General features: G+C 39.1%; 4 protein-coding genes across 4 annotated transcripts; 2 read left to right on the top strand and 2 right to left on the bottom strand.

Moving 5' to 3' along the window:
• Positions 1 to 8,839: 8,839 nt before the first annotated feature.
• On the bottom strand, positions 8,840 to 9,953 carry LOC104436696. Its single transcript, XM_010049545.3, has 2 exons — positions 9,604 to 9,953; positions 8,840 to 9,435 (listed from the first exon to the last, which is right to left on the bottom strand). The coding sequence occupies exons 1-2, from the start codon at positions 9,764 to 9,766 to the stop codon at positions 9,176 to 9,178; spliced, it is 423 nt and encodes a 140-aa protein (XP_010047847.1). The 5' UTR covers positions 9,767 to 9,953; the 3' UTR covers positions 8,840 to 9,175.
• A 3,202-nt stretch (positions 9,954 to 13,155) lies between these two features.
• On the bottom strand, positions 13,156 to 19,613 carry LOC104436695 (TBC1 domain family member 13). Its single transcript, XM_010049544.3, has 10 exons — positions 19,432 to 19,613; positions 17,976 to 18,639; positions 17,728 to 17,820; positions 16,745 to 16,849; positions 16,497 to 16,649; positions 16,307 to 16,405; positions 16,087 to 16,215; positions 15,105 to 15,284; positions 14,855 to 14,971; positions 13,156 to 13,484 (listed from the first exon to the last, which is right to left on the bottom strand). Exons 1-10 carry the CDS (start codon positions 19,611 to 19,613, stop codon positions 13,305 to 13,307), a joined length of 1,902 nt encoding a protein of 633 aa, XP_010047846.2. The 3' UTR covers positions 13,156 to 13,304.
• Positions 19,614 to 29,904: 10,291 nt separating this feature from the next.
• On the top strand, positions 29,905 to 33,285 carry LOC104436694 (heat shock cognate protein 80). Its single transcript, XM_010049543.3, has 3 exons — positions 29,905 to 30,189; positions 30,967 to 31,108; positions 31,204 to 33,285. Exons 1-3 carry the CDS (start codon positions 30,067 to 30,069, stop codon positions 33,045 to 33,047), a joined length of 2,109 nt encoding a protein of 702 aa, XP_010047845.2. The 5' UTR covers positions 29,905 to 30,066; the 3' UTR covers positions 33,048 to 33,285.
• A 17,700-nt stretch (positions 33,286 to 50,985) lies between these two features.
• Positions 50,986 to 52,752, top strand: LOC104436693 (ethylene-responsive transcription factor WIN1). The gene is made up of 2 exons (XM_010049541.3): positions 50,986 to 51,403; positions 51,749 to 52,752. The coding sequence occupies exons 1-2, from the start codon at positions 51,318 to 51,320 to the stop codon at positions 52,347 to 52,349; spliced, it is 687 nt and encodes a 228-aa protein (XP_010047843.1). The 5' UTR covers positions 50,986 to 51,317; the 3' UTR covers positions 52,350 to 52,752.
• The last annotated feature ends 15,986 nt before the right edge of the window (positions 52,753 to 68,738 follow it).

Here is a 68,738-nt window from a genome sequence, read left to right as displayed (position 1 = left end):
ATCTTCGCAAATAAGCGTTGGACAATGTAAAGGACATGCGCTGGTGTTATAGAAACAATCATGCATATACAAAAACAGTAATCTTCTTTCAACAAAATAGGGAAAAAGAAAAGGATAATGATACAAATAACCTCTAAATTTGGCCCAATGTGTAATGTAGTCTTTGAATTTTTAATTTGTTCAATTATGGTTCTTGAGTTTTTATTTGTTCAATGTATTCCCTATACTTTTGGTACATATTCAATTTAGTTCATGGATGAATTTTTAATTTGTTCGATGTAATCTCTAGATTTTTGATAAATATTCAATGTAGTCCCTGAAGTATATTAAAATGTTCAATTTAGCCCTTTCATTAATTTAAAATCAGGGACAACATTAAATATTTTCATATAGTCTATGGATTGAATTGAACACGTACTAAAAGTTTAAGACAATGAACAAAATAAAAGTTCAGGAAGCACATCGCACATCGGGCTAAACTTTAAGGCCATAATGGACAAATTAAAAGTTCATAAACAACATTACAAAATTCATGGACCCTTTGTATCACTTTCTCTAAAAGATATCCACCACATTTTAATGTTTGGCCTATCCACCTGGCTTACTACGCTCTCCCAACTCTAATAGCCTAAATCAAGGCTATAATGCACTATTTAATCTTTGAGATGTGACAGCCTCTAAAGATGCTTCATTCTACAATTTATTAGTCTGTGCTATAAATTCAATCCAACGGGAGTAGTTGAGTTGGGGGGAAACGAGCAAAAACTAATTTATGCTCTGAGCGTTCGTCTGGGAAGAGAGGATTAGCCGGTGCCGTGTTTAGGCCTCAAAACTAATTTATGCTATGAGCGTTCTATCACATGTAGTTATGCAGCTCCCATAACACTTGCAGACTGATTTCAAATCACGAATCACACGAAAGTCGCAAATTTTCAACAAGGTTCGAGAAAAGCCGTACGTGGGAGGGAGCTGTCCTTCGCCGGCGAACGCCATCATCCCCTGTCGCTGCTTGTGCTTGAGATTAGCCGAGCAAACGGTGTACAGGCGCCCGGGCGCTTCACCGGCTTGCAGAACTCGCACATCTTCTTCACCGAGGAACGAATCTTCGTGGTCGCTGCTGCCGAACGGAGAAGCTATCGACAGACTGCCTCACGTGTTTTGGTCCTTTGGGCTCTCGTTCGTTTGGAGATTTTCTAAAAGGCTGGGCCTGCGGTACTTCACGCGTCTACTTAATTCACCGGGCCCCCATCTTCCACTTTTCTTTGCATTTTCTCACTCTTGATTTTATTTTTTATTTTTTGGAACATCTTTTATGATCTGTGATAATCTCATTCGCTGTTGATCAAACACATTGTTTATATACGTGCAACTTTCCAGCTTGCAATTTCTATTTTATGGAAAAAAATTTACTTTTAAAATATTTACACCTCACCGTCGGATGTCAACTTAAGGTGACCTTATGGGGTGATTTTATATGCATGAGTGAGGTGATCGGCTCCAAAGGCGGAAGATGGAATCGACCTTGGAGTTCCAAAGAATCGGAACCGAAAATTTGAACTAGTTACATTTGAAACCAGCCCGCATCAACTGACATCTCCTAATTCAACCCAGGAACTGAGTTTGTTTTGTGGAAATCAGTTTATGGTGATTGTTTCGCTGAAAGTGCCAATGAAGCACCTTTCAAAATACGGATCGATATGGAAATTGTCAAACGATATGAAGGGGCATTTGTTAATTCTTGGACTGGAAATGCTTATCGATGAAAAAAGTTAAAGGTACGAAAATTGGAAACAATCACGGTCAGCCATGTAAAAGGGTACTATAATGTAAAGATAATGGGAAGATAAAATATGAACAACTAGTGTCTATTGATTGATTAATGGTCGCTTGCTTGAATTACAATCCTAATATTTAAATGGGTTAATGCCCTAAAAAACACCAAATTGGTACACTGTAACAAATTTACCTCAAACCAATTTTTTGACCACTAAAAATCCCAAACTGGTACACATTTGATAAATTTATCCTAAACCGGTACAATTATTATAAATTTACCCTATGTTAGTTTTCATTAAATTTTACTGTCAAATTATTAAGTTAAATGACACATGACATTTTTTTATGTCCAAATGACACGTGACAGTTGACCGATATAACAATTTGTGATTTTACTCTTCATTTGTCATAATTATGCAATTTTTGTAATTTTCGTGGTATTGATCCAATTTAACGGAAGGTATATTTCTCACAAATGTACCAATTTAGAGTTTTTGATGATTAAATAAATTAGTTTATGGTAAATTTATCACAAGTATACCAGATTTTAGTTTTTTATAGTCAATTTGGGTAAATTTGTCACACTTTTTAGGGTATTAATCCTATTTAAATCCACTAGCGATGGTTAATAATAATTACAAAGAAAGCAAATAACATCTTACGTGACTTCTAGAATTCACCAAAACATGTATGTACAAACGGTTACCAAAGATCCACTATCGACGACCACGCGTTCATTACTCGCCCCACGTTGACGGTTTCTTCTGCGACTTGCCACCCCTCTTTCCAAGTCATAACAGCCCATGTTTCTCAGCCTCCACGGTTAGTGGCTTACAAGATTTATGGCTCCACTACTTTTGGACCATGTCAGCCTGGCAACCACATTGACTCACTCATGCGAATTGTATTCGAGATCAACACTCATAACCTTGGTGGTTACTTAGTGCTCAGCTCGTCGCCGATAATGTGTTCGTGGTCTGTTTGCTGACTAAATTGAACTTCACTTGCCGACACTCATGTCATAGGACTTAATAATTTTTCTTTATGCACCCCATTGGCAATTGCTAATCACCTCGTCGACTATCCATGTTTGCCGACTAAGAACTCCCGACACTTAGCGGATTTAGATCCACCATGTCCTGCTCAGTCTTTTCTAATTAGAGTTGACAATCAAAGACTTGGGCTATAACTTTTTTCTGTAACTCATGACAGATCTCTTGTTAGACAAGTGATCTTGTGCATAAATCTCACAGTCGAGGACGAGGGGTGCAGTCCTCTTGGTCGCAATCCAATTCGCCAAACACTCAAAACATTATTTGTAATGTCTTTTGTACCTATAAAATTTAAAAAAAAAAATCAATTCAATTTTTTCAATAAAGAATTTAGCCTGTTCTTGTCTCTTAAATCAAGTTGTGTTAAAGTAAAAAAAAAAAAAAAAAAATACATATTAGATGTGTACGGGGCAAATTAATTTCAGAGTATGTGGCGTAATGTATAATTAAGTACTTATTTATGAAAGAACTTTATTTATGTTGTTTTTTCATATGACAAATGAATTAAAAAAATCAAATTACATTAATGAATTTACCTTGTTCTTGTCTCTTATATCAAGTTTTATTTTATTAATAAATTGCATATACTAATGTTACAAGTGTTCAAGGTAATATAGAGTAGGCGGCATAACATGGAGTGTATGGTATTAGAAGTGTTTGAATGTGAATTAAGTATAGAGTAAGGAGCACCACTTATAATTGAGTAATTATTTATGAGCTCTTCCCCTATTACATGCATCGATTAAATCTCTTCATATGAAAAGTGGGAATTGCCAAGATTTCAAGACGTTTTGAAAGAAGGCTACACTATGGATCTTTCTCATTATGTAATAAATATATATATAAATGACCTTAGGCTATGTTACCGATTTAAGGAATTCTCATTACAAATCTCACTATGAATTATGAAACATCTCTTTTTTATTAGTCGATCTAGTAATTTAGTAATTTAATTTCCTGCGACATAGCGTGAGTTTCTTTGTAATTATTCCAATATGAGGATAAATCTTTCTCCCAAAAGAGCACGCTAGGTCTTATACATAGAGTTTCTAATGTTGTGGAGTACCTAATGTATTTTTTTTTCTTTGCACTAACAGAGGATGTCTTCTTATTGGCAATCTTGTCTCAATCCTCTTTCTTTATTTTTGAAAAATATGCAACCTCCAATAAACTCATTACCAATGGGAGATTAATCCTCAACGCCGAAAGTGACCGCCCATTTTTGCCAATTAATTAGTTAAATAAAGAATTTGCTTGCTATATGTGATCAACTTTTGCAGCATATGAAGGTCAGTTATTACCACAAATACTTCTGTCCTAGATCTTCCCAACATCTAGAGAAGATGCCCCAACGTACGTCACACCCACTTAAATTAACAACTCAATGTATGATTAATTATTGATAGTCCTTATCTTGAAGTCACCTTTCTCGAACTTCTTAACGTGTGATGGACTGGAACTTACCATTCATGGGACATACAATGGCTTTCATCAACATCTTTTTGCCATCTAAACTGCCATACGAATGTCATTGTCGCTTCTTTTGTTAGGTATATAAAGAGCACAAACAATTACTTGATTAAAAAATAGTAATTACCATTGATTAGGGGTTACTTCCTCTCTTCACCTTCTATTTTTAAGTATAGTTCGAAATTGAATTCGACTTCAATTGATGCACAGTTTTTCACTTCATAACACATGGTGTGAAGAAAACAATTTTGGCGGGCATGTCCTGGTCACGTTTTATGCGAGTATCTTCATTCTACTCATAAGTAAAGTTTGCAAACGATTTTTTTTTTTTAGTATGATCCATAAAACAAACATATGTGCGTAATAATGAGATGGAGAATGGCAACATTGTTAGGTCAATTCTACTCATGAACATGTATCGCTTGAGAGACTAGAATCGAGCAAAAGCATTGGCTCTTTTATTAATTAGTAATTAAAGAAAAATAAACCACTAAGTGGAGGCCTTGGACCACCTGCATCAGCAAGAAAACCTTATTTTTTTATCCCCCTTTTCCACAGAGTCAAATTGTCTTTTGCTTTAAAAATCGGGTTAAAGTGGCTGAGGTTACAGAGAAAGTGGATCTAGGGAAAGCATACATGAGATATAGAGATGTCACCTAACTTTTTCCGATGTGTAGATTCTTGACTGGAAAATTGTGCACGCATGTGTCACGTTCCACTCAGCAAACATCATGACCCTTTTCTTTTGGCAAATCCTGCTCTGGCTCTTTTTTAAAAGGGGAAAGTTATTATAAGTTTGCATTAAGTTGAGTGACCGATGATTTATTTGTTTTGATTGCCAGGAATAGGGTCGTGTCGTCCACCACAATCGCGAGATTAATAGAGAAGTATACAATAGATAGAAAGACAACGCATCGGGATATACGTTGCTCGGCCCTATGTCCACAGAGAGGAAGGAAGTAATCCACTATAGACGAAAGATTACATGCTCCAATCAATGTCTCTCTTTGCTCCAAACCTCAATTACACTTAATTAATCCTCACCTACTATTTCACAGAAGCTCTCGTAGTGTTTCATATCAAAACTCAAAAAGAGAAAGCCTAGAAACATTCTCAATAGATTCTAACATGAACGCCGCAAAGTACCTTCAAATAGGCTTTTTATAGATGTAAGTTAGGCCAAGCTTGTGGCACTTGCCGGGTCTTTCCGGGTGCTCAATTCATGCCCATTATGCCTGGACAAAACGCAAGCACCTGGCCAGGCGGCCGCTCGTCCGCCTTCTCGTCTGGCCGATTCATGTTTGGGTGCTCGGCATGTAAAAAAAAAAAAGGCCCTCTTGTCCTTAGCCTCAACTTCAGGCTTCGATCATCAGTCGGATATTTGGCCATACCTCAAAAGATCCACAACTTCAATTTTATGGTACAGTCGAATTGCTTACGGGGCATATAGAAGGCCACAACTTTTCTTTATAGAGTGAGTGGGTGAACCCCACATGGTATTGAGCGGTCCAAATACATTTGGAGGTACCCTTTCCGACTATGTAACGACATTTCCATAGGAGGAAGTAAGCTAAACAGGTCATCTTCTTATGCGTAAAGCCATCTCCTCTTTTGCTATTGGTTGTAGTGATCTGGTCAAAAACCCTCAAAACGCCAAAACAATTCGCCGAGCGACCGAACTTTTTGGCATCTTTTTCGGGACGTATTCAGCCGTGTTCGGACACTGACGAAACCAACAAGACAGGAGACTAAACAAAGACCTCAAAAAGCCCCAACAAGCAACCATGTCCTGGTGATGACCCATGGTGCTAGAACGTGACAGAGAAACCAAAAGGGACAGCAATTATAAGTAGATGCGTGTGCATTCCGTTGTTAGAATTAGTGCAGTGATTCCGCGGCACTTTGTCTCAGCTGCCCATGCTGATCGATTGAGGTTTTTGCTTCTTTCACTTGTCACCAACACATGCTCGACAGGTGGCCCGCAGGAAGTTTCATTGGCTCCTGTCGTTCTCTCGTAAAGAAACGGGAAATTATTGCGCCCCCTTGATTGGTTTACAAGATTCAACCTATGGTTTGTTAGGGAGTAGAGCTTGAACGATCACCGAATCAAATTTCAAGTCGATAGTTGTTGACCTTGAGTATTCAATTAAGAAATGAGAAAGGAAAACCTGGGTTTTTTAGTGTTTTCATTCTTATGAGCTCTCGAAGTTGGTTTTAAACGTGAAGAGATACTCACAAATAGTTAATCTAGACATTACCACGCGACGAATGAGATGTTCACTGTCTTCAAGTGACTATTTAGTAAAGCCTAAAGCTCACTCCCGAAGTGATTGACCTATTGGATCAAGGTAGAGGATCCATTCTTCTTTCCCTTCTTTAAGTGATCGCTAACTCAAAATTGCTTATGACTAGACCTGATTAACGGTAGATTTAGCCACAGGTATTGGATGGTCGACTTGACATGACCGCCGAAGAGTCCTTGTCCAAATCCTTTTACCAAATCAAAGTACTAATTTTTCTTTACAAAATGAATGATTCCGGGCAAGCTCAAGCAGCCCTCAGTTGCATGCACTGGTTAAGAAGGAAATTGGTTAACCAAATCCCGCCAAATTATGTTTTTGGCATAGGCCGGCCCGACAAGTCGGTAAGTCGATGATCAGGAGTTTGCTAGGGACAGTGGTACTCAATGATCGCATGTTGTTGAGCAGGTTTTTATTCTGGCAGGATCCTGGTGGAGTTGTGGGCTTACTCGCCTAAAGTTTTACGCTATGGCCTCTCTAGGGATCGATTTTGAGTGACACTCAAATCAAATGTTTTTGTCACAAGCGCACAATTCTTATGCCAATTTTAAGTAAGGGCCATCTACATTGGTCGATCCTACACGCTCTAGGTCTCTATTATCCAAGGGAAAGTTATCGGCTATTGTCCAAGTGAAAATTATCGGTGCCTATATGTAACTATATAGTGGTAATCCGCTACCGTGCGAAATAATAGTTGCTCTCTTTCTTTTCTTCTTTTTTTCTCAAAAGCAAGTACTACTTATAGGAAAAGCTACCTATCACGCTTCAATTATTGAGACCTTCAATTCAAATCGAATTTAATAATGTACCATAGGCGTGCCGCACGCGTTCTAAGTCAATGGGCCAAGTCTTGATGCCATTGGATCGATTTGTTTTTGTTGTGTGCAGAGGCTAGGAAGGTTCATGGAAGATGCCTGTGTTCACACGCCAACCACGAAGAAAAAGAGAGACCGGTTCTCGTCCTTTGTTGTCGCAAGTGGTCCTTGTCCCGCCAGTTCTCCTAACGACCAAACTTGGGATGGGGCAAAGACGTATCGATGCCCTCTACTTTTTCACCCGTGATCCCGAGGAAGTATTTTAATTCTTTGCCGAACATATCCAATCGAAAATCCGCGATCATACGAAGGTACTCGAAATAGCAGGACGAAGCACAAGAGACTATTTCTTTTTCTATTGAGACATTTTAAAATATCTGAGTTAATTATTGTTAAGAAAATAAAGTCTCGAAATGCCATAAGCAAAAAGTTTAAAAGAAAAGGAAAGAGTGATCATCATTCGAAGACATCCTAAAGTTTTTTATGTTTAAGTGGGTCCAATGGTGTCAAATTCTCAAATGGGTTAATGGTTATGTAGTTGTTTTGAGATGACATGGCACGGAATTTGCTGAAAATATGGTGTAATTGCTCCATGCTTGGATTGTGGTTGAAGGAAGATGAACGGTAATTTATGCAAGGACAGTGACACTTCAGTCCCATATCAGACGAAATAGATATTTTTAGACGATTCATAGGCAGAACTCATCACTATGTGGTCATTGCTTGCAACTTGTGAGATTAGCAAGTACTCCTTTTGCAGACTTGAATCATGTGAAACGAATCAAATTGTTACAAATTGTAGCATGGGACATGAATCAGTGAATATACAATTCAATGGCAGACTCTAACCTATCCAACGTGGGCAAATGTGATCATCAGAGCAAGAAAATTCTAAACAAGGCGAGACTTCTGGCAACCTTCGACAACAACGTAGCCAAAGTGAGAGACTATAGCTATTGCTTAGTATAGGCTGACACCATCGAGGGCATTGGCGATTTAGGCAAGAGAGTTTAGGGCACTCCAGATCTCAGAGAAAATGGGAATCGGGTCGGATCGGATCGAGTCCACATAGAAACGACGCCACCTTCCGCACAAACTACTAGGATAGACAAAGACCGACAGAACGGCATCTAAAACGACCATACGACCTACCGGATGCCGCACCTCCATGATTGTCAAAATTTGTGATTGGCCAGGGTAATGTCGAGGGCAAACGAAGGGGTGAAAAACCCCTGTAGTTATCACCTCCAATAATTGACGACGAATCTTTGCTTCACGCAAACAAAACCGATACGATTAGAGAGCAGCGAAAGTAAGGATCAGCCAAATCTCACCAGATGTCGCCATCCCGGGATGGCGATATCAACTCAAGCAGCACAGCGGCACGCATTCGCTCTGCCCGATCAGCAAAAAAGAAAGGTAAAAATTCTTCAAATGGCAAGAACAGAAGCCTGAAAATTTCTAAACAGCAAGACAGATTCACATATTCGGCCATTGAAATTACCCCATCCTAAGAGGCTTCCGGGCCCATCTAGTTCCTAAATTCCATCACCTTCCGGGCCTAAACCGGAACTGCTGAACATCTTCCTCAGAGTCTAATGAAGCAGGAATTTCCGACAGCGCGAAAAAGGAACTAAAGAACAGGGGCAGGGAGAGGGGAATCTTTACAAGAATATACTGCAAAGTTAGCGAGAATAGATTAAAATATCCACAGCAGCAACTTGGGGGGAGAAATGGAAGGGCAAATGGGGAAGCCCTCCCGTCAGCAGGAATAGGCCAATCTCTGAACGACACGGTCTCTGAGAATTCCGTTGTACAGAGCCATCCTATTGGCAGGCATTCCTCTAGCTTTGCCGCTCGCATTCTTCTTGAACTTGGTCGGATTCGGGTCGGGGGAGGGAGGAGCGGGACTGGTCGCGATCCTGTGCTGCCTCCTGAACTCCTCGCTGTAGCCGCACGGATCCACCACGTCCGCCGCGAAGTGGACTCTCTTCTTCTTGTTCTTCGCTCTCCGCTTCCCATCTTCGAAGACGGAAAAAACAGGGGAACACCCACAATCGTGATCAGGGCAAAAAGAAGAAGAGAAGAAGAAAGGATTTTGCGACATGGGTAACTCGGGAATTCGGCCGGAGAGGGAAAAGAAAAAACAGAGAGAGAGAGAGAGAGAGGTTCTTCTTTAGGTGTTCGTACCGGACATCATGCAGGAGCGGAGGGCCTGCTGCGGGGGCTGCGGTGGCTGCGAGACGTGATCGTCGACCGGCTTCTGGAGGCGGAGGGCGAGGAGGATTACGGTGCCGGAGACCGCCATGGCGGTGGCCAAGGCCATTCCTTGAGGGGTCAAGATGGGAGACATGTTGAATTTGATGAAGAAGGACGAGAGAGAGAGAAGGGTGCTATTTGTTGGCTGCTGTCAGCAGAGGAAGATGGCGGTTGCCTTCTTGAGGTTTACTTGGTGTGGTCTGGTCTGGTCTGTGTTTTGCTCTGCTCTTTATAGAGAGAGAGAGAGAGAGAGAGAGAGAATGGTATGATGGTTGCAATGGAAGCTAAACAATGTGACATTAAATAATGATGAGCCATATGATACGGTGACCTACAAAAGAAGGGGCCGCAAATTGGCATTTTATTTATTTGAATGACAGCAGTAGTAGGAACCTAATGTCAAAAGGAAGAGTGGGATTGGTGGGTTTTTCTATCTCTTGTGAAAAAAATATATATATATTTTTCAGTATTGGATGAGAGGAACGTCACAAGAAAAAGTTTCGGTTTCCGTGAGATGACGTCGCGGAGAGAAATTCATTATTACATAATTTCGATGAAATTTAGCATATGCTCACGGGTGCGAGGAGTTTCGATTTGGGCAAACTCTTCGGTTTAGTTCAAGATTTAATCCATCTAGAAGGTTTCTCTAGAAAATCTTTATTTGGCACCTAAACTTTGTGTCTCAATTAATTGTATTTCCAATAAATATCTCTAGGCTTTGGATTTTTATGAATCCAAAATGAGCAGGGCTTTTAATTCAACCAAACGACATGAACATTTAGGAGAGATGCTTAAGGGAATGTTCATAACTATCCTGGAGAGGTATATTAGCACATAATCTGACCCTGATGACAGACTGGGAAAGGATTTGGTGGCCTTGGAGATGCTTTACATGTCAGGCTAAAATAGGCAAAAAAATCAGATATAGATAAGTAGATGGGGCCTCTAAATAAATATGGGAGTAGGTGTTTTTGTGTTTTTATACAGTCCCAAAAAGGCTGCTCACTATTAATAATTTTGAAAAAGAAAATAAGAAAAAAAAATCTATTTCAAAAATAAATAGGTGTATGTGTAACAAGAATTCTCAGTAATGTTATCTTACGATAATAAATACAACTTTTTCCCTTCACTTTTTATTTGAAGAATTTATATCTACGGGTTTATATAATTTATGCATGCACAAATTCTAGTCTCAAGAATTAACAGACATTTTCATTTTTTCAGATCCAAAAGTCTTTACATTTCATAGAAAATTGTTTAAGCTTGTATAATTCTCTCAAAAAACCATATAGAAACATGGAAAAATTATCAGAATTTGCTACAAATGTTTTTCTTCCCGTCGGTACGTGCATATCATTACATCATTGTCTTTTCACTTACTTTCAGGCAGGAATTGAAACCTTCCACCTGTCTTATAAAGACAGCCATTCCTATACCGACAAATACGTCGCATACGAAGAAAAGCGTTCGCAAGCAACCAAAAAAAAAAAAAACAATTTACGTTATAATTATTATTTTAGAAAAATAGAGATAACATGGAGCCAACAGAAGCAAGAATCACGAAATCGATTAACCTATTCCAGTCTAAAGTAAAAAATAAATAAAAAAGAAAAAAGTTAAAAGTAATATCAGTAAAGAAAAAGCTCCCCGCGTCTACTTTTTGCACGAGTGACGCATATTATTCCCAAGGCCAATCAAGATTAATTAAAGTTGATCGTCAATCTTTAGAACATTAACAAAGCTTCTTTGGCATCCTGGGACGGCATGACGAACAATTAAGATGAACTCGTTTACATGATCTACGGACCATACAATTCTTTTTTTTTTTTTTTTTTTTTTTAATTTTTGGGCTGTCCCGCGTTAGAAGTTTGAAGAAAGTCCGTGCATGATGTTTGTAATTTTTTAAAATTTTAATTAATAAGGTGTTACGAAAGGAATTCCACATGTGGAACTAGATTTTTGAAATTTGAGAAAAAAACTTATCATGTCATATAAAACAGAATAAGAAAATAATACCAAAATGACTCAAAAGTAACAAGTGAATCAAAGATCCAGCATCCCTTAACATACATAGAGGGGGAGGGGAAAATGGATTCATTGCGTACTCGAGAAACATAACGTTTCAAAGACAACACAATGACCTTGACCAAAAATCAAGATTTCTTTAATGGAAAAGATAATTAGATCTTAATCCCCTTTAAACCCAGTAAAGAAATGCACATTTTGCACGTATGGATATGATTACTATGAACTTAATACACTCCTTTTTACATGCATGTGGGCAATTGAACCTGCCTCGAAACCGGATGGTCTTTGTTTAGGTTTTTCCCAATTGCCTTGCTAGGATCCAAGGGACCATCATTTGTTTTCTTCAGCTTGCAATTTTTCTTTTCTTTTCTCCTTCTTGTCTACAAGTAAAGCGAGATAGTGGGAGCAACGTGTGCAGAAACAATTTCAAAACTATAGCTTTAGAAAAATCAATAATCGGTTCACATTGTAGCGTCCCCAGGCATGTCACGCAACCATCTCCTTGAAGAGCTTAAAGTATGAACATTGACCGAGAATGTGGATAAAGTCAAGAATAATTTAAATATAGAAGATAAATAGAAAAATGGGGTACTTTGGATCTCGAGTTGCGATAATGAATAAGTTCGATAAAAATCAATATCTAATATGTACGAACAAAGCGACGCCACAAATTTCCATGGGGAGGGGAAGGTGGACTTGCTTTGGGTTTGAGACGGCCTTTCATTTTCTCAGCTTTGTCTCTCTACTAAAGTCCAGAACTTTTAACCAGATCAGAGCCTCATCCGCTTGGACAAATCAGGAGTCATTTTCTCCTAAATTTGGAAAAGTTGCATATCCATTTCAATTCTTGGCTGAGAAGCAGTACTTCAAAACCGCATTGATTTTTCTCATATGCATTTTGTTCTGAGTGAATTTGACGTTAGCCCTTTTTTTATTTAGGCTTATAAAGCCAATCGCAAATTTTAAAATTCCACGTTACCTTAGAGATAGAGATGTATTTTATTGCCTTTTATTCACATAATCTTTTGTATTAAAATTAAAATATGACCCGCAAGACGGGAAGAAAAAGGGGTTTGAGGGAGCCGAACGTGCGACCACTTGAGTCATCTTTTCGAACACTGACAGATCTGTGCCTAATAATTCGCTTTGGACGAATGAGCGCCTCATCCTTAATACAGGAAATGGGACAACAACGTTGGCAGATTCCCGTCGGACAAGGAACATTGCCTAGAAAAAGCCTACCCATAATCCAGCCAAGACAGCATCTGCCGGTCAAGTAAAAGCCAGGTAACGAACATTATGGAATCATGGGTTTTCCTATTGACAATTCTGTAGTAGTGGAATTTTTGCCTCCTCGAAAACGGCGTCTGTTCACAAAAGGAAAGTATTCTGAAACATTAATGATGCCCGTATCAATGCATTTCACAGTGAATATGTAGAGAAGTGGACGGATCGGATCGCCTCAAACCAATATCAAAACCCACTTCATCCTTGCAAATCGTTTTGTGATACACAGAGAGAGAAAGAGAGAGAGAGAGAGAGAGAGGGAAAGAGAGAGAGAGACTCTGTACAAACATTGGCAAATGTTTGTTGATACAGAGTCATTACAAGGACAAGCGATAGGAAGATGTGTCGGGAGTCAAATCCATCGCGACCTGGAGCAGGTGTTCAATGTTGATATCCGGGTAGTGCTGTAGAAGCTTCAAGTTCGCTATGAAGTCACCACTCATCAGTCTGCTCTTTATGCATAACAACATGGCACAACAAACTCGCAGCAGCATATCCTGTGCCACCAGACGTATTTCATTGTCATTTTCTCAAGTTGCCAACAAGTTGATCGATTGAAGAGAGGGGAATTCGCAAAAGAATTGTGTCCACCACAAGCATAATATTAGAGTGTATGTTCAATTACCAGCAGGAGGCAAAGTGAAATCTAAATGCTCTAGCTCTATGCACAGGAGAGGAAAGACTGTTTCCACCCCAAAAAGCATCACTCACCAATCAGACAGAAGTGACCTAAACAGTATTGAGAAAATGACGAGCAGACTTGCACTCCTCCATAGAAATCAGGACATGAAGGCGAACGAAAATGACAAGAACAAAGCAAGCCTTATCATAATAGATTGATTTAGCCCAGGATCAATACGCTTTCAAATGTTTCAGATTTCAATCACATTAAAATACTTATCAAATGCCTTTTTATGTCTTTCCCCATCGGCATTCACATTGTCAAGAAGACTCCACATGTAAAAGATTCACGATCCCCTTTTTTGTCACTTGCTGATCTTGTCCTTGATTGGTTTCACAACAACTTTTCTCGAAAAGGACATTTTCAATCTCCTTTTCTCGATTTCCCATCGAAAGTATCCTTATGTCTGGTACACATTTCCGGTGTATCCATTACGTTGAATAAACAATCATTGGCCATAACATCACACAGAATTTAACCTTATATTTAAGTAGCATTCTTGTGTTCCATATGTTATAACACGCATGCTTCTCTATTAACTATTGTTGGCCATAACATCACACAGAATTTAATCTTATATTTAAGTAGCATTCTTGTGTTCCATATATTATAACACTCGCTTCTCTATTTAACCTATCATGTGCATATATTGTGAGGGAAATGTTGATTGATTTAGACCAATTTCCCATTTCTTTTGCAGAAAGAATCCAAGATTATGATCACCCTGCTCACTGTTACTTTATGATCTCTGATTCTTCCCACCGCTTCATTTGAATTTCTACCTATACCAAACTTAAAATGGAATGTATAAATTCAAAAATTCCTCCCAAATTCGAGCTTCTCATACTATCCTCCTTCATCTGCAAACGCTAGCATGCATCAGAAATATCATCCTAAATTGGCAAGTGGTTTTCCTCTACTTATCAGGCATTACATTTCTACATCATGAAATTACGCCAATAAAAGAAAAGGCTAATTTCCAAATAAAACAGGTCTCTACATCCGATTATTTCCAACATCTTTCTCAGAAGATGTACTCAGTGAGTCCCGGTAGACCAAGAAACCCAGTCAGACCAAACCACTTCAAACTAACCCATATTGGTTCTTACTTGTTTTCATGGATTTTAATAACATGGATAGCATGCACAACTGTAGAAATGGAGAATGCAGAGAGAGCAAAAATACCTGAACACCAAAAGGGTTGCCCAAAAGAGAATCCCATATTCTCAAGATGGATTGGAAGCTAAATTCTTGGGTAAGAAGCAATGTGATCCATCTAAATGCGTAGAATTGCGGTTCAACCTGCTCATAATAATCATGACATTAGCTGACCAACAAATCCCAAAATTGCGATGTCAGAAAGCAGAGCTGAAGAAGACGTGCAACCACAAAATGTTGAACTTATGGAATTATAGCTTGAGCCATTTGAGATTACCCTGGTTGTAAATTCAAGATGCCGCCACAATTCCTCATCGTTCGTCTTTAACAACTCAGATAAGCGGGAAAGGGTAGAGAGTATTCCCACTGAACTATTGTCTAACTGTTGACAGAAGTGGTCCACTGAGTCACCCAGGAGCCTGACAAAACATGAAAAACTATCTGCTTCTGCATTTGCCTGCACAGATATAAGACAACATCTCCACATTAGATGCGAAAAGATAACAAGTTCATTAATGGAAAGAAGAGTACAAGCTGGGCAATGTGGAGTGAACACATCAATACTTTGAAAGAGGTGAAGTTGCAATCACATTGGTAGATTGACATGATTTTAAGACTTGAGAGACTATGATACAGATGTTAAAGCAAACAAATGACTGTAGAGGGTACCAGATGCACAACATGGAGCAAATGCATTAATTCACAAAAAGAGGCTGAAATTAGATATACATTTGACGCTATATTTCATGATTTCTTAGACTTGAGAGACTTATCACACAGATATCAAGCAAAGATATGTCCTGAGTGAGTATGACACGAGCAAGTAAAAGCATTGGTCAGAGAGAGAATATTTATAGAATGAAATTATAGCTTTCCAGTGGGGAAAAAACTGGAATTGTACCTACCTTTGAATTTTCCTTTACATCACCATGTTGACTAAAAAGAATCCAGCTCAATTAATTAGTGCAAGTTCGATAGACACTAATGTGAAAACATGCATAGTAAAACGCCTCAAAGACCTCTACACATTTCATTGCATATCGGAGCACAATAAGAGATCAAGATTCCGCAAAAACTCAGCAGATGTAAGATCAAAAAGTGACCTGAACATATATAAAGCTTGAGCTTTAAAAAAACATGACACCTAGGAAATTCTGAGCCATGTAAGTATAAACTTGGACAATTTGCAAGCACGGAAATACAGTCATCCAAGGGCAAATGACATACTTCTGGAGACAAGAAGATTCAGTAACTCTTACAGCATTTTGCTCGTTAGGATCAGTACTGAAGACATAATATATGGGTGCCAAGACCTCGTTCATTCCTTGCACATAGCGGATAGCAGGATTCAATTTTGCAAACAGGAGGAGAATATTTCTCATTGCTTCCTGTAGACACACAAAAAAATACATCAGCTCCTCTTCACAAGAAAAGAAAGTAGCAACAATCTCATATAGAACAACATAAAAGATACCATACCCTGTGTCTTCTACTGATCGCTGTTTCTCCAGAAAAGAATTTCATATCTGGGTGGGTACGTTGTAAATCACGGTCTATCTGCTCTGCAACTTCTGTATTCTAGAAACACATCTCTATTGTGGTAAACATCAGCTCAAGAATAGGGCAAGGAAGGACAAAGCGAACCCCAAATGGTGGAAAAGATATGCACCTCAAAGTACTGATTCCAAACGCTAGCTTTACCAAGACTCAGAGGGTGATCCTCCTGAGAGATTTGGTGCCGGCGAAGTGGCCCATCAACATCACTCCCTGCTTCCGTTTCACGAGGACTGAAATCTAAATTTTTCCTTCTAGCAAACTCTGACTGCCTAGAGTCAAGATTTTCATACATCACGAACTTCAGAGTCATATGATTCTGGCGATACAAGTTGATAAAAAGAAAGGAAGAAAGCAGCTTACAGGACTTATAAGAAGGTCTTCTTTCAGTTTCGCATACTTAAGTCGGTTCTCTGATAACTCCTTTTCCCACAAGTTGCGAGAAGGGGGAAGATAGCCAAGGAGCAGCTGCTTAAAATAGAGCAGATTAAACAAAGATTTCACAAAATGCACATCTTCAAAGTGCCTATCCTTGTTTATCCTTCCAAAGGCACTCGCTCAATTACAGATCAAGTTCACACATTATAACCTCAATTACAAGTAAATAGGAATTCTGTTAAAGGTTCAGGAACTCCCAGTCTTGCATATGCTTTTATCCACCTCATCGTTTTTGGTACATGGCAAACTAGATTGGATATGTTATCCACAATGTGCCGGAATCAGATGAGCTGCTTATGAAAAGTGGGTATGTTAGGGTAGGCTTACTTGGCTCTTTAATGGGGTTATGATACAGTTCAAAGCATGTCAAACATATGCACCATAAGAATGGAACAGTCCTTGCTGAGAGTCTTTGTTTCAAGGTCACAAACAAAGAGCAATATTGATCACCTTTCAATCATGGAAGGTAAAAGGATTGTGGCTCCAAGCTCTCTAATTTCAAAAGTCTAAATCAGGCAATGAATTTGCCCTATATTGTTTTAGAATAAGATAATAAGATTAGACTGATGGCAGTATGTGTTGTCGCACATATTCAAGGCAGTGTCCATCAAATTGCCCTTTTGGTGAACTCGTACGTAAGAGCATGCACACTTGGAATAATGTACCCAGAAAGCAGTTAGGAATGGGGAATCCAGTATGACAATTTCAGTGACAAACCATTTATAAAAAAATAGCACTTCCTCCAGACTTAGGCAATTTAAGTACATTCAAGAAGCTGAAAAATGAATTATCCTTCTCCCATCACAAGATGCGATTCAAGTTTTTGTAAGGTGTTATCTTGCTCCACACACATATCATTACTATGAACCAGCAAAGTGCTTGAGGAATGAACATAATTAAGTTCTAACCTTCCAAGTCGTGGCACGCAAACCCCCCTCGTCAGGAAGCCCTTTACTCGCAATTCTCTGCAACTTCTCCAAATTTATTTCTTCCTGCGATATCTGCAGAAAGAATCCAAGAATTGAACCGACAAATTGAGAACTTCCAATCGACTACACACACAATGCTGCATCAGTTCACGCATAGTAACAACGTGAGCCTCAAGCATTCAACCATCCGAAGACAAATGTCATCAATTCACATCAATCCATCATACCTCGTACTGAACATCAGACCTCTTCTCATCAGCTGCAATCACCTCCAACACCGAAACCGGAGCCGACCCTTCTCTCGCGGGCCTCTGCCGGGCCCGAAACTCCGGCTCGCCGCCGCCGCAGCCGCCGCCGCCGGCTCCTCCGCCGGTCGGGCCCTCATCCTGCACGCGCCCCTCTTCCACTCCATCATCCGGCTCCTCGAACTCCCGATCCGACCCGAACCCGTTGGGCTGAATCGTCTCGAGCTCTTCCCCGAACTCGAGGGCCGCATCGGACCCCGCATTCTCGCCGTCCCGGTAGTCGAAACCGATGACCAAGCTCCCCAGCCGGTCCGGGAACGGCTTGCGGGTCTTGTCGGGGATCTTGAGCTTGTTCTTGAGCATGGCTTGAACAGAACGGTTTCTCTGAGTTTCAAGACAATCCGTGAGGCGCTTCTCTTTACTTGCATTGGAGGTTTCGAGTGTGATGAAGGGTTTCTTCCCCTTTTTCAAGGTGGGGGAATGCGAGAGGTTGACGCGGGGATGAACACAGGGAGAGCACGCCGGCGTTTCTTTTCTTAGTGTTGGCAGAGGGAAGGGAGGAGGAGACTGGTAGTTAACGGTTGACTGGTAGTCCTTTGGCCCACGCTCCACGAGAGCACCTGCGGATCTCGTGGGGGTTTCCCCCCTGTCCAAGAGCAAAAAGCCCAAAACATCTGTCTTAGATTTAAGGTTACACAACCTTTTCCAATATTTTGGTGCAAATTTAAAAATGTATATATTGCACTTTAATTTATAAAACTTTATACAAGCAATTTATTTCCTGTCCCAGCATATTGCCACAGCTTTTATTTTTCCCATTTAAGTCTAATTTTCTGTATGCTTTATTGTTAACCATGATTAAAGTGTGGGCTGATGCTTTAGATCGACCATATGACAAATTAAGCTTCTTTTAATTCATTGAGTCGCCTAAGTTTAAGCCTTTTTTTTCCTAAGATTGAATGTTCACTCCCTAATCCATTTAGATCGTAGAGAGAGAAAGTTTTTAGAAAGAGGAACCTTAGAAAATGTATTTTTACTGCTCAAGTGCTAATCGATATAAATGAGGAGAATGGCACCCTTATTTATATATGTGAAGATCTACTCTTCTTAATTACATCTACTCTATTAAATAGAAGACTACCATCTACCCCACTAAATATCGTAAATACCGTTGAGAAATATTATGAGTAATACGGGTAAAATAGTAACTTAGTTATGAGTAGGGTTAAGCACATACAAGCATATATATATTTGTAACCTATTTTTATTTTGATTATTAGAAAATAATTATCTCTTCACATGGTATCAGAGCTGCACTTAAAAAAAAATAAAAAACCCTAGAGCTGCACTTAAAAAAAAAAAATAAAAAACCCTAGTAGCCAGATTACTGGAGACCACTATTCTGTCATCGGAAAAGGCCGTGCCTCTGGCCGATGACACTGATCCGTCATCGGAAAAGGTCATGTCTCCAGCAGGCAACCCATGAACTCCTTGACTGACGCTTCTCGATCCATGTTCTGGCAATCGTCCTCTCTCCTTCTGGTACTGCGCTTCAGAGATAGTAGCCCTAGTTGTAATTGTTCGAATCTTGCGTGTTGTGACCCATGACGCTAACCCCATCTATCATCGTTCGAGTCACGTCTTGGGAACGCATCGACCTGCATTATGGTTGTTGTCGCTCAGCCTTGACAAACAGATCTAACTCTATGTAACCCATTCGCAGCTCAGATTTGGCGACGTTGGACCAAGATGGGACTTGAAAACCCTAAAAATCTTATGATTAGGAGTGATCTTGGCGATGCTAAGGAGAGCATGCTCGGTCTTTAGGTCTTTCAGCACATCCACCTTTGAATTTTGTTGCGACTTATGAGACCCTGCTCAACATTGACGGTTCTTCATTTCCTATGTTTGTGAACGGGTGTTGAGATTCTACTTTACACTTCCTTGGGTCTTGCTTGTGAATTTTTTTTTTTTTTTTGAGAAGGAATCCCAATTAAATTTACTTCAAGGTGGGGAAGATTCAAGGCAGCCATCTGGCGTCGACAGCAGGGTTCGACCTTCGGCGTAGCCCTTAAGAAGTCCAAATCCCCCAAGATTAGTTCGTCTAGCTTTGATCAGGATCTCTACCGTGTCAATTTGCAGTGGAGGAAGAAAAGCTTGGAACTTGAACAGTGGTGAGTCAATGGACAACTTTGTCGCTTAATTATTAATGTTAAAGTGGTTCTTCCAACTTTGGTGCTGGCTGTGGGGTGCTGGAAAGGCTTCTAGAAACGGCGAATAATGGGATACTTTCTGGAGATGGACGGTAACCCACTTTATTATTTGTACTATACAAAATTTTAGAAGTAGCCATTATTGAGGATAGATTCTATGGCTATTACAGAGGATAGAGTTGTTGTTTTGTACTTGAAAGTGATGTTGCATTGAATCAATGGAAATATTAAGAATAAGTATACCAGTGCTTTGGTGATTCATATGGTGATTCAATTGAGGCCTCTCTATTCAGATTTTTTTTATTTTTTTGTATTTGATTGAATTATTGGAATTAAGTATTGGCAACTGTGAAGTTCATTTCTTGGGTTCAATCATTATTCATTAATGGTGACCAATGGATCAACTTTCGGATCTCCTTTTGGTCAATTTCAATTAACATCTGTCAAGTTAGATAGACCATACTGCCTAGCAAGAGTAAAGCTACCAATTGGATTGCAGGAGATGCGATGATTCAAACCCTATTGTGGCATAGCATGGACCCTAAGGTCAGTCCTCACTTTATTCAATGTGACTCCGCTAAAGCAGTTTGGGATAAGTGTGCATTACTCTATTCGAGGCAAAATAATATGATGCGAGTATGTGACATGTAGGAAAAGTTATTTGATATTCAACATGGAGATTAATCTTTATCTGATCATTATGCTCGGTTCACCACTCTCTTCCAACGATTGGATACTTATCTTCTTGCCTCGAACAATCCAAATGTTTTGGCTAAATGCCAAGAGGATTTGAGGGTAATATTATATCTCAAGTCATTGAGGCCTGAATATTCATCTCTTTATCAACATATTACATCTCAGAGTTCTCTTCCTACAGTAGATGAAGTCTTCTCCCAGGCTCTTCATTCTACAATTCCTGAGAAGAGTTCTTCCACGCCAACAGTGGAGATTAGTGCTATGCTTTTCCTAGGTTCTAGTGGATGTGGAGGTCGAGGTCGTGGTTATCGAGGTTGTGGACGTGGTGTTGTTCGCAACGGAAGTCGTGGAGGCCGTGAAGGGGGAGTTGGGACTCGTGGTACTATTAATTTTGGAAATAGTCGTGGTTCCCACTATTACCATCATTGCCAAAGAGCTGGACATACAGAAGCTTATTGCTATACACTTCACCCAAAGCTCAAACCCCCTCTTGCTGCATATGCAGAGGTTGAGGATTCTCTTGGTCCTCCCTCAATGCTCCACCAAGTTCAACTCAAGTTTTGAAGACAAGCGATTTGGTTACATTAACACGTGTTGAGTATGATACATTGGTTCTCTCCCAACAAGTGACAGGATCTTCAGCTCATATTGCAACTCTGGCACAAAGCTTTAAAGGTAGTTCATCATGTTTGTTGTCTACATCGCCTGATTCTTGGGTTATAGACTCTGGAGCTACCAATCACATGACTGGTAACTCTAATCTACTGTCTTCTTTTCACTCTACATTTCCTTCATTATCAAATTCAGTTACATTAGCAAATGGTTCACGGTCTCAAGTTACTAGTATGGGAGTTGCTCATTTGAGTCCCTCTCTTTTATTGTCATCTGTCATTCACCTATCAAAATCTCCTTCTAATTTGATTTCTGCTAACTCGTTGACTAAAGAACTAAATTATTCTGTGACCTTTTCCCCATCCCGTTGTGTTGTTCAAGATATGAGAACTGGACAGATGATCGGTGGGGGACATGAATCAAATGGCCTGTACTATCTTGATAAGAAGGTGTTAGTTGTCGTAGCTGTGAAACAAACATCCACTTATGTATATCGAATGCATTGTCGTGCTGGTCATCCACCACCAAACCTACTTTGACGTCTATTGCTTGAGTCTAAGTCTATGAATTCCTTTCAGTGTGAAACTTGTCAGTTTGGTAAACATCATAGAGCTTCTTTTCCTTCCCATATTCAAAGTCGTGTGTTTATTCTATTTGAGTTGGTTCACTCGGATGTATGGGATCCATGCCGTGTGTCTGATGTCTCTGGATTCAAATATTTTGTTACATTTGTGGATGATTTTTCCCGAATGACTTGATTGTTCTTAATAAAAGATCGTACATAGATTTTTCGTTGTTTTCAATTGTTCTATTTCGAAGTGTTGAATCAATATAATATCTCTGTCAAACATTTACGATCAGATAATGGAAAAGAATACCTTTCTACAACTTCTGGTTTCTAGCCCTTTCTAGAATCTCATGGTATTATTCATCAGACGTCCTGCTCATACACTCTACAACAAAATGGCGTAGCTGAACGTAAAAATCGCCATCTTCTTGATGTCGCCCGTTGCCTCTTGTTTCATATGCATCTACCTAAACATTTTTGGGGCCATGATGTTCTTACGGCGTGTTATTTAATTAATAGGCTTCCAACTTCTATTCTTCAAGGGAAGACATCATTCTCAATTTTACATCCAAATCGTTCTCTCTTTTCTTTACCTCTTCAAGTCTTTGGGTGTGTTTGTTTTGTACATAATCTTACTCCAGGTCTTGATAAACTGGATTCTCAAGATGAAAAATGTGTCTTCGTGGAATACTCTCAAACTTAGAAGGGATTACAAATGTTACAGTCCTACTTGTCGTCGTATGTTCGTGTCTACAGATATGACATTCTTTGAAGATCAATGATATTTTTCTTCTCAGAATGTTCCGCAAACACATGGTGATAGTGATGATTGTGTACTATCAATGCTTCCACTGCCTTCCATCTCTCCAGCTGCCTTTAGAAAATTTCAATTTGCTAAGTGCACCTATCATCAATGAAGTACAATTCCAACTATGACAGTACAGTCTTCATCAACACCTAATTCATTTGTTCCCCCATCAGTTGCAATGCCAACCTCTGATCTTGATCAGCCCATTGCTTCTCAAAAAGGTACACGTTCTTGTGTTGGTCGTCCTATTGATCATTATTCCGATCTTTCTGATTATGTTAGTATGCATCATCCTATTTTAAATTTTTTGTCCTATGATCGTTTATCTCCTACCTCTCTGCCTTTGTCTTGTCGTTGTCTTCGGTTTTTGTGCTTAGTAGTGTTGCCGAAGCTCTTGCTCATCCGGGTTGGCATTGTGCCATGAGAGATGAAATGCAGGCACTAATTCAAAACAAAACTTGGCAGCTTACTTCCTTACCTAATGATAGCAACCTGTTGGTTATCGTTGGGTTTTTACTATTAAAGTTCACTTGGATAGTACTCTTGATCGATTGAAGGCACGATTAGTTGCGAAGAGGTATACTCAAACTTATGATCTCGACTATAATGACACATTCTCTCTTGTGGCCAAAATTCCCTCTATCCATGTCTTTATTTCATTGGCTATGCAATTTGGCTAGATCTTTCATCAATTGGATGTGAAAAATTCCTTTTTACATGGTGATCTGGCTAAGGAGGTCTACATAGAGCAACCACCTAGGTTTATTGCTCAAGGGGAGAATGTGGTATGTCATTTACATAAAGCTTTGTATGGATTTAAACAATCTCTTCGTGCTTGGTTTGGTAGATTTAGTGATGCAGTTATCAAATTTGGATTAAAGCGGTGTAGGTAGATCATTCAATTTTCAGCTTTGTGTCTTCAACTGGTTGTATCCTTCTAGTTGTATATATGGATGATATCATCATTACTAGCAGCGATTCAAGTGGTATTAAAAAATTAAGCAATTTCTGCATAAAGAATTTAGTACTAAAGATCTGGGACGTCTTCAATACTTTCTTGGTATTGAAGTATTTTATCACAATGAAAGTATGTATTGGACATCCTTGGCGAGGTTGGATTTCTTGGAGTAAAACCAATCGATACCCCTATGGATCCTAATATGAAACTTGATGCAGAATATGGAGAATTACTACATGATCCAGCAAAGTATTGAAGATTAGTTGGTAAGTTAAACTAAGTTAAACTATCTTACTATTACAAGACCTTATATATCCTCCGCGATTAGTGTAGTAAGTCAATTCATGACTTCTCCTCGTACCACTCATTGGGATGTTGTACTTTGAATTGTCAAATATTTGAAGGGAGCGCCAAGTAAAGGACTAGAGTTCAAGAATTATGGCCATCTAAACATTGCAGGCTTTTCTAATGCCGACTTGGCTGAATGTCCTGTGGATAGGAGATCTACTTCAGGCTATTGTGTGTTTCTTGGGGGTAATTTAGTTGCATGGAAAAGCAAGAAACAACATTTAGTTTCCCTACCAAGCGCTAAAGCTAAATATCGTGCTATGGTTGAGAATGTTACTATTAGAAATTGGAATGCCACCATAAAATCCATCAGTGTTGTATTATGATAATCAATCTGCTATTCATATTGCCTCTAATCTAGTCTTCCACAAGTGAACTAAGCATATTGAGGTTGATTGTTATTTTGTGCGAGAAAATGTTCAGAAATGTGACGTTATTCTTCAACACACAAAGTCGGAGGATCAACTCGCAGACATTTTTACGAAATCTCTACGGGGGAATTGAGTGAGCGTCTTATGTAACAAGTTGGGATTTTTTGATATCTATATCCCAACTTGAGGGGGAGTGTTGAGAAATATTGTGAGTAATAAGGGTAAAATAGTAACTTAGTTATGAGTAGGGTTAAGCACATATGAGCATATCTATATTTGTAACCCTATTTTTATTTTGATTATTAGAAAACAATTATCTCTTCATAAATACAAATATACATTATCAAGAAACCCTCAACTTTTAGTAGTTTAAGGCTTATCCCATTCATAGGGTCATTTCTCGATATCAAGCGTTCAGAACCTTGAGATTGTGACATTCTTCTTCACCTAATCAAGTGACATCCTCCATGCTCTCAAGTTAGTATCTTTTGCTTGAATTGTTGGTTTCTTCGAACATTGGCAATTCTTATGTATCTGATACCACTTAGTCTTTCTCCTCTTGACTTGTTGGCTACACAGGTCTTGAATCCCACTTGTTCCTCAATCAACTCCTTTGATATGACCATTTACATGTTGCTTGACAAGCTCTCCACTCCCAAAAAAAGCACATGAATTAATATCTTTGAGTTGACGTAGGTTGCCTCAACTCCTCCTTTGGTTTCTCCAAAGGTTGTGGCTTTACTCTCAAATTATCGTTGAGTTCCCCAACTCTCATTCTTTCCACAAGTCAAATCATGTAGATACCGGTGGTCTCCGTCAACCCAAAGATCATTGGTAGCATCAATCAAATGGGCATTTTGGGTTGGTGATAATGATTGACTTTGTTCTTGTGTTGATCATAACATTCACGCTATTAAATAATTCCAAACTCAAAATAAGATCATCTTCATGAAGCTAAAATACCTCAAAAGGGAATTTGCACTTCCAATCATCAATGTGTAGTTTCAAGTTACGAGCAATGCCAATGGCCAATACGTCATCCGAATTGAGTGCCTTGAATTGATGTCCGGTTGATTTCACTCAAAGTCCCAAACTCTTCACTACTTCGCTCAACAAGAACATGTCTGGCACAATCATTTCCACCAAGACATGGAGCTTTGTGTTACTAACCTTGGCTTCCATGAAAGACAAACTTATACATGGAGGCTTCTTGAGCAGACTTGAATCTTTGCAAAGTTCTTTATAGTTTCAAGCTACAATTCTCTTTTCTCTTGCTTGGGTTCCTCCTCTCCTATAGCAAGTAATGTTGTGAGCTTGTTCCTCTTTGGGCAGTCTTGCCAAATGGGGACCGTCGCAAATTGGCATCCTTTTTTAACTAGTGATGTTGGTGGTAGTCACCTTACCCTCATTCGTTTTTGTACAATTTATGTGGACCTGCTTGTATTTCATGAAATTTCAATCGCATGGATTAAGTTACTGTACATTGTAAGTCTCTCTTTCTCTCTCCCTCTCCCTCCTCCATGCGCAACGAGAATTCGCCACCCGTTATTGTTAACAAGTATCTTGGATTATTTCTTATATACTTATTTGAGAATATCTTATAATTTTCAATGTACCATCTCCCTCAAGTGAAGTATAATCACTGCATTTAAGTATAAAGTTTCCTTATTAAACATACTTGACAAATGTCCCAAATGAATAAAATTTTAATTATAATATATATGAAATTGTAATTTTGCCATGTAGTAATTAAATAAACACTAATAGATTGCCTCGACCTTTAAGATTTCTAACACGTTGGCCGTGCCACCATTTGTAAGTTTGGTACTATGTGATGCGGTGATGAGTGGCATTGCATCATGAAATTGTTTGTTTGGAAAGAAATTATCAAATTCAAAAGCTCTCTTTAAACATAAAAAAGCTACTACAGCAGAGCTGCTGAGCACCAAAAGATTGTTTCTAGGCAAACAACTTGTAATCGCCGCTTAATTATGCTTCTTTTCAAGTAATGATGGCGCTACTCAATGCCATTCGCATGAAGTAATCCGTAATGATGGTGCTACTAGAAAAGAATTTCTGTTCTTTTGAAGTAATGATACAGGGCTTTCAAGTAATGAAAAGTATATTATATACTAATATTTTAACATAACAGCAACCGCACAAACCCTACTTAAACTAAAACCTGTGTGGGCAGTCCGGGCCAGGGCCCAAGCCTTATGCCTAGGCACGGCCTGAACATCGATTGGGCCTAAAGAAAGGACCAAGCTCGCTCAAGAGATCCTAAATTTATGAATAAGTCTGATCATTTTCTAGGCAGGCTGTCACATCGCTCAACCCATGATCCAGTCTATCATAGTAGATTCTTGATTTGCTACGTATAGTCAAGAGTATTGCTCTCTTGTTGTACAGATCCGAAAGAGGTTAAAACTGACACGATGGGCATGTGAGAACGCCTCTTAGGAATGCTAGATAAGTATAATAGAGATAAGTGATGGACTGTTAGTGTGTATTTTAACAAGTTAATCGTATTTAACACCTAATAACCGGCTGCAGCATCATTTGAAAAAGAATAGTAGATGAAGTATAGGTATACATAAAGATTATGGGAATAAAGGGCACATTTTGTAGAGAAAATTAGCTTTTTTCGTTTGTGTCAACTCATTTCATTGCGACATGAATGGGTAACTCAATAATTCTAGCATTGATAATAGGGTGGGGCGAGTCTTGTCATTATCAGAGATGCCCTGTCCCCGTCCGATTTGACCGTGGGGGCCATACTTGTGTAACTCGTAACAACCCCGGCGGATGTGCGAATTTTTCCACCCCACTTGCCCATTCTACAATAATATCTCAAGTTAAATTTTTTTTTGGTAAGGTATCTCAAGTTAAATTATTCAACAAACATAACTTAATAATTATGGTATGATGTTATTAATTGATGGTTTAATAAGTATCTAAATGCTAAAATGTATTGACTATGAAATGTTGCAAGTCCTATGAAAAGAATAAAAATGAACAATTATATTAAGAAATTACCGTTCTTCTAAAAAGGTGCGACACAAAATAAGTAAAAATGAATTTTAATGGAAGGCATCTATTGATAGCCTATATATATAGAATCCGGTTTTCTCTCCATCCATGGCAAGCAATGAATAAACGTTGTATTTTATCTTCCATCAAATAAAATATATTAGGGAAAAGTATGGGTTAAGAGAGAGAAATCAAATTTTATCATTTTTGCAATTTTCCACAACAAATATTTTCAAGATTTTGCTATGGATAAAGATATGCCTTTATCTTTTTTATTGTAAAAAATCATAAAGATCAAAGATCTCTATTTTGAATTTCTACATTAAAGAATTATGTTATCCATAAAAAAAAAAAATTGCAAGTTGAATGAGTCATTTATGGGCAGAAAAATACAGATTTCGAATTCCTAGATCGGCATAAAGTTTGGTTTAGAAAATTTTCATGACTAATTGATGAGAAAGTGAAAATTTTCAATGTGTAATGTAAGGTATGGACATTATGCGGATTAAATAACTTTTAAGCGTATTTTGTCGTATACTCTGCAGTTTGTACCTATTATGGCGTTATAGCCTAATATTTATCATGGAAGGGGTTTTTTTTCTTTGCCCTTATTGAATATATATATGAAAACATTTCTGAATCTGAGCAAGTCATTAAAAGGTTTAAAGAGAAAATAGATGGGAAAATCAGCCTGGGTGGGAGACCATTTGCTCTCCTATGTATTCCCTCTCTTTCGAGAAAACAAACATGTATATTAAAACATTTCAGAAACTATAAGGCTATTGATCATTTAGAGTATAAAGGTTCGTGGATTCGATGGCTCCACAACTCATCAATTTTGCACTTCTTATACAGCTAGCTTTAGTTTATACAGAAAATTGTTTGAAAAAAATCAAAACATATTAAATATTTATTATTTTAATTTTAATTTTTAATTATTTACCAATTGAGTCAATCTGATAAATTTTAGTCTAAAATTACCAATGTGAATCAGACCATCCTACATGACATGATCTTTATAAAAATTACTAAATTTTTATACTTTTTTTTATTTATTATCCTTTTTTTTTCATTCCAATCCCGGCGAGGGTCAGCCATCCTCAACTTTAGAGGTAATCGATTCTTGGATGGGCAATTCCCACCCTAGAATTAGTAATTTCCCACCAAGGACTGATTTCAAAAAATAAGAACAAGGAATCAAAGACTGGACTAGAGGCTCAGTTTTCGGATAAGTCCATTGAATTGATCTAGTCCGTTCTTTGAATGAGTCTATGGAACCAATAAAAAATGTCCCCATTTTGAAAGAGATATAAGACTCGAGAGCAAGCAACGAGGTCGGAGATGACCAAGATCGAGTGTGATAGAGGGAGAGACAAGGTCAAAGGCAATTAAGGGCAACAATGAGAGAGGGAGGTGAGGCCGCAAGATGAGTAAAGCAAGAGACAAAGAGAAACCAGTGGAGTTTGTCGTAATAGCCACCCTTCTCATGTGAGAAGAATGAGGTGGAAGGTTCAAATTTCTATATTTTCAAAGAGGCTAGAGTGATAATGATTTAGTTTTAAATGTGATTTACTTTCATATGCCCGAAAAACTATACAAAAGTTTGAGAGTAAAAATTAAAGTAAAAGTAGAGTATAATCGACAAGAAAGAGAGAGAGAGAGAACTAGGGTTTTGATATGAAAAATAAAAACTTAACAATTAAAAAATATATATTTATATATGTATCGATTTAGTTTAAGTGAGTAGGTGGATAGTTCTACACCTAGAATGAAGGTCCAATTTTTTATGTACAAATTGGCTCCTTCTTTTTGCATAGGTATTCCATTGAGAACTAAATGCGAGCTCATGCTTGATTTCTTTTGAATATTTTATATGCTTTTTCTTTTAGAATTTGGTTTCAAGCAATTTTCGATTCTTTTACATATTTTTACTCAGTTTGGTTAATGAGAGTCGATTGATAACTTTCGTTAAACTTGATAGAAAAAAAAATTCAAAATTATATATAAGAAATGGTTCATGTTAATCCAACGTTTACATTAGTGATTTCATATCAAAATTGATCAGATAAACTCAATTAAAATATTTTCAAAAGATTTAGAATTAATAGACAAAATTAAAAAAAAAAAATTAAATTAAAAATCGTAAAATCACGAGGGACCCAAACATGGAAAACACGCAAGTGCGGTGGTCAAAAGCGTAAAATCCCGCCCCCTCTTTAATTGGACGCGCTTAACTCGGGGTGACGAAAGCACGACAGAAGAATCTAGAACCCTAACCGAAGCTCCTCCACTATATAATCTCCCTTCTCACTGCCCCCCTCCGCACTCTCGAGATCCCAAAAACCCTAGTGCACCTCCAGTCCCTTCCTCCCTCCCGCTCCTCCTTTCCGATCTGCGAATCCCCTTGCTCCTCGCGTCCCGTCGGCGGCGAAGAATCCGGCGAAGAGAGGTTGTGGCGGCGGCGGCGAGATGGCGGAGACGGAGACGTTCGCTTTCCAGGCCGAGATCAACCAGCTCCTCAGCCTGATCATCAACACCTTCTACAGCAACAAGGAGATCTTCCTCCGCGAGCTCGTCAGCAACGCTTCGGATGTGAGTTTTCCATTTCTTTTTTTTCTTTTTTTTTTTCATTTCCTTTTCTCGGATCGCGTCCTGTTGCCTGTTCTTTGAGTCCTGCGAGAGATCGCGTCGTTTGTGTTTGTGTTCTGGATGGAGGTTGCTTTCGTTTTCTGGATTTAGCTTTTGTTGTTGCGTGCGATTACGTTTTAGGCAGCTGAAGTGTTGCGCGAGATCTTCGGCGGGGATGTGGTTTTTTGTGATGTTGGTGGTGAATGTGAGCATGTGCCGTTGACTGTGTAGCAAGCTACGATACGATTCGCAGTAAATTTCGTTCGGTGATGTGATTAGGGTTTTGTAATTGTAGCATGTAAAAAACTTCACACGCCCTATTGAACTTGTTGCTGCTCATTATTGCGGTACCTCTTAGGTCGTTGGTTCGGTAAGCTTTTAGTCCGAACATAATTCAGAAGTTTTGATATGAGAAGAAGAGTAAGTACTGAGAATTTGTAGTGCGAACATTATTTAAAAGTGTTAATATGAGAAGAAGAGTAACTGATGAGAATTCCTTTACTTGTTCAATCGACACTCTTGCTAACATGACTGTAGTGATTCATTGAACTGAACGTTGTCTTGACCTGCATTATATGTAAAGATGACTGATCGTCCAAACCTGTTGATTTATTATATTCAATTTATGTTATATCTCAAAAGTCTGTAGTGGGGCCAGCTGAATGTGGTATAAGTGGAATCCTGGCTCATCTATTTCTCTGTCTATTTCTTGGAACTGAATACAAACTCAAATTTCTTCAGGCTCTTGACAAAATTCGCTTTGAGAGCTTGACTGACAAGACCAAGCTCGATGCTCAACCAGAGCTCTTTATCCACATTATCCCTGACAAAGCGAGCAACTCACTGACCATCATTGATAGTGGGATTGGGATGACCAAAGCAGGTCTGTAAATTGGTGCCTGGCTTTGGGCATATAGTCCTGATTTCACCCTTACCTAATGTATAATTGTTTGCTAACTGTTGAATTTGTTTCTTTAGATTTGGTGAACAATCTTGGTACCATCGCCAGATCAGGAACCAAGGAATTCATGGAAGCACTAGCTGCAGGTGCTGATGTCAGCATGATTGGGCAGTTTGGTGTTGGTTTCTACTCTGCTTACCTTGTTGCTGAAAAGGTGATTGTCACTACTAAGCACAATGATGACGAGCAGTATGTTTGGGAATCCCAAGCCGGTGGATCTTTTACTGTCACCAGGGACACTTCTGGTGAGAATCTTGGCAGGGGAACCAAGATCACTCTTTACCTTAAAGAAGACCAGCTCGAGTACCTTGAGGAGCGGCGTCTGAAGGATCTAATCAAGAAGCACTCTGAGTTCATTAGCTACCCTATTTCCCTCTGGGTTGAGAAGACCACTGAGAAGGAAATTTCTGATGATGAAGATGATGAGGAAGACAAAAAGGATGAGGAAGGAAAGGTTGAGGATGTTGATGAAGATAAAGAGAAGGAAGAGAAGAAAAAGAAGAAGATCAAGGAAGTTTCTCATGAGTGGTCCCTGGTGAACAAGCAGAAGCCCATCTGGATGAGGAAGCCTGAGGAGATCACAAAGGAAGAGTATAGTGCCTTCTACAAGAGCCTGACCAATGACTGGGAGGAGCATTTGGCAGTGAAGCACTTTTCAGTTGAAGGTCAGCTTGAATTCAAGGCAATCCTCTTTGTTCCGAAGAGGGCTCCTTTTGATCTCTTCGACACCCGCAAGAAACCCAACAACATCAAGCTCTATGTTCGCCGCGTCTTTATCATGGACAACTGTGAGGAGATCATTCCTGAGTATCTTAGCTTTGTGAAGGGTATTGTGGACTCTGAGGACCTCCCTCTCAACATTTCCAGAGAAATGCTCCAACAGAATAAGATCCTGAAGGTTATCAGGAAGAATCTTGTCAAGAAGTGTGTTGAGCTCTTCTTTGAGATCGCTGAGAACAAGGAGGACTACAACAAGTTCTATGAGTCATTCTCGAAGAACCTCAAGCTCGGTATTCACGAGGATTCTACAAACAAGGGAAAGCTAGCTGAGTTGCTTCGTTATCACTCCACCAAGAGTGGTGATGAGATGACCAGTCTCAAGGACTATGTGACTAGAATGAAGGAGGGCCAGAGTGACATCTACTACATCACTGGTGAGAGCAAGAAGGCTGTTGAGAACTCCCCATTCTTGGAGAAGCTGAAGAAGAAGGGCTATGAGGTGCTATACATGGTTGATGCCATTGATGAGTATGCTGTTGGCCAGCTCAAGGAATTTGAGGGTAAGAAGCTTGTTTCAGCGACCAAGGAAGGTTTGAAGCTCGATGAGAGTGAGGATGAGAAGAAGAAGGCGGAAGAGCTGAAGGCCAAGTTTGAGGACCTGTGCAAGGTTATCAAGGATGTTTTGGGTGACAGGGTTGAGAAAGTCGTGGTCTCCGATCGTGTGGTCGACTCCCCATGCTGCCTGGTTACTGGCGAGTATGGGTGGACTGCCAATATGGAGAGGATCATGAAGGCACAAGCATTGAGAGATAACAGCATGGCTGGTTACATGTCGAGCAAGAAGACCATGGAAATCAACCCGGAGAACCCCATCATGGACGAGCTCAGGAAGAGGGCAGATGCCGACAAGAACGACAAGTCGGTGAAGGACCTCGTTCTGTTGCTCTTTGAGACTGCACTACTGACCTCTGGCTTCAGCCTCGATGACCCCAACACATTCGGCAGCAGAATCCACAGAATGTTGAAGCTGGGTCTGAGCATTGATGAGGATGCGGGTGAAGGTGATGCAGACATGCCTCCATTGGAGGATGCCGAGGCTGAGGCCGAGGCCGAGGGGAGCAAGATGGAGGAAGTTGACTAAATTCCGCACCGCAACTTCTGGATGTTCCGAACTCTTTTATCATCTCAGGGCTTTTTAGTATTTTGTCAATGGCTTCATCAGAACGCTTAGGTCGATTGATGAAAGCTTTAGATTTTGGGTATTGTCTTATGCGCTCTTTGACTTGTCTCAACCGTTTCTTCTATCAATAGTAGCAACTGCGGCTCTTTTCGTGCACAAAGAGTTCTCTGTCAATCGACCTCGTTTTGCTTTGGGTTTGTGTTTTTACGTGTTGTTTGGATCATGAGAAGGTTCGGCTTAAATGATTATATTCTCTTACTGTGATGAGAAGTGCCGGTCCGACAGGGACATCGGGATTGCCCCTCGGCGAATTGTTAGTCGACTTCGCTTCTCGAATTGACAGGCTTTGCAGCAGACATTGAGGGATCACCACCGGGTCCATCGCATTCTTCGGGATCGGGGAGGATTAAGGATGTCGCGAAACGAAGGATTCTCTCCTTTCCGTACCAATCTCGACATCGTGGTCTTTTGCGTTTGCCTCTTCAAAAATAGTTCGATCCAGCGCGGAGGAACCTCCATGTTGGTCATTCTCTTTGCGACCTCGCACTTCGTGAAACCTTTACACGTTAATGTCCTTACTGAACCGAGAAGGAACTTTTAAGTTCCGGGATCAAATCGGGAATCACGGCAATTTTGGGGATCGAAGTGGCAATTATAGATTTCCTTGTTAGTGTCTTCACTCTACTACTGCTGTCGCCATTGCACATCCCGATCGTATTTTCGTCATCGCTTTTGCACACAACCTAAATTTAAAGAATTTTCTTCTTCTTTTTCGCCGGCTTTGAGAATGTTTAAGTCAAGTTATTGAACCACATCGCGATCTCATGTTGGTGGCATGTGAAGAATTGCAACTAGGATTGTTGGTAACTTAAGGTTTTCCTTGAAGATAATTAGCATAATCATTTCTTACACAGGATGTAAATTTTAATAGTAATAGTTAGATAGCTCGACGCCAGCTATGTTACGATGTTGCTTCAACATAATTACACGTAAGAACTTTGCGATCTAGATATGACACAAAGAAGGGTGTTGAGCCAGAAGCACGTGAAACTAAAATTTGTTGGGCCAAACAATAATCTCCAGACATCAAAGTTGGGACCATCTAACGTGACCCTTGCCACCGACACCTGTTTCTCGTCCCCCATTTAAAATGTTTTTTAAATTAATTATTTTTCATGAGATAAACGAAAGTTTAGTTTAAATTCTTTTCTTTTCTAAGGAACATTGTACCAGAAGGCTTCTAATACAATTTGTTGTATTTCTTTGAATAGTTTGAAGCCTATGTCGACTCGCCGCCATAATGATTGGTACAAATTTGACCTTCCATCATTACTTTTGGTGGGAAGAGGGAGGATGGTAGCTGCTATAAGTGCACAATAAAGACGGGAAAATTACTAAAAAAATCCTAAATTTATTATAATTATGTCGATTCAATTTTAAATTTATTTTTAATTTTTTTAATTATATCAATTCAGTCTATCCAATTAAATTTGGCTGGTTGATGTTCATGTAAATATCGGGTGGCACCACCAAATAATTTTTTTTTTCAAAAATTTTATTATTTTTTTAATCTTTTCTTCTTTTCTTTTTTTGCCTCCCCCCTCCTTCCTCCTTTCGGTCATCGGCCAGAGGGGAAGACCGGTTGTTGGATTTGGCCCCGAGCCACTAGCAAGGCTCACTCTCATCGGATCTGGTGGGGGCTTGCCTCACCAATGGCTAGGTTTACTGTCGCATCTCACGCAACGACGATTGACGGGGTCTTCTATGCCAACACGGTCTTCTTTGCAAAGTTGAACGAGGTCTTAACTAGGGAGTTTGCCTAGTGACACTCTCACTCAAATGACATCCAACCACCGACAAGGCGAGCCCCCGCTAATGGCTTGATGAGCTTGTCCTCATCCAGATCCGACGAGGTCGAGCTCTTCGATCCACTAGCGAGGCTTGCTTTCATCAAATCTAGTGAGGGCTAGCCTTGCCTTGCCCTCGCCCAACGAAGGCGATGCGAGCTCACCATTGGCCTACCGTCTCAATCCGGTGACCAACCCTCTCCTCTAGCCGATTGTCAGAAGGAGGAGGAAGGAAGGGGGAGGAAGGAAAAAACAAGAGAGAGAGAAAAAAAAAAAAAGGAAAAAAAGAAGAAAAAGATAAGAAAAAAATTATTAAAAAATTATTAAAATTATTTGTTGGCATCCATGTCGGTGCCGCGGCCAAATTTGACCAGATAGATTGAATTGATATAATTGCAAAATGTTTATGACTCAACTGATAAAAAAAAATAAGTTTATGATTAAATCGACACAATTAAAATATGTTTAAGACTTTTTCAGTAATTTTCCCCAATTGAAGCCATGTCAACAATTGCTATGGTGGAGTTTGAAGAAGTAATTCTAATAAATGGAGAAGTGAGTTGTGACTTAACTAGGGTTAAGTTGCACATGCTGCACTTGCATCCATTGAAAGATGTACTTGATCAGTGTAGGACAAGGAGATTGCATCATGGGTAGGTAATGTGTGATATCCTCAAAATTCGATCTTATTCAGGATACGATAAGGGGTTTACTTCTATCAATGCGTAATAAATAGAATTAGACTTTGAATTGGTTCAGGAACCATTCAAGAGTATTAAACCTACTGAGAAATGCAATTTAGGATTTCGATATGCACGACTAGAGAACTCAACTATGGATTGACAATTCGACTATAAGGATTGATGAGAGATAATCTCAAACCGTTTCAAACCGATCCATGAATGGTTATAAATCGATTCGATAATAGTATATAATCGGATTGCGGGTGATTTTGCATGATTACTATATTAATTATAAATGACCCTAAACCAATTCCAAATGATCGTGTACTTTGGAACGACCAATTGACCTTTCACAATTACATGACAACCGAAGATCATCCATGAATTGAAAAGACTCAAACGTGGATTGATATCGAATCAATCATGAATCAAACTTGTGAAACCCCTAAAAGATGCTATGAGTCACATTTGATAGATTTCAAACACAAATTCTAATCTGGTTAAGGATATTGGACTTAAGAGGATTAAGTGACCACTATTGGACATCACTTTATCAAATTCCTCAATTATCGGTAAACCGTGAATTATTAGATAAGTGAAATTAGGCTAAAAATTGAAAGCACAATGGGCTACACGCCTGAGTTAGGCCCAAATTGGATGACTCAAGCCCAAACTCCAGCTCTATGTGCGTGAATAGTGTGCGTACTGCTGGACCTTCACTATTTTCCAATTTTGTAGAGCTTTTTGTGCTTTGAATCTCATAAAACTTCATTAATGAAAGGTGTTCAAAACATCTTAATCTACAATATAATTTCATTTTATATCTTTCTAAGATGAAATGTTCCTTCAACAAATTTGTAGAGGACATTATATCTATAACCTATTCTTTTATTGTGGAAAAACTGTTCAGTGCATTTAAAATGGTGACCTATTGGTCTTCTTGATTTTTTATAATTTTTTTCCTTTGGAATCTAAACATGCTTCCTTCAACAAATTTGTAGAGGACATTATATCTATAACATACTAAAATTTCAAAGTGTTTTATGAAGATTTGGATATTAAATCGATTTTTTTCTGCAATCATTGGAACTGTTCAAGAGACTATATTTTGGGTTGCCTTTGGTGATTTTATGTTCTTAATATAAAATGAATTAGGCTTAGATTCCCCCATGAAAAATTTTATTTAAAGTTTTTTCTACAACATATTAAATTTTTATAATTTTTTGAATCCATTTGACAAGGCAATGACATTTATTTCCAAAATTGTTTATGACTATTCTTCACATTAGAAGGAGAGGGCCATACTTTCAAGCTTGAAGGACAAGCTTAGGCAATTGCATGATTGAGATCAACCCTCGCCTCCCAAGTTTGGAGCCATCATTGCAAGATCTTGGCATTTAATACAAGGATAAGTGTTGCAGAAATCCTAAAACTAGTCACCAAAATGCAATTGAGTCCTAAAATTTGCAAAAAGTGCAATTAAGTTCTAAAACTTGTTAAAATGTTTTAATTGAGTCATAAAATCAATGCCATATAATTTCCTAATGGAAAAAGCTGGCGTGGCTTTTTTTAATCGTTTCTCACTCCTTCGTCAGCTTGCACCACATCAGCTTTTTCTGTGAGGAAATTAGACGGCGTCGATTTTAGGACTCGATTAAAATATTTTGACAAGTTTTAAGACTTAATTACACTTTTTACAAGTTTATGACTCAATTGCATTTTCGTGACAAGTTTTAGGACTTCTGCAGCACTTATCCCTTTAATACATACAAGAATGTGAATAGGGCATGAATAGTGCAAAATCTTGGTGAAGTGACCGAAATGCCCTCCCTTTTGACTAAGGACAAAAGGGCAATGAGGGAAAATGGACTTGGAAGGGGCGACAATTGCTTTGGGCGGCAAAGAGGAGAAGTTTGAAGACTAGTCTAGCTTACCCAGCTAGCCAATCCACTAAAGTGCCTAAAATGCAAGGATTTTTCTTCTTCCACAAGCCACCCTCACATCAAAAGAACTCTAGACTTAGTAGGTTGAGGGATATAGAATGGGATGGGCATCTATGGAGATGGGATGTTCCTCTCTATTCTCTCTCTCTCCCCCCACCCTCACCATCGGCCACCCTTCTCTCGCTCACTCTCACTTTCTCTCATTTTCCCTCATTTGCCACCCTCACCATTGGCCACCCTCTCTAGGTTGAGGGATATAGAATGGGATGGGCATATATGGAGATGGGATGTTCCTCTCTATTCTCTTTCTCTCCCCCACCCTTACCATCGGCCACCCTTCTCCCACTCACTCTCACTTTCTCTCATTTTTCCTCATTTGCAACTCTAAAACTCACACATTCTCTCTCTCCTCACCACCAGCCGAACACCACCCCATTGTCAACACTTTGGCAAGCTCGTTCTTTCATTTTTCCTCTTGTTTTACCTCATCGGCGACCACCCTTCGAACCTCGACGTCGGACCGCCCATCGCATTGCCAGACCGCTACCTAGAGCTGATCGACCGGCCTCCTCAAGAGATGTTCAACACTGTGTAGCCCTCACTCATGCACCCTCTCGCTCGTTTCTTCCCCAATCTATTCCCTCGCAAAGCCCTGCAGGTCGTGCCAACATCGAACCACCAGCTGGACCGCCACCAAGCCACGACTGGAGCTGCGACCAGCCACCGTCTAGTTTGCTTGCGCCATGTAGACACACAACAAGCAACCCTCGGCTGTTGTCCAGCCTTGTCGCACCACCCCCGACGCCATACGAAGCTTGTATTAGTTTGTGAGTGGCTTTCTAACCCTTGATTAGGGTTATTGCATTTTGGAAGTAGTTTAGGGTGAAATTAAGGTTAAATGATGATTTGTTGATGTGATAAATGGATGTTGCGTGATAAGTTATTATTGGACTTAGATAGGTTAGTGAACGTTTATCGATAGGTTATCGAGTTTCAAAGCGATAGGTTACCGGATCGTGGATGATAAGCTATTGAGCTTAGGACGATAAGTTATTATGTTGGGATAATATGCTATTATAATATGTGAATAATAATAATATGTAATAGTAAAGGGATAAGTTACATTGTAATGATACATTGTTTCAATGTGCCTCAGTAGGATGGCATATTATTATGTGAGATACGCTTTATATGGAGTACGGATTATACGTTAAACATGTTATATGGATGATGTGTCATGTGATTTAGTGGTTATCTATGTTATTTAAGTTATGTGCCATACGGTTTAGGGGTAAAACATGTTATTTCAATGATGTGCCATGTGGTTTAGTGGTTAAACATGATATTTGGATGATGTGACATGTGGAATAATGGTTAAAAATGATAATTGGAATATGTGCCATGTGAATTAGCGGGTAAATATGATATTTGGATTATGTGCCATGAGTGTGAAGTGAATGGTGCATGTGTGTGATATAAGTAATGCACATGTATGAAATGATGACAATGTATTAAATGTGTTAATTGGAAGTAGTCGTTATGCATAAGATATGTTCATTGTCCATGGTCAACGTGTGAGAACACCCCGAGCCTCCAAGACGAGATATGCGATGGTTTTTGGTCGTGCAAGGAAGCACGTCGGGTGAAGTCTTTCTCTTGAAATCAGTGATATTGAGACAAATCGTTCGCAAACCAAGTCCAGTACTAAATCAAGGCCACTCCTTTTTCCAAGTTAAGTCTGGTACTAGGTCGGTAATCATGTCACAGCAGAGCGATCCTTTCTTGGTCTTGATACAATATTGGAGCATATCATTTTCGATCCAGATTGGACTTATTTTCGATCCAGATTGGACTTAGGCCAGTGCTCAACGTGATGGGCCAAGCCATGGATTTTCATTTCGTGCTCGGCATATTTTATAGATGTATTTTCGATAGATCATGACACACAGTTCACTTGGCACATCATTAACGCATTCATACTTGGCTAATGAGAAAAATAACAATGAGCGTGAGTAGTGATGTACTCGTGTGATCATTTAAAGACCCTTATGTGTTTTACGTGGGGACGATGCCTGATTATGTTTGAATGCCCCCAAGTCAACATGATGCCATTTGCGGATGGATTTCATAATGAAGCTCCTTACAAGACTACCCCCAAGTCAACAAGATGCCATGCTCAATGGGGCGAGATGATACTTGGTTACATCCGATGACTGCGAACCTTCAGATTGGCCTTGGGTCTTGAGCAGCCATAATAATTTGAAAGCATGGTTTCAAGGGTTGCATGGTAGTATGGGATGACATATGATTCTTGAGACGTCACGTGTATAAAGTGCATGAATGTTAAATGTATATGATGAGGATGATACCATAGTCTACACATGTGTAGCATGGATATATATAAGTTACATGACAAAAGTGCATGAATTAACTATCATTTCAGTGACTTATGTGGCGCATGCATGCTTTGATTGATTATGTTTATGAATTGAAAGGCGTGAAAATATCCTGCAAGTCAATGTTTGAGTTAGAAAGACATGGGTAAGTTTGTGAATTTGTATGCATTTGATTAGGACTCGAGAGATTTGAGTTGCTACATGGTGCCTGTAATTATTGTTATTCATGCATGATGATTAAATTGTAAACGTTGTATACTTAATAGAATAATGCACTCACATAATGATTGTTTATACTATAATAGGACACGTGATAGACTATCGCATGTTGAGTGGTCTAACTCCTATTAATAGATAATGCAAAGCGAATGCATTTCTATTGAACTGTTATCAATAGATAACTTGCACGTTTAAGGTGTTTCTGAGGTGAATGGCTTTCCTACGCGAGGTTTAAGAAGTTCACTTGCTGAGTTTTATCTCACTATTGTTGTTTTAAATGTTTTACAGGCCCTAAGCATGTTTGAGCCGTACCACTATGTTCATTTTAGTGTGCCTATGAATCGGGACACCAAGGTGACCTTTTATCTGGTTTCGAGTGCTAACACTAGATATGAGAAGCATGTGACCATGATTTGGGTGGACGAAGGGTTGCTTAACCTAGTGCCCCATAGGTTCGAAGCTTGGTACATTTAGTTTAGAGAGGAACGTTGGGGCCCTCTTTGAGGATTTGATGGACTGTCAGGTGGGGGATCCAGGGGTGCTAGTCGAGGCCACATGGTTAGGGATACCCCCAACGACGATATCATTAACCTTGAAGTGGACCCAAATCCGAAGTTGGACACTGAGCCCAAGCCAGGGCTTTATAACCTAGATGCGAAGGGGATACCACCCCCTTGAAGTTGCCTTGTAGCATAGAGGTGCTATGCCAATCCCGCATCCTTTGGAAGTGCGTGTATGGTTAAACTGCCGAGTGTAATTAGAGTTAACTTGTATTGGCTAATGTATGTGTTTGGGAAAGTGTATGTTGATGCGTTCCTGGCTACCCATGTTTGTTGGTTGGGTGAATTGTTTCTGCTTCCGCATGCGTATATGATCGATAATACGAATGGGTCGGAGACACACCCTAAGATGTCGCAAACGAATAACCTAAGTGAAAAGTGATGGCGTGGGTTGTCGCGAGCCTGGAGCGGGTCGGGGCGTGACATAATAAGTCCGGTAAAATTACCAATTTAGTTTTAGACCTATTATATATATGCCAAATTAATTTTAAACCTTCCAATTTTATCAATTCAGTAATAAATATTTTGTTCATTTGTTAATGTACTATTTTTAACCAATTTTGACTTAAAATTGTTGACATAAATGTCAGTCATTCTACATGGTATGGTCAACATCGACGCCAACCCTCACCAGACTTTGTAGGGAAAAAAGGAAAAAAAATTAGAAACTTTTAAAAAAGACTTACAAAAATTTCCTCCAAGATATTACGGTCATCATTCTTGCATAGGATGTAAATTAGAACAGTAATTGGTAGATAACTCTACATCAGTTATGTTACTATATTGTTTTAATATAATTACACGTGAGAACCTGTGATCCAGATATGATATAAAGGAGGGTGTTGAACCAAAAGCACATAAAATTAGAGTTTCATGGGCTAAATCATAAATCTCCATATATCAAAGTCAAGACCATCGAACGTCGACCGCGCCACTTCGACTTGTCTCTCCTCCCCACCATTTGGATTGCCGCTCGCCAATTGCCATGGCCATCTCCAGCTACTTCTCTCTCTCTCTCTCTCTCTCTCTCTCTCTCCACGCCATTTTAACCAAATCCTTAAATCTCACAACTTTCGCAAAAATAAATAATTTTAAAATATTTTATAAAATATAATCACTTATATCATTTAAAATAATTAGTCAACGGTAAATATTTTCATTATCGATAATAGTATATATCTAAATATTTCCGGAACAATAAAAATATTTTATATATTTATTTTTATAAGTAATGCAAGTGATTTTTTTTTTTTAAAAGAAATCCTTCATTTTCTATGAGATAAATGGAGGCTTAATTACATCCGTTTGTTGGCCTGAACATTAGGTGAAATGCATAACAGTTGTGAATGTCTGAAAAAGTACAATTCAATTCAAAACTACTTCCGGTGCAATCAATTCCTTCTAGCGCCACTATAATTTTGTTGACATGGTTTGAGAAACCGGTGTGGCCTTTTTAAATGAGTTGACTTTGGTCTGATGTGTGGCCGCGTAGAAAAGTCAAAAAAACTCGACAAAAAAAAAGTTGGAGAAAGAAATCCAAAATTCATAATTATGAAGAATTAAAGAGGAGAACCGCGGGTTGGTTCCCCCAGCCAATGCCACACCGACTCTCACCGGACTTGGCAGAAAAAATTGGAAAATGTTCAAAAAAAGACTTACAAAAATTGTCCAAAAACGTCATAACAAACTTGTGTACTGTGAAGGAGGGGTAGGGGCCATATTAGGTTGAGCCGGACTCAAGAAAAATCACATCTGACTAGGCTCGTTATGTAACGTCCTTTTCCAAGTCCATCCATTTAATTTTTGATTTGGGATGGATGGTCGGATATGAGTTATGTGCATGATGCATGGTGCGAAGCATTTCACGTCATGTCGAATTCCTTTTTTCTTTAATGGGAATTCAATGACAAATGACCAAATATTCTCTCTCTCTCTCTCTCTCTTTTTGCTGGCTAAACTAATTCATACAATTGAGCACCCCACAACATCGTGGAAAGATCAACCCTCGGCAAGAATTTTGAGGTTGCTTCGACTCTAACTTGTCATCTCAATGCACTGGTGAAATCTTGAGTCTTTGCCTTGCCTTCTCAAGAAGGATCCAAAACCCTGCGAAGATTTTTCTAGTGGGGAACGTGGATGGTGGGGGCACTGCCCAGGGGGTGGTACCAACTGACAATAAATTTCCGATGCACGTAGAAACCTTCAACGCAGGCCCATGTGGTTTCGATACGAACCCATGAGGAGTTGTTCCTTTCACAATCGTAGCAATCGTAGCGTGTTCAAATGTAAAATTTAATGTGACCCCCACCCCGGCCAGCGACGTGGTTGGACGTCTCCTCCTCGGGGTCTCCTTTTGCCCTCCGCCGTCGCGTGCGGGCGGATGCATGCACTGTCGTCTAGCGAATCGGGAGATCGACACGTTTTCGTTTCGGGATTATGCCACGACTAGGTTCCTCCGGGAAGTGCTCATTAAGCGACTGGTCCAGAGAAAATCTCCACCGTTCTCGACGCCTTGTGAAGCGTACGATAGTCGTACGGTCTGCTTGATCAAATGCCTTACAGCATCCGTCGAAATAAAATTATTCAATTGCCGCGCCGAGCGAGAGACGTGGAATTTGGGAGGCGACGGAGTCGCGAGGCTCGCGAGTTGAAGCCGTGCGCTCGTCCTAGAAGAGTTACTAACGGTCGGTGGAAATCATTGCGTTTTACGGGATACTGGCAGAGCGGTTAATTAAGGAAATCATCACAGCTCTCAGACGAATTAATTGCTCTCGTGGAGCGTACAATCGACGCCTCGAGGGGCGAAAATGTTCTAGAAAGCGGCCCCTTGGGGTAATTGGGCATGGATAAGGTTGTGGTAAACTAGAGTTCGTCGTGCAATTTGTGAAATGATTTTGTCAAAACACGCCGGTCCGATTGACGCGTAACGTGGAATTGCGCTTTCAAAAGTTTAGTCAACATACAAGGGGGCCAAATTTCCATCCTCCCATCTTAAAGAGCCTCCCTAGCCCTGAAAATCATCGATTAAGACTAGACGATAAGCGTTGTCGCGGTCGTATCAAATTAGTCAGGTGATTTAATTAGTCCGCACATGCCTGACCATTGACATATAGCAACCAGTGAAACTTCACCCATCGATGCCCACTTGTCGAGCTAGCATCGAATAGCTCAAGAGACGTGCATCGTCATCACACACCTGAGAGACTAACTGAAATTCGTGGTGCAAGTATTTCCAGTCCAAGACACTTGTTAAGCGGCTAATTAAGGAAATTATTACAATTCTCGATGCACATCAAAAAGCCAAGCTTTTGCCATATGGTATGCATTATCAATGTTGGGAAAAGTATAAAAAAGAAGAAGTTATAAATCTATTGTGTTGGTATCAATTCATTATTAAATATTTTAATTAGAACAATTTAGTTTTAAATATTTTCACATTGATATCAATTCCGTTCATTCATCTAGTTTAGGTCAGAAATTACTCACGTTGATGTTGGTCATTTAACATGGCATCATCAGCTCACCGAATGGATTGAATTGATACCGATGTAAAAATGTTTAGAATTAAATTGGTATAATTGAAATGTTTATGACAAAATTAGTACTTACTCAATAGGTTTATGATTTTTTTAGTACTTTCCTTCGTCAATGCCTTATGAAGGCTTGTTAATAAGATCCTTTTACTTTGGCGGGTGCGTAGGGCGAATTCCAAAATGGGAGTAGGGGTGAGCAGCGGTCTAGGGTCGCCTGGATCGACCCTAGACCGACCCAACCATGTCGATCTCCAGTCAGGTTCCTAAGGGACAGGTCGGTCCTGGTCACGAAATTTCGGGACCAAATCTTGTACGGGTTGAGTCTCGGTCCAAAAGTTTTGGGTCGGTCAACCCTGCCAGACCAACCCTATATATTATATTATATTATATTATTTATAATTTTTTTATATATTCAAACATAAATAAAATGTCTGTTATATTATATTATATTGAGATATTTTATCAATAGCACTAATAGTAATTTCAATTTAAAACTTTTGTTGAGTATTAATTATGTGTCTATTTTGTTTTCAGATATTTAGAAGTTCAAGTGAATTAACAAGATGTGAAGTTATATATTCATGGTTTATATTAAGTATTTTGAACTTTTTATGGTTTAATTGTATTTTACTAATGAATTTCAGCTGTACTTTGCTTTTCAATTTGTGTCAAATAGTAGAAGTTTTTGAAGAGTAGAATAGTACTGCGTCTTGCTACGGTAATTTTTGCTAGTCAAATGGTGTGAAGCTCATTTTTTGGTTGAGTGGACTCTACATGATCAAATGCAAGAAAACGCTTTTGCATATGGTATTATAAATATTAAAGATAGATGATTACAAAAACTTTCCATCTTGTCCATATCTCGATGAGCGGTTAATAGATACGAAATTTCTATTATTGTGTTATCTTAAACTTACTAAATATGTATAGATATTTATAGTTTAGTTGCACAATACAGCATTGTCGATAAATGTGTAATTTGAATTTGTAGGTTTGATTTTTTAGGAAGTATAAAAAATAAGACGAAAAAAATTATCAATCGATTCCGGGTTGACCTTGAAACCGAACCGAACCCATTGGGTGGTCGGTCCTTGTTCAGCGCTCATAGGGTCGGTCCTCGGTTCTAAAAATTGAGGACCATCACTATATGAGTTGGTCCTAGGGTTAGGGGGTGGCTCAACAATCCGGACCATGCTCACCCTTAAATGGGAGTGATGAGATCATCCGGCTCATGAGCTGACGTCATGCCCACGTCAGGGAAGGGGTTACGAAAAGTCAATGGAAAGAAAGCATTGACTTTTTACCTCTTGTGTTAATTGCTGGAAGTGAATAGCGCGGCCTCAAGTGCACTAAAATTCACCGTGCAATTAGTGAAACAATAATGCACAGACGAAACAGAGCGGCCTGCAACTAATGAAATTCGATTAACCAATCCGGAAGTGTTGTCCACGTGATTCACACGTAAGTTCGTACTATGCGCTTTCAAGAATTGTAGTTGATATATTTGGAATCTCTTGTCCGGGTGATAATTATCGAGCCCGGACTGCCACATTGATAATTCATGACACTAATTGATTGAAAAGACTACATTGAATTTTTCTGCAAATATTAAGGGTTAACTCGGCAAAATTGAAAAGTATAAGACAAACTTTGTATCCACACAATAAGTTTATGAACCTCTCGACACCGTCCAATTAAATTGGACCATCGATGCGCACTTTGTCAAACCCGCATTTAGCAACTCAGGAAATTCGTGTGATTGCAAAAAACCTCATCGTGTCCAAAGTCCACACTCAAATTGACACGTGCTTATTTTCTCAAGCGAATTTCCAAGAGACACGTCAGGTTTGTACGACCAAACTAATTCATTTTGAGCCGCACAATTCAAAGGAGGATTACTTCCGATGAACTGGCATGACGCAGCCTCCTAAATTTTCGTCTCTTCAGTTTTCTCTTGGCTTCGTGAATTAATGTAGCAATTAGATCGGTAATTGATCGTTTCATCAAAAACTCTGCCCCCGGTATGAGATTAGAGCTGGAGAGAGACTTCACCGAACAAATGAAGGACTCTCGTTCTCAGACTGATGCAACTACATTTGTCCGGTGACAAGGTACGCATCGCTGCAACGAGAGGCCAGGGCTGGTTCTCGGGTTTGAATTGGCCTTGGTTTCATCACGCACGGCAACTCGATTCGTCCCGTCCGTATCTGGGGAAGCACGGTTGCACGCTCTTTCAGAGATTTCAGGTGACGCTTCGTGGTGATTTTTTTTTTGACTTTTTGAGGTTCGAGGTCTTTCCCATCGTGACTGTTTCGTAGGTTGCTGAACTCTACGGGGCATTGAGGACGGTGGAGGTGATCCGCGGGATCATGAGTTCGGTTCGAGTCGTGACCAAACCACCGTACGACTCGTGTTAAGTTTAGTAGTTCTAATGCATTTCTTGTGAAGAGACACTTTTTGACTGTTAGCATCTCAAGGGGATATGAAAACGTCTCGAGATGGTCGCTAATACTGAATGCCTCTCCCCACCTTTTTCACTCACATGGAAATGATTTTTAAGTCATCGTAATGTTTTCATAATTCATTTTATATAACTTGACGTGATCTTCACATTGATTGAAAACTAGAATGTCACATACAAAATAGCTTATTACTAAAGTAGAACTCAATTCTTCCGTTCAAACAAACATGCTCCCATCCCTTTTATTGTCTTCTTTTTTCACTCGGAAGAATTATCAAAGAAGTCATAAATTTATTGTAATTATGTCAATTCAATCTCAAACTTCTTCTTTTTTGCCAATTGAGTTATAAAAATTTGTAATTATACCAATTCAGTTCACCTGGCAAATTTTAGCTAGTCAATCCTGACGTTAATAATTTTAAAAATATTTTAATATTTTTCAAGTTTTTTAAATGTTTTAATTTTTATTTCATTTTTTATTTTATTCCATTCCTTCTGTCAACCTCACCTGCCCTTGATGAGGTTTCCCCTCATTGAATCTGGTGGGGGCTCGCCTTGCTAGTGGAGCAACAGCGAGGTCGAGCCTTATTGGTTTTCACCTCTGGCCATTTGCCCCAGTTTGACGACCAATTAGAGGAAGAACGAAGAGTAAACAATAAAGAGTAAAAAGGAAAAAGAAAAAAAAATTTAAAAATTGGTAAATAAATTAAATACTATTAAAAATTATTAACATCAGCAGTAATCGTACCGTGGTAGCGCCAATGAGCCAAAGTGTAGTTACTACCTGAGGGAAGATCATGTACAATCGAAGGGGTACGGTGAGCTCACAACGTATTCTAAACGAAGTAAATGTGTGTACGGACTACAGAGGGAGGGGGGGGCACTCAACCGTGCGTCTCGGGAAGACGGCCTCCTTCGACCTTATACGAGGAGAAATTCATGCTTCCATGGCCGACGCCTTAAAAGTCACCCCGGAGTTAATGGGCCCAAATTGAATCTCTCCCTTTCTCTCTCTCTCTCTTGTGAGTTGTAGTGGCGACGGTGGTCTTGCTTCAGGGGCTCGAGGCTCGAGTGAGTTCGTCCTTCTCGGACGGGATCGTACCTCATCCTTGGAGAAATCAATTTGGATGAATCCGTTGAGGTGTGGTTCGTACTCCCCACTATAGCAAGACATAGGAATCCTGCTTTCGGGTGAGCGGGCAGGCCCGAGAGTCACAAGAGCAACACCTTAAGCGTTAGTAATTTGCATTCTGGCCCATGACTAAGTACTACGTGTATAACATCTTTCGCTTGTAATTAAGAGATATAAGAGAGGGGTGTGGTGTGTTGATTATAGTGGAATTTTTGCCGGATCTGTCTTCATTTTAAGGATGAATAAGATAAAAACTTTTATGTCTCGATCTTTCTTTCTGTCTTTTACTCTATGTTTCCTTGTTATTGTGTATCGAATCTTAATAAAATCGTGGGCACTCTCTACTTTCAATGATGCTGGATTTTACTTTAAGACTACGGGTCATTTGGAGCTGACAAAATACCCTCGCTAGAATTATGAGTCAGGCACGATGCATATCGCGTGCAATTTGGTTTCGGTAACAGCGGTGTCAGTCACGGTTGCCAATTGATTCCGATGAGTGGAGTCTAAAATGGCTGGCCTGAAATGGGGAAGTTGTGGGCGCGCTGTTTAGTGAAACGGATACGGAAGGAGTTACAAGACGGGCGAAATCGGCATGGAGAGCCCTTTCATGATGTTGCATAGTGTATAACTCGTTCGAGACATTTTTCGACCTAAAAATCCGTCTTTTCTAATGGGTTCCTGAGGGTCCTCTACTGTTTTTTTAAAAACTATTTATTTGAGCACTTTTTCACATTTTTTTTATGTCTTTGTTTATTTAAGAGTTTTCAGACATAAACTAGGAAAAAGTACCAAAAAAGTCCTAAACATATTGCATTGTATCAATTCAGTCATAAACTTTTCAAATTGATCAATTCAGTTCATCCGGTCAATTTTGGCCTGCCGGCGCTAACGTGGACATCGGCCGGTAACCGAACGGTGATGTGGCAATTTTTTTAATGTTTTGTTATTATTTTTGAATTTTTTTCCTTTTTCTTTTTTTTTCTTTTTCTTTTTCTTTTCTTCCTTCTTCCTCCTTGGACTGTTCTAGCGGTGGCTAGTGAGCTCTTACACCAAAGTCGCTGGCCACCACCAGAACAGTCCAAGGAGGAAGAAGGAAGAAAAGGAAAAAGAAAAAGAAAAGGAAAAAATTCAAAAAAATTCAAAAAAATATTAAAAAAACATTAAAAAAAAATTGCCAAGTCAACGTCCATCACCGGCCAATGTTCATGTCAATGCCGGGAGGCCAAAATTGACCGGATAGACTGAATTGATACCGATATATAAATGTTTAGGATTGAATTGGTCTAATTGCAAAGTTTAGGACTGAATTGGTACTAATGCAATAGATTTAGGATTTTTTGGTATTTTTTCCCATAAACTAGAGCCCCATTGAGATTATGATCATTCCGAGGCTTTCGTATCTCTTGTATATTAGGGTTAAGACACGTGTTGCACGTATTGTTGTACTTAGATGGTCGGAGAGTGGTTATCTAAAATATGTGAGTGTGACGGTAGAGCAAGGTACCTTTAGAAGCATGCAAGTAGTGTCCATTTAGACAGGTTTACCTAGGAAAATGAAAAGGTCAGTCTCCTAACCTTCTGCATTATATAGAGTTTATGCCCTTGATCTTCAAAACCACCAACATAAGCACAAAAAATTGCAGTTCATAACTCACTTGAAATGTTGAAATGTCTTTCATGGAGAATCAGGCGTTTCCATAGGATGTAAATTGGCAAAATTGATAGGATTTAACTATTAAAAAATTTACCGACCAAAAAATACTATTAAAAAATTTCATGTTGACATAGTCAATATTTTGGTGGGTCAACCTTCGTAACCATACACAATAAATAATGCATGACAAATGCCGCCCACCACTTCAGTCTTTACTACCTTTCATTTCTTTTCCAACCCTTAGTAAGGAGGGGTCCCATTCACCATTACAATGTTTAAAGGTCGTTTTGGTGGATTAGATCATGAATTTACGGTCAGAACAGTACAAAAAGGGATTAGAACCTTTTGAGTAACCCACCTTAAAAGCGTTCCTTAGATTTTATCACCAGGTAAGAGGGCAAAGCAAAAACTTGATACCTTTAAACTAGGGAAACCGCTGAAGGGAGCTCAGAACTTCTCCGAAAAATTTACATCAATGAATTAGGAGCTAACTAGGATATCAATTCTCTAATGTGATTTTCTCTAACACAATCCACGTATGCATCTTAACAATTACTTGCGGGTATAAGTTCAATGTTAAGTTTGCTCCACTAATTTAAGCATCAAGAAATCTTTCTCCAGACCGAACTATTAAATTTTCTACCGAGATTAGATGTTACACCATGATACCTTTTGATTGGTGAGATCGCTAAGAGAGACCTCTAGTTTGGCTTGTTAATATATTCAATTAAACTCACTTTCATTCAAAAAATTAATCTTATGAGTTATGAGTTAACTAGGATATAATGACTATTTTATACCACACAAATTCTCCGATGTGAAATTTTTTTAGCGTAATTCACATGTGCATCGTGACATCTTGATTAATGGATTACAAGGTAAGTATCGCCCATAAAATGATTCCTCCAATCGAAGATGTAGAGCAAAGCAATAAAAAATGAATTGTATGGATAGTTATTATCATCGAGTTGGTTGTCGAGAGAGTTTTTTCTTTCTAGTTTTGCCTCGATTACATAGCTAATGTGAATAAACAAATCAACCGCCCTAAATATGACGATTAGGGCACGTGTAGGCATACACTTTTGGCCTGCTTATAAGGGTTTGGCACTAGCTACAAAATATTTGGATTGAGTCACCGATTACTTAATTGATCCGTAGGTATCCGAATGAACCCATCTCGCCAACAACGCAAGAGGATTATAGCTCCAAAAACCTGTCCAGTGACACAAGAATCGCGTATTACCATCGCAAGCAAGTTCAAACTTGCGACCTCACGAAAGAAGAGCATCCATCCGGTACCATTAAAGCCACTTATGGTTACCGACATCTACGTTGAAACGTGAAGAAAAATTACGCGGTATCGTCGTCCTTCTGTCCCAAATCATTCAATCCAATCTATATACATCATCTACAGTGGTTTATAAATGATAAGGGGAGAGGCACAAAGTCCCGTCCCATTTAATGGGTAGGTTTAACAATCTTGTTGTGGAGTCTCGGGAGAGGTAGGGGAGCTGACCCTTCTTGCAGGTTTTGCATTGCAAAAGCTGTGTACTTTGTCTCCCCTTTTAGTTCGCCGACAGATTACTCCTGTTTGGGAGAACACAGAGACCCACAACCCCAACTTTTTCCGAGCTTCCCCCTCTGAGTTCGCTCTCACCTCCCCTCCCTTTATATTCTGCAGTAAGATCCTGCGTTTCATCCTCGTCAACAGTCGGACCGCGACTTAGATTTCTCTTTCTCTCTCTCTCTCTCCGTCGCCGTCTGGACAAAGAAACAAACAAACAAACAAGACGGAACGAGATGAAGACGGTTCAGTCGAAGAAGTTCAGGGGCGTCAGACAGCGTCACTGGGGCTCTTGGGTTTCCGAAATTCGCCATCCTCTGTTGTATGTCTCCTCCTCCTCCTCCACTACCCCGTTCTTGTTCTTGTTCTTGTTCTTCTTCGTCTGCGATGTTGCTTCGTTGCCAAATTTCTGGGTCGGCCTTATTCGCAGACAAGATATCGATGACCCAATATTGAAGCCCCCCTAAGTTTCTTGTGATGTTCTGATTTATAAAATAATTCGCGTCCGACAGTTGCGGACTTGACTTTTACTGCGTATAACGAGTCAATGACAGTCTAAAACCCTAAAAAGGGGAAGTTTCTCAATAGGATCACGAATGTTTATCGTACATCAGTTTCACTTCCCACCATGTGATCTATTCATCATGCAAGTAATCTCAAATTATAGGAAGAGAAGGGTGTGGCTGGGCACGTTCGAGACGGCTGAGGAGGCGGCACGAGCCTACGACCAGGCCGCCATCTTGATGAGTGGCCGCAATGCAAAGACCAACTTCCCGACATCTCAAACCACGAACGGCGACCCCGCCGCTGCCAATTCCTTGTCTTCCTCGAAGCACTTGTCGGAGATCCTCCACGCGAAGCTCAAGAAATGCAGCAAGACGCCGTCGCCATCCCTCACCTGCCTAAGGCTCGACACTGAGAACTCCCACATCGGAGTCTGGCAGAAGGGCGCCGGCCAGCGCTCAGACTCCAACTGGGTCATGACCGTACAGCTCGGCAACAAAAATACCGATTCCATTGGAGAGTCTGGAGACCATCTTCCTCTTCCTCATCCTCCTTCCACTTCTTCTTCTTCTTGTTGCTCATCTTCTTCATCGGTGCCATCACCATTGTTGCCGCCGCAGCCACCGCCTTCAGAGCTGATGGCGAGGGGCACCATGGAAGAAGAAGAGAGGATTGCCTTGCAAATGATTGAAGAGCTCCTGAACAGGAATTCCGCTACCCCTACTTTTGAAAACCCGGAGGAGGAGGATAGTTTTTTTCTCTAGTCCTTTAAAAATGGTAAATCTAATGTGTTCTTATGATATTGTGTATAAAGTATTGCGAGAAGTCGTTATACTTTTGAAAATGACAATTGTGATGTATCGGTGAAGATAGTGCTCGAGATAAATAATGTTTACAGGGACCGAACATGGGGGTAGAGGAACAAATTTAAGGGAGTGCGGGGATGTATTACTAAATATGTAAAATTGTGGGTCCAAAATGTGTGGCTTGTATGCAGGGAAGAAAAAGATTGGATGGTTAACACTTGACAGCATTTCTCATAATTTTGTTTCTTTTTCTGTTCTTTTTAAGAGTGGATAATTTGGGATCCTCCTATTTCCTATGTTGCAGGATGTCATAGAGTACATCTGGTTTACAGGAGGTTATATTAAGATTTCCTTAACTCCAGCAGTTTTTTCTGATTCTTTATCCCATATCGCTTAACAACAGTTTTTATATGTTTTTTACGTGCATATGGTCTTCCTTTATTTATCGGTTTTAGGTTAAACTTCCTAACATGATATAAGAATCTGTAATACCAGCAGCACTGACTGTGTTTCCAATTGGTCGTGCCTATGCCGTGATCAATGTTCACGTGCCGCTATTAATTCGGCTTACTGCATGTACGAGAAGTGTTGAAATATTATCTCACATCACTGATAATTTATTTTATTTGAGTAGCTCTTTTTATGAGTGACATCATTAAGATTTATTTTATAATTTGATGCAACTATTTGACCAAAAAGTTGATCTAGTCTAGCCGCTACAACCTCTCTTCCAATTTGTTGCTCTACTTTCTCGATCTAGATCTAGCTCTGAGAGTTTTGCTCTCTTGATCTAATTCTAAATCTAGGAATTTTAATGAATAAGTACTCCGCCTCAAATTAAATAGTGTTCACGGCAACTCTGGTGTAAGATCTGCACTCGTTTAACATGTTTGTGTTAGAAACTTTGGCATTTGGCATTTACTAAAATTTAATAGTATTCACAATAGCTCTGGTATAAAATTTGTGCTCGTTTAAGAAGTTTTGGCATCTCACCCTTACTAAAGGGCTTACTTTCATAGGTGCCGATTTAAACTTGTAATATATATTTTTGTTGTCTCTGTACAGATGGTGTTGGGAATGCTGAATCTAGGTGCACATCACCAAAAACCAAAGTCGTATCTACATATGGAGATCCCCACATGTGCTCATTACTGATGATGACATGTGATTCAATAATCAACCAATCATCTTTTTGCTTGGATGTAATTATAGAAATGTTCTTGAAAGACGATGGTGTGCGGAACTCTATTGATCATGCTCTAATGATATACCTTGATGGATTTGTATTTTTTTTTTGGTAGCTCTATGGGATTGTGATTTCCAGGATTTCCTATACCTTCTTTCATGTATTATTTTGATAATGAATGGAAATTTCTTTTGACAACAAAAATTACCGCATTGACATTGCCATGAAAATATCCTAATGAAGTTAATAATTAAAGACTAATTAGATGATTTAGTTTGCAAAAAAAAAAAAACAAAGTTAGAACGAAAAAATTGCAAAATGCCATAAACTATAGGATTAAATCTTGACTTAATTTACTTTCATCGCCTCAGGGGAGGTATGCAAAAGTGACGTTATGTGCGACTTGTGTCTATCGATATTCGAGCGGTAATTTCGATCATATTAGATGAATTTAACAGTGGAATTTTGAGGGTGCATGCGGAGCCAAGTTCATGTGATGAAGGAGGGAGAAGAGCGCAAACAACTATATTATTGTAGATAATTGTTTTAACAAACATAGTAGGATGCAAATCAGGGGGTCCTTGTGAAAATCACCAGCTCGATCATAGCTTTTGTAGGACGAAGATCCTATATCACGCACGCTGTCTCCATCGATCGACAAAACTCTCAACTGTCAGTGCATTGGGTCATAAATCTTACAGCTACCATTTTTTTTAAATCGATCGATAATTTGAACAGATGGGACACCGGCAACAATGCGATTACTAAATAGCAGGGGATCTCATCCTGTTTCTGCATCATGATGAGCTCGATCGGTCGATCTGTATAACAAGTGCATCCAATTATCTTCCTCAATTCTTGATCTGGACCTCTCGGTGAATATATTCCAAAAGGGTTTCTCGTTGTCGTTGTGTACATGTAAAATGCGTAGGCAAACGTCCGAGGCCCCCGTCCCGCTACTGATGTAGAAATTGAAGTACGAGGATTGGGGGGGTATACGGAGATTGATATATTGACAGACGGACGAAAAGTCTCCCAGCAGCCGGCAGCAATCGTGCTCTCGTCACTTCACACTGCTGTCGCGTCCTTTCGTGTGCCTGCGTGCGTGGCCAAATTTACTACCCAACTCCACGGTTCACGGATGTTTCCTTTCTCGTGCCTTCTCCGGTCAGGAAAGGGGAGCTCCCTGTGCATCGACTTCTCATCTCATGACTACGAAAAAGAAGAGGAAAAGGGTTGTTGCGATTTGACTCGTTCTCCAGCACGAGTGGACAAATTCAAGCATGGAAATGGAAATGGGCGCGTGATAAGGGTTGCAAGAGATTCGACATTTATACTTACAGGAAGCGCAAAGTAGGAAGACACGGAGAATTGACACAAAAGGGAAGATCTTAATGTAAATCGATTCAATTTTTCTTATATTCAAAATATACGTATTCATACAACATTCACAACTATATTCCCTAAATCTACTTCTATTGATACGGTAAGTATAATTGAAAGTTGAATAAAACAACTCATAGGATAAGGAAGCCATGATGGTATATGATCACGCTAAGTGCGACTATCCTAAACAGTATTCTGTCGTTCCTCTTGTTTAGTAAGGCATGCACTTTATTGACAGTAGGGAGCTGATCTATAAGGAAGATTGACTCTATGTCGCGGCATAAGATACATTAAGACTTTGGAGAAAATCTAATAATGAATCTATTTTAAGAAATTGCAGCAAGGTCGACTTTGCTCCACAAATGTAAGTTGGCAAGGCTCGGTACAACCATAGTTATCTCGATAGGATTTAATCACGATGTTATAGACAGATGTCGAAGCAAAACCTTATTGATGTGTAGAGAAAGCCCTATGGATCTCAAAAATTTGAGAAGCGTCACAAGTGGAGAAGTGCTCCTAAAGATCATTCTAGATATCATTTGCCAACTCATGCCAAAGAATACTATTTGAGATTGTTGGTACAGTAGAAGGAATCAATCAGGACCTCACCATGCTATTGCAATGTATCCATGAGGGATAATTCGAAGAGGTTGAACTAGGGCGCAACAAGGATCCATCAACAAAACACAATTTTTTGCCTCAAGGGCCATGAGCATGGCAGATTGCCATATTAGATACAAAATGGAAAAATAGAGAAGTTTCATCGATCTTGGAAGTCATCATGGAAGTGTTTTGATCGGCCATGAAGAAGAAACTACATCAGGATCAATGTTTGCTCCATACCTAGAGAAAGGACACAAAATGGAAGATCCCAATGTGAATTGATTCAATTTTTCTTGTATTCAAATGTACATATTTATTCACCATTTACAACTATACTTCCTGGATATATTCTTAGAGATATGGTAAATACAACTGAAAGATTAAATAAAATAATTTGTGGGATGTGGATGTCATGGTAGCATATGATCATGCTAAGATTTCATACGATTTGATAAGATTTCGTATGATCACGCTAAGTGACACGCTCAAGTTATGCCAAAACACTCCTAAATTCTCGTCCATAGTTACTTCACGTTCATCACAATGTCTTTTGATTTCACTTTCGGCTTTCGCGTCAAGTTAATGATCCGATGATGTGCTTTGTGATTATCGTTGCAACTGTTCTGGAAATATCTCCATTTAGTTTTCAACATTTGCGTACAAAATTTCCAAGCATTTTACTTTTCTTTGTCGAATGAGGTTGATTTCCATCTAATGCATTCACACATTGATCTTAAGATGTGGAGGGAGAGTTTCCGACATCATCCCGACACCCTTATTAATTTACATCCTCGACTGGTAATTGCCCTATGAATGAGGGTAAACAAGATTTTCTTTTCAAGATAAATACACTAAAAGTCCTAAAACTTTTTAGAAAAGTATAATTAAGTCCGAAAATTTTCAAATAATATAATCAAATTCTATAATTTGTCATAAATGCGTAATCAAGTTCTAAAACTTATCATGAAAGTACAATTGAGTTTAAAGCTTTCACAAAATACAATCAACGGTAGGACTTAATTGGATTAATTTGATAAGTTTTAAAACTTGATTATATTTTTTAAAGTTTTAGAACTCAATTGTACTTTCATGATAAATTTTAAGATTTCATTGCACTATTAAAAAGTTTTAGGTTTCAAATGTAAATGACTCCATGTTTGGGTCATCTACTCATAGGCCTAGGGTTAGAAAAGAAAAGGAAAGAGGAAAAAAAAATTAATTAGAAAAATATACTAATTAATAAATTATTAAAAATTATTTGTGTGACAATCGACCGTGCCATATAGGACAACCAACGTCTAAGTCAATTGTTTCCGGTCAAAATTGGCCAGGTGATTTCAATTGACAAAATATGAAAAGATTTAAGACTCAATTTATAAAATTAAGAAGTTAAGAATTGAATTAGTAAAAACATGACAAATTTAGAATTTTTTGGATAATTTTCCCAAAAAAAAAGAGAGCAACTAATGATTGCCCTATGAACGGCGGTAGACAAACTTTTCTTTTTTTTTACAACAAGAAGTCCATTTTGGACCTAAGCATGTCCCTAAAAGGCTTAGTCACTCCAGAGAGAACCTGGCAGGAGTGGGAGTTCCCAAGTGGCTGGTTCCGGAAGGATCCATCAAAAATCCTCCCCCATGAGCTGTCCACGCCAATCTTCATGGTTCGCCCAGAAGAAATGATCCCACTGGTGATCCCTCGATACCTACCCCAGCTAACGACTGGTTACGGTACAGGGAATGATCCAGGCCGGGGTTAGCAACCCCCGGATGGCGCGCGCACAAGGTTCGAAAATACTAGACCCATAGAATACCCTACTAATCTTATGGACTCGGAAAGTGACGTGCAAAACCCGAGGAGACGGCCCGAACGCGGACTTGTCTACCTTTGGAGTTGTTGGACGTCGAGCTCGTGCCGTACACCTAATCCAAATACAAGTTTCCGTTCCTTAGTACACAATCAACACGACTTTTAGGGAAGATTATGTCTTGAAGCCAATTATCAGCATCGTCAATTAATGACGCAGCCGCCGCCATCTGAAATGGCCTCTCGTAATTAGCGATCCGAATTTTTCTACTGATCAAGCTTTGCATTTTTTTTCCACAATGGAGCTTCGAATTGCGACTCTTCTGCTTCCTCCTTTCTCGCGCGATAGGCTAAGCTTGTGGGGTTTCGCAACTGATGGGAACCTCATGATCCTGACCGGCACCTAATTATTTGCTGTGAAGCATCGATCACGTAATTATATCTGAGCGTCAAGTGGGCAGTTGTGGCATCACCTCAATGCTTAAACTCATTGAAGATTTCCGCCAGTGAGATGTCACGTTAACTCGCGTTCTACTTTCCCGCTTCTTATTATCGTCCCTTACATGCTCGTTTTCATTTATTTTGGGTTACATCGAGTCTCCATGCCTGGACCAGACATGACTATGAGACTGGGAAATAAGTGCTCCCGAAGACCTTGGGAAGGTCAGGGTCCAGTTGATAATGGCGAATAGACATTAGACGTACACATGATATGAATATAATAAGGGCATCAAAGGATTATTCAAGAAACGAACCCAAAGTCATCAAACTATACGTAGTAAATTTACTTCTTTTGTCTTATAAGCACGTACAAGGGAGCAATTCGTGCATTGTTATGCGAGGTTCAGTTCCAACTTTGATGAAAGTGGGCTCTGGGTTCTGGGTTTTTTTTTCATCTACTCCCCACTGAATTCGTTTCCAAAAGATTCTTAAATTATTATATGATGCACCTAATTTTGGACTTCTCTTTTTCATTTTTCATCACTTCGTTTTTTTCTTATTTCCATTTTTTAGTAAGTTAATTTAGAAACGTAAGTTCTAACATTTGAAAGCATGACCACTATCGCTATTTCATTTTTCCCGTTTCTCATGTCGTCCGTCCGTATTCATATAATTTATTTTGAGTTATACTGAGTACCCATGCCTAGCCCCAAATCTTCTGCGGCAATCGCTATTTCATTTTTCCTGTTTCTTATGCCTTCCGTTCGTATTCGTTTAATTTATTTTGGGTAACATCGAGTCCCCATACCAGGTCCCAAGTCTTGTACCAAGGACCGTAGTACGAGGAAAATAAGCGCCCTGAGGACCTTGGGGAGGTCGGGTCCAGGTGATAATGACGAATAGACATTTCATGTGCACACAATTCGAATGTAATTATGGAATGAAAAATAATTCAAGAAACGGGAGCAAAATTATCAAACTGAGAAGTATTGTATATATGTAATAATCCCACTTTGAATTTTTTTTTTCTTTCTTCTTTTTTCCCTATTTTCCCTCTGTCGGCCTCAGGCAACAGCTGCCCTTCTGCTAGATCAGACAAGGCCCAGCGATGGCCAAAGCAACACGAGATAAGGATATGAAAGATTTTACGGTGTGTTTGGATGGTCTAATAAATCGATTTTATCTTTCGCCCCCGATTTTTTGGGGATAAAATAGCTTGGAATCAAATACTATTTTTTCCGTGATACATTATGCGCATGAGTCATGACCATCAGATGAAATCAACTTGAAACACTCTTCTACATATTGGGCCTCTCGGAGTAGGAACCAAATACTTGCTTATCATAATTTCTAAGCACTTTGCTCCAACCAGTCCATTCTCAATTGCTTGTAATTGTAGAAAATTATTCACATAAACAACTAATCAATCAAGAAGAATCGAATCCATATATGATTGTAAAACACTGAGATCAATAAGTATAACAGAATTAAAACGTACCTATTTGAGCTATTACTTCACAAAATAGATTACTCGATAATTAGATATTTATCGAAATGTTAGATCTTCATCTCCATGACCTATTTTAATATAACAGCTTTCAATGGGATATTAAGCAACCGATAGTATAACCTACCTTTTATAAGCTAGAAAGAGAACCTAACAAACCCTAATCAACAACGTATCAACTGGACCATTTCCATTACGGGCTTCAATTAAACTCAATTGCCTACACTTTGCTGCTTAACTAGGCCTAATATCAATAGATGCCAAAACCCAATTCAATAAAATCATTTTAGGGTTTAACAAATATTGGAATATCCATTAACCCAATTATTTAAAATAGAAAATTAATTAATTAATGTAAGCGCATATTATAGAAAATTTCTAAACATGAAATTGTATGATCATGTCACAGTCCAACATGAGATCTCATAATCAGTGACATCCAGTTATCTTTAAACTAAAATTTGTTTAAAGATATTGTTTTATACTTCTATTTCTTAATAAAGGAGAAATTATAACAACGAGAATCAATAATAACAATCATTGAAAATAAATACTTTAATAGATATTATAAAAGCATTATCAATTTGCGTGTAACTATAATATCCAGAAATACAAATTATATAACTCTCACTAATAAAAGAAATCAAAAGAATCTAAAACATCCATATTCTTTACATGTTTTTTAAACAAAATGAGTCATGAGCCTTTTGTTAAAGGATCAGCTAATATGAACTCAGTTCTGATATTTTCAATCACAATGTCTCCCTTTTTGACCAAGTCTTTAACAGTATAATATTTGATCCAGTTAACATTTCAACCGTGGCATTGTTGTTATTATAGCAAACATAATTGTTTGTCACACATAATGTAATAAGATCAATTATGGGCAATAAGCAATTCAACAAAAATAATTAGTACATTATAAACTCCCTTTTGGGCAAAATGTATAAGCACTATTATTTTTCACAGTATGAAATTTATAAAGTAACAACAATGAGAATTACATATAATTATCAAGGATTTGTCCCCTTTGGCAGACAAATCATTTCAATCATACATCTCTATAATATCGATATAGAGGGGAATTACATATAATTTTCAAAATATTTATCCCCTTTGGGCAAATAAATATTTTTCAATTATACATCCCAATCTTTCAAATATGGGAATTAATCTTCATGTTATTTTTCAAATTAATATACACAATAACCCCTTTTGGGCGAGTAATTGTATATACTAATTTTTATCAATATGGAACTCCAAAAAATTATTAATAAGGAACTCCAAAAATTTATGCCCAAAATTCATCAAACAATATGAAGCACTTTACAACATGTGCTTCCAAGATCATATTGCATTTATCAAACAACAATTTTTGCCACAAATATTTTTAAAAAAAATAATTAATTTTTTTATTATTTGTAATATTTCGGACCCTACCCGCGGGCCCTGACCTCCGCCCAGCCCGTCGACCCGCAGGAGCCCACGCGGGCCGCTTGGAACGGGCGGGCCACGAATTAAAATGGCCCACGGTTCTTTTAATTAAAATGTCCAAATATTGGGCTATAGGCCCATGTCCCTTGTTTTTTAATATGTTGCTGGTTCTGGGCGAGAGCCCAGAACCTTTATTCCGTTAATGGTTCTGGGCTCACGCCCAGAATCCTTTTCTTTTCCTTGGTTCATGGGCGTGAGCCCAGAACCAAGGATATAGACAAAATGGGCTTACGCCCATTATAAGCCCGGCCCAGCTAGAGATCTTCTTCAACCTCCAGCCGGTCCCGAATTTCCTGCAAAGCTCCAAAAACACATATAATATTTGATTTTTGATGAAATTTCTCCATGGGTCTTGCATATAGCATCAATATAACTTACTGGAATGAATTAAACCTAGAAAAAACGAGTAAATCTTCACATGTAATCTTCAAAGTTTCGGATCCAAGCCCCCACGGCCGCAACTCGGTTTCCTTAAATTTAAGCCCTAAAAACTTACTTTAATACAACAAAAGGATGCTAAAACATATAGATAACAATACGATTTACAACGAACATCAATGAATTGCAAGTAATTTCAAAATTCTAGAACTTTTTCATGTATAAACCCTAGAATTTTAAATTTTAAATTCTCACTTAATTCTCAACGAAATTATACAAATTATATGTGGTTAGAAATATCTCAATATGTAGAACAAAAACCCTATGGTTTCAAGATCAATTGAGCAAAAAAATTCACACGAAAAAATAATGTCCACATTTGGCTCAAAGAGGAAAATTTCAAATTTTATTCAAAAAAAAAAATCGGGTTCTACAATCATATATGATTAGCTCTAATACCACATGTAAAAAATTATTCACATAAATAACTAATCAATCAAGAACAATCGGATCCATATATGACTGTAAAACACAAAGATCAGTAAGCACAGTGGAATTAAATCGTACATGTTTGAGCTATTACTTCATTTGATGAAAATATATTACTCTGATAATTAGAAATCTATCGAAATGTCAGATCTTCCTCTTTATGACATATTTTAGTATAACAGCTTTCAATACAATTTTAAACAATTATAACCTACCATTTTATAGGTTAGAGGGGGATCTAGCAAACCCTAATCGACAGCGTGTTAATTAAGACATTCTCATTACGGGCTTTATTAAATATAATTGCCTACATTTTACTACTCATCTAGGCCCATTATCAATATATACCAATATCCAATTCAATCAAATCATTTTATGCTTCAATAAATATTGGAATATCCATTAACCCAATTATTTAAGATAGAAAATTAATTAATTAATTAATGTAAGCCCATATTATAGAAAATTTCCAACAGTAACTGCAATCGATCTTGAGCTTCCATGGCCAAAAAATTCAATTCGAGCTCCATCATTTGATGGCAACGATCTTCCATTATATTTGTAGAGTTCAACTTCAACACAGGGTCACATGACGTGGCAAACATGTCGAAGGGTGACAACGACAACTACAACACCGCTTCTCTGTTCACTACCCTAACCAAAGAACAGGCCGCCTTTCCTTTTGATTACACCTGTAGGTATTACTTTGTCTACATCTCTATGACCACCTAGAAGTGATGCTTCTTCTCTCGGTGTTACACTGCTAGTCCTGTTCATGTCCATTGCCATGAGCTTGAGAATCATTGTTTCTACTAGATACAGGTGGACTATTGACAGGTTGTGAGATGTTGCTACTTGTCATAAAGTGAATAAACTCGTTAAAAGGCTTCTTCTTGCCATTCCAGCATGATCCATACAGATAACCTTGCTCAAACTTGTGATAGTTCATAAGTTCCTATGAAATAAATTTATGGCCCTCCGAAATTCTGTATTTTGGCTCGCTCCTATTCGCAATTCCTATGCCCTGCGGATCAAGATTAAAAAAAAAAAAATAGAAGATCAAAACTTCCATACTTGTATTAGAGCATTATTGGCGTAGCGAAAAAATCCCGGCACTGAAATGACTAATGACAATAAGAGTAACTCGCATGGCGATAGGATAAACAATGTGAATTTTGTTAGGATCAAACTTTCAACACATAAATAATTCAACGGGAATGTAAAATGACGATGAAACTATGAACTCGATCTTGCGGACTTGCAGCATATCGAGCAAGTACAGAATGTTCTCAAGGCGACAACATGCTGGGGAGGTAGATCTAGAAAACCTGAAGTTGCAAAAATCTTACAGAGCCAAGATGATATGTAACAAGCATGCTGTGTCGTTGAGAGGGACAATCATCCTCCGACCGTGCCAAGTTTTTTTATTGTACGAGCGTGGTGGTGAGCTGCCTTGACACATCATTGGCTAAATATTCACCCGTGGGTTCAAATGTTGGTCAAGTACTTCAAGAATGTAAGGATCAAGCTTGAAGGTGTCACGGATAGTGGGCATAAGTAGGGGTGATCGGTTTCAAGGTGAGCGGTTCCCATCTTGAAATCGGGAACTGTCCGTTGATTTCATGGACTCATTATAGGGTCCTTATCTAGAATATTCCATCATCATATACCCAATCAATTGTTATCCAAATTGTATGAAGAGACATTTGGTAAGAGGTTTACATGATGTTGACTGCATATATTGTTCCTCTTTCTTTTGTGAGCCACAAATCCGCAATGCAACTATTCGTAAGGCAATGTGAATCCAGTGCATGTTTAATTCAAGAACCATGAGATCTAGACTTAATTAGGTTTGAGTGCAACGGTACCCATTTAGGATCGCGTTGGGTGGGAGTAAGTTCTCTTCAATCCCTTCTTGGCTCTAGTAATTCGTTGCATGAAAGAACAGAAAAAAAGGGACAACAAATATGTGGTGTTCTTCTCCCATGTCGGGGTTTTGACCCAAAACATAAAAAAATTTAAAATATATATATACTTATATATACCGATCTAATCCGGGTAGGTGGATGGTCCGTTCCACACTTAGAACCAAAAACTAAACCAATACTCATCAGTTTCAGTAAATTAGAACTGGAAAGTGAACTGATCTCCATGGGAATTGCTAGTTTTAGGGCCAATCTACTTTGGTTCTAGGTGGTTCCTGATTTTTTTGCACACCCCTAGGCATGAGAGGCGAAAACAGAGAAATTGGGGCAAGTTGATGACCATCAGCAGCAGTCCTAGCAATGGTAGCGTGATTTAGCCAAATTGCCATTGCCTTCTCTAGTAGTCGGCCGGAGGGCTCGTGCTTGTTGGCGGGACATTGTTCATGTTCAAATCGAAGTCAGAGGATTGACGCAAGAGAGAGGAATCCGGGTCGGGTTTCTTTCTTTGTATTTCTAGGTCTGTCATACGTAGTCGAACCCGTCTACACCCCTCAAACTCCCTCACCACCGAGCGCCCAATGGGTGTGCATTTGGGTCATGTTCGTTGACGAGACGATGGACCGGAGGCCGAACAAAGAGGAGGAGGGGCAGTAGGTGGTGTGCTTGGACATGTTGTCCATTGAGGTCTTGAAGCCCAGGAGGACCGTTTCCGTTGCGTGGTCTTGGAGGATGGCGGGTCCAAGAGCGACACAGGCGGGTCGAGAAGTGGCGAAAAGCCGGGGCAAGCCATTGCGCGAGAGACCAGTCGTGACCGGCACTCCGATGCGGGTCACGACCAATGCGGCCACGAGATGAAGACAGAAGCCCGGCGTATATTTTCGTAGGTGAGTTCTCGGAGAAGGTCGTCGATTTCGGACCATGGCATCATTGTGAATGGGATTGTTATACGTTTGATCTGAACACGAACGCGAGCATCATGACCGCGTTCCTAGTCGAGAGAAACGGTGCTTTGATATATAAATTTTTTCGCTAGAAACAGTTTCTCAAACGCCCTAATTCCCTTTAAAAGCATCAATTGCATGTTGGGTTATAATTGTAATCCAGTTCTTTAATTTTATTTTATAAAAAGATGTGAACTTTTAGCTCGAATTTCAAGTTTAGCCCATTCTTTTTTTCCGATAATGCAATAAGACACGGATTTTCAGTTGCTATCCAAATCTGACCATAGTGGAGTTTCCGTCCTATATTACTCAAATTTTTGCTTTCTTACATAGGGATGTGTAAAGTACTGAACGGTCTCATTGGACGGAAACTTGAGGATGGCCAAATCTGGGGTGTCTTTTATGAGATGAAAAAGAAAAAATTTGAGTGAGAATTGAGACCCCAAGTTGAAGTTGACGTTTTCTACAAAGCATAAAAAAGGAAAATGGGCCAGAATGAACTCGAGTTAAAATGGGTTTTGTTTTAGGGGACAAGAAGAAGTTTAGATCGGGATTGAGGCCCAAACTAAATAGGGCGCTTCTAAGGAAATTAGGCCCTCGTAAAGTATTTTAATTTTCTGTCCCAATCCTTAAAATCTGATAGGCCCTTGTAAAGTATTTTAATTTTCTGTCCTAATCCTTAAAATCTGAAGGAAAACGTAAGATAACTTAAATAATAATTTGTGAGAACATAATATACCAAATTTTATCATCTATATGACAGGGGAGGGTTCATCATACACATCCTTGTCTTGAGATATACGTAAGAATATTCTCTTATTCCAATTAAATAAGAACAAGTTGACTTATACGAATATTATCGGGAACAAGCTGACCCAAAAAAAAAAATCATTTTATTATAACATTATTAATATCGAACGTGAAAAAATAAGGGAGGCTAAAACTGAATAAAATAAAAAAAATATTTCGTTATGATTTTTAGTTATTATCTCGAACGTTTTCAATTGCACAGGGTGAGCTCGAGTCGCGGCGGCAACGGTGCTTCATTATATCAGTTTTTTCACTGCATAGCTAGACAATCTTGTTATTATCATTATATAAGACTATCACTCGAATCAAAAGAGAAAAAAAAATACCTGAAACTAAAAGAAGCATTGGATTGAAGTAGTTGTCCATAATAGATAGATTGTATCTATCTAAATTGGATAAAACAAAATGATTTCATTGTGGTTTTTAGATCATTTGATATCTTGTAACCTTTTTAATCAAAAGGCCATTTCCGGTTGCGCAAACAACTCGTAAGCCCGTGTCACGGCAGTGATTGTGCTTCATCATATTAGAGCGTTTGGTAACATTTTTGTTCAAAATTGTTCTAAGGAATGTAAATAGTAAAAACTATTTTTACTCCAGGAACAATTTTTGAAGAACAAAGCGCATTTGATAAACTTGTTTCGAAAATAAAAAATGAACAAAAACACGTTTGGTAAATTTGTATTCTTTTTTTCTTTTAATTTTTTAATATTTTTAATATTTTTTCTTTTTTTTCTTTTTTTGCCGCCTTTATTTTTTTCTTCTTTTGGCCAGGCGGCCGGCTGCTAGAGGTGTTAAATGGGCCAGCAACCCATTTATGAACCCATTTAAGCATAAATGGGTCATTAATGGGTCAGCCTTGAGAAATAAGGTACCCTTATGGGTTTTAAAAATAAAAGAACTAAAATAAATGGGTCTTAAATGGGTACCCATTTAAGACCCATTTACAAACCCATTAAAGTCTAAAGATGGGTTGTGCAACCCATTTATTTTTCTTTTCTTTTTTATTTTTCTTTCTTCTTTTATTTTTCTTTCCTCTTCCTCCGGGCCGCACGGCGATGGCCGGTCACCTGCCCCGGGCGACCTCGAGGCTCGAGCCTCGCCCGACGCCGCCGAGCCTTGAGCTCCTTCGATCCGGGCGAGGCGGAGGCTCGCCCGACGCCGGCGAGCCTCGAGCTCGCCGGATGGGGGAGGCGGAGGCCTCGTCGACGTCCGGGCGAGGTGACGGCCTTGCCGACATCCGGGCGAGGCTCGAGCCTCACCGATCTAGCGAGACTCGAGCTCGCCTAGCGTCGAGCGAGCTCGAGCTCCAGGACGTCGGCGAGCTCGAGCTCGCCGGATCGGGCGAGCCTCGAGCTCGCCGGCGTCGGCGAGCCATGGGCGAGCTCGGCCGCTCCGTGGCCGGCCAAAGAAAAAAAGAAGAAGAAGAAGAAGAAAGAAAAAAAAAAGTTATATTTAAAAATTAAAAATTAAAATTTTATTTTTAAAAAATAATTAAAATTCCATTTTTTGAAATAATTATTTTAAAAATTATAAAAAATTGTCCATTAAATTTGTGTTGTATAAAATTATTTTAGCAATACCATTTTTTAAATATATATATAATAAATTAAGTTTAATTAAATGGGTCGGGTATGGGTTGGGTATAAGTCGGGTCGGGTATGAGTCAAAATTTTTGCATTGTAATAAACGGATCATAACGGGTTAAATGGGTCGATTTTGGTCGGACCATTTATGACCCGACCCAAACCCAACCCGACCCACCCGTTTAACGGGTCACGGCTGCCCACCAGTGAGGCTCGGCCTTGCCTTGGTTGGGCAAGCTCGGGCTCGGAGCATCCAATAAGCCCGAGCTCGCCCGGCCTTGCCTCGCGCCAAAGCCAAGGCTCGGTCTCGCCTGAGCCACCGCCAGCCGGGCGAGCCTTGAGGTGGTGGGCAAGGGCTTGGCCCCTCGTCGGCCGATCGCCGGTCATAGTCGAGGCGGCGATGGAGAAAAGCCAAAGAAAAAGGAAAAGAAAAAAAAGAGAGAGGAGAGAGGAAATTTGTTCTTAAAATTGTTCGAAAACATGTTTTTCTTTTCTAAATGTGTTATTGGGAACAAAAAAAATAGATTTGGAACACAAATGCAAATAAACGTGTTTCTGTTCTTTTTTTGTTCCTTGGAATAAAAAAAACAGAAAATTTGTTCATAAACAAAAAAAAAAAAGAATGTTAACAAACAGCCCCTTAGTTTCTTCGTTTTGCACAGCTAGACAATTGTGTTAGTTCTAATTGCTTAGCAAATAATCTTGTGACATTCGACCAAAAAAAAAAAGTCTTGTGACTTTTGGAGCATTGGAATCTTCCCATTCCTCGGAGTAAATCAAAAAGTTTTTAACCCAATTTTTTTTTCTCCTTTGTATAAGTAAATCAAAAGAAGTTTTCTAACCCGAGTTTAGTCCTATGATATATTACAAAAAAAAGAAACAACAACTTTCATAAAATAACCTGACTCCTCGTCATTTTTTATTCGGGATAATGCACTAAAAATCTTAAAACTTATCACAAAGGTGCAATTGAATCATAATTTTTTTTAAAAAAATGATCTCTCCGAAAGACAATTTATATTATATTCTTATTCCACCGATAGAACATGGCCATATGAGTTGATACCATCACTATCTAGAGAAAGGTGTTAGGTTTGAATCTATCTATATACAGATAGATGCATGATCCATCTATGCCCTGTGAAGTAAAAAATGACCCGCACCTTTATGTCCGAGTAAAGTAAGAATAAAGTAAATTAAGCCATAAAACTTATCATAAAATTACAAAGTCATAAAAATTTCAAAAACTATAATTAAATTTTAAAACTTGTCATAGAAGTGCAATTGAGTTTTAAAACTTTTAAAAATTATTATTAGATAAGGATTTAACTTAATCAATTTGACAAGTTTCATGATTTAATTGTATTTTTCGAAAGTTTTAGACTTCATTGTACTATTATAATAAATTTTAAGATTTAATTACAGTTTTTAAAAATTTAAAGACTAAATTACACCTTCATAATAAGTTTATGAATTTCCAAGGCACTTATCCTTGTTTTATTCATTCGTGTGATCTAATGGCCCCATGAATTGGGTCAATATAGGGCAACCAAAGCACTCCACAATACCCCGTGTGAGCGGAAGGCTCGAAATCAGGTGGGCCCCACGCCGGCATGGCGGCGTGCCTCATAGGCCGGGCGGCCGTGCCTGCGCAGCGGGCGCGATGACCAACCCCGGTGCATAGCTAGGGTGCGGAGCTAGCCGAGCCGGCAAAGCCGAGCCGTAGATAAACCTGGGTCAGCCAATCAGCCCATCCCACTCAGATCTCGTGAGCATGCCGACACGCGACTTTTCC

The sequence above is a fragment of the Eucalyptus grandis genome, chromosome 3 (genome assembly GCF_016545825.1).
Source record: "Eucalyptus grandis isolate ANBG69807.140 chromosome 3, ASM1654582v1, whole genome shotgun sequence".
Lineage (NCBI taxonomy): Eukaryota > Viridiplantae > Streptophyta > Magnoliopsida > Myrtales > Myrtaceae > Eucalyptus > Eucalyptus grandis.
Note: the sequence above shows the minus strand (reverse complement) of the source record. Positions and strands in the feature narration are given on the sequence as shown.

Coding starts and splice junctions, on each gene's coding strand:
- LOC104436696 (XM_010049545.3), bottom strand. CDS start 9,766: ATGTCTCCCATCTTGACCCCTCAAGGAATGGCCTTGGCCACCGCCATG. Junction 9,436..9,603: donor CCGCTCCTGCATGATGTCCG/GTACGAACACCT, acceptor CCGTCTTCGAAG/ATGGGAAGCGGAGAGCGAAG.
- LOC104436695 (XM_010049544.3), bottom strand. CDS start 19,613: ATGGGGTTAGCGTCATGGGTCACAACACGCAAGATTCGAACAATTACA. Junction 16,850..17,727: donor TGCGTGCCACGACTTGGAAG/GTTAGAACTTAA, acceptor TATTTTAAGCAG/CTGCTCCTTGGCTATCTTCC. Junction 14,972..15,104: donor ATCTTGAATTTACAACCAGG/GTAATCTCAAAT, acceptor TATTATGAGCAG/GTTGAACCGCAATTCTACGC.
- LOC104436694 (XM_010049543.3), top strand. CDS start 30,067: ATGGCGGAGACGGAGACGTTCGCTTTCCAGGCCGAGATCAACCAGCTC. Junction 30,190..30,966: donor TCGTCAGCAACGCTTCGGAT/GTGAGTTTTCCA, acceptor AAATTTCTTCAG/GCTCTTGACAAAATTCGCTT. Junction 31,109..31,203: donor GATTGGGATGACCAAAGCAG/GTCTGTAAATTG, acceptor TTGTTTCTTTAG/ATTTGGTGAACAATCTTGGT.
- LOC104436693 (XM_010049541.3), top strand. CDS start 51,318: ATGAAGACGGTTCAGTCGAAGAAGTTCAGGGGCGTCAGACAGCGTCAC. Junction 51,404..51,748: donor GAAATTCGCCATCCTCTGTT/GTATGTCTCCTC, acceptor CTCAAATTATAG/GAAGAGAAGGGTGTGGCTGG.